Genomic DNA, 72089 nt, shown 5'->3' with positions numbered 1-72089 from the left:
ATGAAGAAACTTGAAAGAAATTATTAAAAGAGAAATCATCCTTATGAATTTAATAAAGATATTTCATTACAGGGGAATAAAACAATTGAGATATTAAGATCTTTTTTATTTTTTATTATGAAATACTTTATACACATGATTGAATATATATATATATTATATACACACACAAAGCAAAATATATATACATATTACAAGGCAAAATAATGAAAGGGCACATGGTACCCAGAAATACAGAATCTCTAGAAAGAAAACAATATACAAAATATTTTTGGAAGATACAAATAAAGATTTGAATAAATAATTATACTATGCTTCATATGGGAAGGCTAAATGTTATTGAAAGAGGATTTTTCTCTGTGAGACATTTTATAGACAATATAATCAGAATAAAAAAGCCAAGAGACTTATTAATGGAGATACACAAAATAATTTCAAACTTTATTTTAAAAAACAGAGGAAATATTTATAATAAAATTATTAAAAGGTCGGTATTTAAAATACATGAAAGTTCAAAATAAATAAACATAGGTTAATGGAGCAGAAGAAAAGACCCAGAAATAAACTTGGCTAGATATAAAAATTTATTGTTTAGCATTTTGGAACCAGGAAACAATGAAAGATTATTTGATAAGTGTTGCTGGACACCTAGAAAATTACAGGGGTATAAGTCCATTGACACAACATGCCAAGTGCTTTCAGGAGCTGTGTGTAGAGTGTTTTTTAAACACAGATGTGTCCCTTCAGGTGTTCACCATCTTGGAGGGGAACATGGGCTGAACGGGCAACCACAGTGCAATATGACAGGTGCTCCAGCCAAAGTAAGCATGGGTGATCTGGGAAACACCCAGGAGATCTCATCCCAGACTTGGGGGCCAGCAGAGGCTTCTTAGAGGAAGAGAAAGCTAGGTTGGGAAGCTAAAGGTGGTGGAATTATCTAGCAGAAGGAGTCGTTTCAAGTGGGCAGGTGAGACTGAACGGAGGAGACACAGGCGACAGTTCTTTCAAGAATCTTACACGACAGAGGAACGGATAAAGAAGATGTGGCATGTATACAATGGACAATTACTCAGCCATAAAAAGGAATGGAACTGGATCATTTGTAGAGATGTGGATGGACTTAGACACTGTCATACGGAGTGAGTCACAAATATCACATATGAACGCATATATGGGGAATGTAGAAAAATGGTACAGAGAAACCTATTTGCAAAGCAGAAATAGAGACACAGATGTAGAGAACAAATGTATGGACACCAAGAGGGGAAAGGCGGGGTGGGATGAACTGGGAGATTGGGATTGACATACATACACTACTACGTATAAAATAGATAACTAAGGAGAACCTACTGTATAGCACAGGGATCTCTACTCAATGCTCTGTGGTGACCTAAATGGGAAGGAAATACAAAAAAGAGAGGATATATGTATACGTATAGCTGAATCACTTTGCTGTACAGCATAAACTAACACAACATTGTAAAGCAACTATACTCCAATTTAAAAGGAAAAAAAGAATCTCACACGAACGGGCAGAGAAATAGGTCAGGAACTGGAGAGAGGTGTGGAGGGAAGGAAAGAAACTCTTTATGAAGGAGAGGCTGGAACAGGCTGACATTGTAATGGGAAGAGAGCATACGTGAGGGAGAATTTGAAGATACAGGAGAGAGAGAGAGAGGGAGAAAACGTGAGTGTGCGAGGATAAATGATGAAGCTAGATCTCTACAGAGGCAGAAAGGAAGGGATCCAGGGCAGAGGTAGGAGAAATATGTAGACAAGTGGTTTTCTGTTTTTGTTTTTTCAGGGGAGGCTGTTTAATGAGCTCTGGGAACATGGCACAGCCTTGTACAAAAGCACCAAACTTTGCTCCGTGGGAAAATACAGGAAAACAGAAAACCCGGACTTGCTGGGAGAGAGGACAGCGTTTCAGTTGGCTGTAGGGAGGGAGGAATGTTCCCAGGGCCTCAGGAGGGCAGTGGGGGCCTCAGCACCGAGAACATGGGAGTCAGGGGGTGCGCCCTGGGATTTGAAGGGCGAACTGCAGGAAGCTGGGGGTGGACCCCAGAAACGGATGGGAGGATGAGAGGGAGGATGGTTCTGGGAAGTGGGTAACTGTGTGTGGGTGTTTTGTTGAGGTGAAATTTCACAGAGCATAAAAGTAACCTTTTTTAAAAAAAACGTTATTTATTTTTGGCTGCGTTGGGTCTTCGTTGCTGCGCGCGGGCTTTCTCTAGTTGTGGTGAGCAGGGGCTACTCTTCATTGTGGTGTGCGGGCTTCTCATTGTGGTGGCGTCTCTTGCTCTGGAGCACAGGCTCTAGGCATGCAGGCTTCAGTAGTTGTGGCGTGCGGGCTCAGTAGTTGTGGCTCGCGGGCTTAGTTGCTCCACGACATGTGGGATCTTCCCCGACCAGGGATCAAACACGTGTCCCCTGCATTGGCAGGCGGATTCTTAACCACTGCGCCATCATGGAAGTCCAAAGTAACTCTTTTAAAGTGAACAGTTCAGTGGCATTTAGTACATCCACCCCCTCTATCTGGTTCCAAAACGTTTTCATCTCCCCCAAAAGAAACCCTGTACCTGCCAAGCAGTTGCTCCTCATTCCCCCTCCCCCCTGTCCCTGGTCACCACCAATCTGCTTCTGTCTCTGTGGATTTGCCTGTTCTGGACATTTAATATAGATGGAATCATACACTATGTGACCTTTCTTGTCTGGCTTCTTTCACTGAACATAGTGTTTTGAGGTTCATCCATGTTGTAGTGCATTTCACTACTTCATTCCTTTCTGTGGCTGTTTTAGGCTGAATTGTGTCTGTCCAAGATTCATACGTTGAAGTCCTAACCACCAGTCCCTCAGAATGTGACTATATTTGGAGATAGGGCCTTTAAAGAGGTAATTAAAGTAAAATGAGTTTATATGGGTGAACCCTAATCCCAGGTCCCCTTAGCCATTTCTTGGGTCCAGCTCTGTGCTCGCTATTGATGAGATTGGACCTCAGGAGGAGAGACCCAGGAGCAGGTCTGGAGATGAGCTTGGGGCAGGGACTTCTGGGGGTCCCAGATACCTAGAAGGGGGGTTGTGGACTTCAAGTGGGCATGTTCCTTTGGTCTGGGGATTCCTTACCCTGTGGGGAAGGACTCAGCCAGAGGAGGGTTGGAGAGACACCTCTTGCCTGATGCAAGTGTAGTACTGCTTTGATCCTGTCCTTAGAATCTCTCTAAAGGAAATCAAAGAAAAAGATTCAGCAGAATAAAAGAGCTTTGGGCACAAAGATCACTGCATTATATTTGACATTGAAAAAAACCTCTAACTTGATGTCCTAAAGTCAGGAAATGTTAAGACCATCAATGACGGTTAAGCTATCCTGAGAGATAGTATGATGCCACCAACATCGGTAACTGGGACAACAATGCAGCCACATGGGATAAGGTGCATGTAGATAGAGAACATTAAACAAAGTCTGGCAGCTGCGTCAACATCTGTATGCACTGGGGGAGACGTGGAAAGCAGTCTGCAGAAGTGAAAGCAGCTACCCAAGGTGGGGGGGGTGTGTCACAGTAGGAGGGATTTTCCTCCCCAAATTGTTTCTTTTCTGTGATTGGGAAGAGGCAGGGACTTTGAGGGGCTGGAGGGTAAGAGCTGGCTGGTTGCATTGGCGTCTTTGCACACTCTGTTTACCATAGCTGGAGATACAAACCTGCTACCTGCCACATGGAAGCCAAAAAAGCACTTGAACCCATCATGCCACTCTGCACAGGTTGGAGATGTCTGTGAGCTCCCCCAGCCCCAAGCCCCTTTCTGTCGCGTGCCGCCTTGAGGTGCCAGCCCACGCCACAAACCATGCATGCAGCTTTTGCTTTGGTAGCTCATGATCATCTCCGTTGCGTTTGCTGAGCATCTATGGTGGGCTGAGTACCGAATGTGCCTTATCTCGCTGAATCCTCGCGACACTCCGGTGAGCTGGAAGCATCAGCACCACGGGCGTGGACACCGAGGAGATGCTCTGACGTCACGCAGCCTGGGAAGCAGAGGAGCCGGACTTTGACTCTTTGTGTTCCATTTGGGCACATTCGCCAGGAAATCACCAGACAAATGCTCCCCTTCTCTGCCACGAGCGACTGCCAGTGTCCCATGGGGCCAAGGGGCTCAATCAAAGCGACATTTCCATGGCTGTGAGAGAGTGATGGCGCTAATAAATAAGTTAACAGTTGCATTTCTGGGGACTGGACTGTCCCTGTGGCTCTAACAAGGAAGATAGGCTGGTACTTGATTTCCATTTTAAGGAGTGAGAAAAAATTTGATGCTGGTCCTCGGTAAGGAAGAACCAATGATAACATGAAACAAGGTGGGGGTGGGGTGGGGGGATGGGAGGCTGGCACCTTACAGCCTGAGGGCCAAATTGGACTTGCTGCTTGTTTTTATATGGCCCATAGGTAAGAATGGTTTTATATTTTTTAAATGGTTTGGGGGAAATGTGAAATCTATGAAATTTAAATCTCCATATATTTAAATAAAGTTTTATTGGAACACAGCCACACTCATTCATATATGTTGTCTATGGCTGCTTTTGTGATACAGAAAGCAAAGCTGAGTAGTTGTAACAGAGAGACAGCATTGCCTGCAAAGGTGAAAATATTTACTGTCTGGTCCTTTACAGAAAGACTTTTGCTGATCCCTGACATGGAAGAGGACCGCAGGGCTAGCTATTTAGTGGTAATTGAACCAAGAGCTGTCACATTTTGAGCATCTTTTGCGTGCCAGTTGTTAATCTTTACTTAGATGACTTCAAGTCCTCTAAAATTCATATTATTGATTCCCTGAGCAGAGTCAGGATATTAGGTTAAAGCCTTAAGTTCAAATTCTTCCTTCCATACCAGGGCAGGGGTGCAGAGCAAGGCCTCTTTAGATACCTGAATCCTAACCAAGGCAGGAAGGATATATTTAGAGGCCCTGAATCCTGAAAAACACTATGGCATGCCCCTCCCCATCCCACCTCACTGTAAAATTCAAAATATACCATGATACCAGACTCTGAAACAAGTGAATGCAAGTTCAACATGGCTAATTTCCTCCATGGCAACACCATGTTTTTCTAAAATATCAAATTATTTACTAAGAATTGTTTCAATGTCCCTGCTTTGCTGTACCCTAATTATATACTTGATTTGCCTGCCAGGTGATTAAGCCCCACCGCTGACTAAGATCTCTCAGCCTTGCTAAGTCTGAGGGCAGGGAACAGACGAGAGTGTGAAAGCAGCCTGGTTTGGCTGGAATGGATGGAGCCCTGTTTCTTTCCCCAGGAGAGAAGGTAGCCCTGGAGAAATCTCTCTCTCATTCAAGAAAGCAGAACATATTGGGTTGGCCAAAAATTTTGTTCGGGTTTTTCCATAAGATCTTACTGAAAAACCCGAATGAACATCTTGGCCAACCCAACATTAATTCAAAAAGCCATGAGATCACCTGAACTCAACGCTTGTCTCTTGCTTCAGGTCTGTGTCTCTCTGAGACACGTCGAGACCAGAGATGTCCCTTCAAGCAAGGAAGCAGTGTTGAACTCCCTCATCTTGCTCTTCCAGTTTCGGGGCCGCCTGGTGCACTGGGGAACGGCTGGACTAGGGGTTCTCCTCCAATTCCACTTCTTTCTAGGCATGGCATTTGGGGCAACTCATGTGACTGCTCTCAGACTGTATTTCCTCATCTATAAATACAAAGCCATAACTTTTGTCTTTCTGAGTCACAGGGTAATTGACAGTGATTTTTCGAGAGTAGTTTCTTGTGGTTGGCCAAGATTCTTTTTTTCTCCCTAATTCTGCCTTCACTTCAAGCATCCATTCTAATCAGAATGGGAGAGATAGGCAGAGACAGCTGGGCCTGTTCCAGGAACCACACCCTTATCACAGTTAGGGAAAAAACAATTCCCAACCAGTTTTCTTCCTTTACCCCTTCGTTGGGGAGGGTGGAGAAAGTGAAAGGGCTAAACTGTCCAGGGCTCCCTCCCTTCATCTCTAGGCTGATGGCAGTCCAAGGCTCACCTTGCACTATATCTGTAAAGAAATTCCAAGGGGATGAAACAGTTAATACTAAACCCACCAAAAACCCCATGAAACCAGTCGAAGAAAGAGTGAGGCCTGTCCACCCTTAGACATAAACTCTCCCTGGAGCTCCATCTTCTCTACACTTTCCCCTCTTGGCTTCCATGGCACCCTAGGCTGCTGGCCTTGCTCTCACCTCTCTGGCCAGTCCTTCTCAGCCTCCTTTGCCAGCTCTCCCTCTGCCCTGACCTCTGTATGTTGGAGTCCTTTGGGTCTTGATTTTTTACTTCTTTTCTTTCAATACTTTATTTCCAAGTGGTCATCTAGGCTCTAGTCTTCAATGCCATCTATTGCTGTGAACTCCCAGCCCCAGGTTTGTAACTTCAGCCCTGACCTCTACCCTACATGACACTTATAGACTCTCCATGGAGTGATGCAGGAACAAAGGAAGTAATAGGAGGAATGAGAAAAGAAAAGGGGAATGTGTGTGTGTGTGTGTGTGTGTGTGTGTGTAGCGTCTGTGTTCAAAAAAGAACTCAAGCCAAGAGGCAAACAACAGGAGGGGGAAAATGTTTGCAGAAAATACGAAAGGCCAAGATTTGATATTGTATATATAAAGAGGTCATTAAAGATAAAAAAGAAAAAATATTAAGGCTCCAAAATTAAACAGGCAAGAAATAGGATCAAAAAATTCTGAGAAAATATAATTATAACTATGTATTCCCACAAACATAGGAAAATGTTCAGTCTTAGTAAGAATCAAACCAATGCAAAATAAAGCAAGGAATTACATCAATGGACAGATCATCCAGACAGAAAATCAATAAAGAAACACTGGTCTTAAATGACACGTTAGCCCAGATGGACTTTCTATATAACTTCCAGTTATAAGATAAACAAGTACTAGGGATGTAATGTGCAACCTGATAAATAGAATGAAAACTGCTGTATGTTATTGTTAAGACAGTAAACCCGAAGAGTTCTCATCACAAGGAAAAATATTTTTTCCTATTTGTTTAATTTTGTATCTGCATGAGATAATGGATGTTCACTAAACTTATTGTGAACATTATCATTTCATGACATACATAAGTCAAATCATTATGCTGTACACCTTCAATTTACATGGTGCTGTGTGTCAATTATATCTCAATAAAACTGGAATAAAAATAATGCAAGGAGAGAAATATTCAATTATACGATGAGTGACATTTAAGAAGTTGTTACTGCTGTTGCTGAGGGGGTGAAGTGAAACAGGTGCTCCTCTGTGCTGATGGACTGGTACAGTCCTGTTGGAAAGTGGTTTGCTGCACTTGGCCCAGTAATTACACTTGTTACATACATTCTAAAGAAATCATCTGTAAGCGGAAAAACAAACTTTTTAGAAATCATCTAAACAGAAGTCGGTTAAGTAATCCTTGATAAATTCATTAGAATGTCCCAGATTTTCCTGTTAACAATCACTCGAGGCACTGGTTACCCATACAGATTATGGTCTTGGTCCCTGGAAAATTCCGATTCAGTGGGACTGGGATGGTGCCCAGGGATCTACATTCCAAGGCGATTCTTATCGTCAGATGAATTTGGAAAACACTGATAGAGGAAATACATGAAATGTCATTGAAGCTGATGTTTATAGTGATAATGTAATTGTATTGAAAAATACGCATGACATTTTAAGCACTAAGAATGTCGAATGAAATAACAAGATATGAAAGTCCGTGAAGTATTTGTCTAATTCAACAAGTATTTAGTGAGCACCTACTTTGTGCTAGGCCGTGGGGAGATAGAAAGCAAAACAGACACCATCTATCCTCAAGGAGCTTAGAGTCTGATGGGGAGATGAACAGTAAAATCAAGTAAAAGATAAACCAAAACTAATTCCATACTCATCCAACTGGGTGGTGGTTATCTCTACATACGTGTCTCTTTCACTAGGGCAGAGAGGCCTTGGAGAACCAACTGCTTATTAGCTCTGTGTCTTCAACGCCCAGCAAGGGCTTATTCCACTGCAGTTTTGAAGGAAGGAGTGTGTTACATGGATTTGGCAGAAAAGTAGGGAAAATAGGAGCAGGAAGAGAGTTAATCAATGTCCACAGCCATTGCTGCATTTTGCATAGCGGGGCAGAAAATATTTTCTTTAAGGTGACCTCTGGGTACCTGTAACCAAAAGCGGGGTCTGGCGGCTTGCTGCTCAAAAACCAATAAGAAGGCAAGGTTGGTGGAAAGGAAAGTTTGCTTTATTTTAGATGCCTGCAACCAGGTGGGGAGCGGGGGAGGGCGGAAGCCTATCCAAAGGCCCACTCTCCCCACTGACAACCAGTGGGCAAGAGTTTTATAGGCGGAGGGAGGGGGCCACATGCAGAAACAGCACAGTCAGCTCTGACAGTCATCTTGAAATTGGTCATCAGTGGTCTGACCAGCATCATCTTGATTGTTTTAGGTACAGTTAGTCTTCAGTTCCAGGGTTGGTTTGTTTCCATTTCTTTGAGGCCAGTTCTCTGCATTGTGGCAGCTTATGTCATGGCTACAGCCTGGTCATCATGTGGTTAACTTCTTCCACCTGGTGCGGGTTTCGGTACCTACAAGACAGCTCACAGGATATGGCTCAGAATATTCTCTGCAGCCCTTAAGGAGGAACTAAAAGTCCTTGACTATGCTTAATGACTAAGCTATTTTTATTTGGTCTCCTTTGACTGTTTTCCTTTGTTTCTACATTTTCTCACTTCTCTGATTAAACTTATTCTTTGGCTAAAGTTTTTCCACAGACAAAAGGCAGGCTGAGGCCATGGGGGGCATAGACCATAGGGTCCTGCTCCGTTTCATACCTGCAGACAGAGGAGGGCAAACCCTCCAAGGTGAATAGCAGCCCTGGGCTGGAGGGACCATGTGGGTCTCCGGAAGCTGATATTCCAGGTCAGAGGTCAGAGCATCTGCCCCAAAGCCAGGATCACTACTGACCTAGGACCAGGCACATGCTTGGGTGGGGATAGAGGGCCATGTGACTTGGCCTCCCATTCAGGAAGAGCCTCTAGTTCCACCTCAGGGTTATCTCCAAATGAGGTTATAAATACAGTCACAGGGATACGCCGATAGGATTGGACAAAAAGTTTGTCTAACACTTTGGTGCTTGTGTATCATGACTGGACTGTATTGCTTCTGATGTACTATAAATAGTTTTTAATAAATCCTACAATTATCCGTCACACACTCCAACACAGGCCTTCCATCTGTGTATGAGCCTCCAAGTTGCATTTGCTGAATCCCATAGGTCCTTAACATTATGTCCATTTTTCTTCCAAACTCTTATTCCCACCAGCAACATATTGGATTGGCCAAAAAGTTAGTTCGGGTTTTCCGTAAGATGTGATGGAAAAACCCAAATGAACTTTTGGGCCAACCCAATATTATAATAATCCTGAGACTCTTGAAAATAGCTGCAGATGCCAATATTCTCATAGAAGAGCCCATACAGGAAACTTTTGTTTACATATGTTCACCATCCAAAGTGCTTTGAGAAATCAGGAAGTAAATGAGCTGTAATTCTGCAAGTTGTTCAGTCCTCGGGACTGCCCCACAGTGGGTAGTCTGTGCCTGGGCAGGATCATTCCTGTGAAAATGAACTTCTAATGCAAACATGTCTTCAGCTGACAGGATCACTGAATTTCATCCTGCAGGAAGACACAGTCAGAAGGGCCGTGCAAACACCTTTCCCTGACAGCGCAAGTTCCCTGCAACCCAGTAGCCCTGGGCTTAATCAAACAGTAAGCCAGATCCTAAATGGTCGATACAAATTTAGAAAGTAGAAACTCTAGTCAGACAAAAATACCAATAACGAGGTAGAAACCAGTACATGGCTTGGGGCCTGCAAACTAAGTTCTAGTCACTTGTGTGTGACCTCAGCCTAGAACTACCCTTAGACCTGGACAGGAGGGGCCCTACCCTGGGCTCCATGCTTTCAGAGGCCTTGTCCTAGCTCTTCTGCAAGCGTGGTCTTCCTCTCAGGGGAGGAGTCTAAAGGGCCAAGGAACATAGCACTCAAGGCCCGCGCCTCCCCATTTTAGGCCATTGTCTGGGGACCCAGGTTGCCGGAATTTTCTGCCCCCCAAACTCCAAGGTTTGATTCTGGGACCTGCTCGGGCTCCTTTGCAGAGTCCGTCCTCCTGAGGGCAGACCACACTGAGTGTGGGGGGAAGGGCAGATCTGCAGAGCTTGGTCCTGTGGGCTGAGATGTGAGCCTGCAAGTGTGAGGTTTCTTGCAGTGAGGATGCAGCTGGAGGGAGTGGGGATGGGAGGGGAGGTTGCCCCCATGCTGGTGGTGGGCTTTCCTACACCCATCTGCTCCAGTGCAGAATTCCAAGCAGCCTGAGAATCCTAAATTTGGGTCTGCCTTGCTAGGTAAAAAATGAAGGTATATATGTCAAGGTAGAGGGATAGAATACATTATTTATTTATTTAGGCTGTTCCAGGTCTTAGTTGTGGCACGCGGGATCTTTAGTTGTGGAATGCAGACTCTTAGTTGTGGCATGCATGCGGGATCTAGTTCCCCAACCAGGGATCGAACCTGGGCCCCCGGCATTGGGAGCGCGGAGTCTTACCCACTGGACCACCAGGGAAGTCCCGACTATATAGTCTTTAATAGTTTGTTAGCTTGATTGGTAACCTTTAAATATTTAGACATGTGGTGTGTAGGCCTCCACCTGTCCTCTTATTCTAGGCCACAAATGTTAGGGGCCAGCCTGCTTCAGGGAAACTTCTTCAGCCCTTGAAGCTCGAAGCTTCTCTGCACCATAAAGCCTTGGGCTCCATCAACTCTACTGGCTTTTCAGCTCTTTCATTCTTTGAGCGTTAGCTGATGAGGCTGAAACCGATAAAGAAGAATGGAAGTAATTTCCTTCCACTGGTGTTTTAGGTGGGATTCTTTTGGATGTAAGGGACAGAAATCCAACTCAAATTGGCTTAAGCAAAGAAGAGATTTTTGGGGTCCACTTGCTTCAGACATGTTCAGATTTAGTTGTTCAAACCCATGTTGCCACAATTTGTTTCTGTTTCTTGGTTCTGCATTTATTCTGTGTTGGCTTCATTTGGGGGCAAGCCAAGATGGCCACCAGCAGCTCCAGGCTTGAATTTGGCACCGGCAGCAAAAAGAGAATGGTTCTTTCCCTGAATGGTCCAGCAAAAATCCTAGATAAGATTCTCAGTGGCCCTGCTTGTGACATATGCTCATCTTCTGAATTTGAATCATTGCGACCCACTGGCCAGGCAGGTAGGGGGAGTGGAAGATGCCGTTTGGGGCAAAGGTTTTTTTCAACAGGCAAAGGCGGATTCTGATGCCAGAAGAAGGAGTAATAGATGTTAGGTAGGCCAAAACAACAGACCCTCCAGCAATGCTTATTACAGGGACTGCGAGGACAAAGGCAGCAGAAATGTACAATAGTTTATGAAAGTCAGAGCCAGGGATGAGGTGATGCCGTGGGGAGGCATGCTAGGGCAGTGGGTGAGGGGTACCCAGCCTCCTCTTGTTACATCTAATTGGACTCCAGCTGAACTAATCAGATTTTTTCTAAAATAAACTTGTGACTCAGAGACTCTGGAAAGTTCTGTTAAGTACTTGGATTGAGGAGCTACATGGAGATAAGCAGAGAAAGGTAGTCTGTGAATGAATGAAGCAGAAATGCAGAGAACGCCAGGGACTGGGCAGCCCCAGAGAGACGAAAAGTGTGAGCTACAGCTTTTGCCCTCCAGCCAGTGGTCCCGGCCCCTGGCGAGGCGGGGCTGTATTTTCTGCCCTTGGCAGAGAATCCTGGGTCCCTCCAACACATTTCCCTGGTGTGGGTGTCAGTGTGGGTATGTTTTAAAGCTGGGTTGAATAGTTTGCTGTTCTGCAAACCACAGATAACACCAAACATAATCAAAACACAAAGGCAGGGAAGGAAGGATGTTTTTCTTTCTAACTCCTCTTAAGAATTCATTCAGGTATTTCTCAAGAGCATTTTGATTTTTGTCTTAATTTTTCACAAACATCGGGAGAAGGGGGTGGGAGAGGTGCACCTTTAACAGCAAGGCATGGTTGTGCTCAAGGTCTAGGACAAGAAGCTCTGATGGGCAGAGCTATTGGAAAAGGCCATTGCTTGCTAGTCTGTAGCCCTTATTCAAAAGGTGGACCGTGCAGAGGTTTGGACACCTAGGCCGCGTTTGTGGCAGCTGCGCCTCTCCGATGCATAAACTACATTCCCCAAGAATTTTATATAAAACCAATGGTGATAAACTAAATCCGATTATCAGTGCTTTGGGGGAACCTACACTCTCCTCTTATAACCTCTTAAAATCCCTTTGTGAAGTGGACCACAGTCCCTTCACGTGCATTTGTATAAGATCATATTTTGAAAATCAGAAAACAAGAGCAGTATTTTGGAAAAGACCCAGTGAACAGGACAAGCAATCTAAAAAAATCCAGTTTCTGCTCCGTGCTGTTTTCACTAACTGCTGTCGGAGCCAAGTCGAGGCCAGATTATAGAACCTGACTTCACCGAGCAAATCTATTACTGGAAGAGAAGGAGCGAGCACTGACTTTTTGAAAGTAAACTGTGTTTTAAAAGCTCCAGGGGACTGTGCTATTTAAAGGAACAATGGGGAGAGTGGAGCTCTGATGAGGGGACTCCAGCTTTGGGCTTTGGCGTACCTAGTTCCCTCTGGGGTCTCTTGCCACTGACTAGGAAGTGAATAAACAAACCCCTTCTGATGGGGAGGTTCTTAACCAGGGCTGTGCGTCAGTATCACCGGGGGAGCTCTAGCCCCATATACAGTCCCCTCACCCATCCCCCCCAAGTGAAGCAGGATGGAAGAGGGGAGTGGGTTGCTGTGTGAGCTGACAAAGCTTCCTGGTAACTCAGCTGCCAGCTTCTGGTTAAACACCACGGCTAATGGGTCTTATTTAAAAGCTTGGGGTTTTACATTCAGCACAAGCCATCGCTTTTATTTATTTATTTTAAAAAATTATTTATTTATTTATTTATTTATTTATTTATTTATTTTTGGCTGTGTTGGGTCTTTGTTTCCGTGAGAGGGCTTTCTCTAGTTGCGGCAAGCGGGGACCACTCTTCATCACGGTGCGCGGGCCTCTCACTGCCGCGGCCTCTCTTGTTGCGGAGCACAGGCTCCAGACGCGCAGGCTCAGTAGTTGTGGCTCACGGGCCCAGTTGCTCCGCGGCATGTGGGATCTTCCCAGACCAGGGCTCGAACCCGTGTCCCCTGCATTGGCAGGCAGACTCTCAACCACTGCGCCACCAGGGAAGCCCCCAAGCCATTGCTTTTAAAATGGGCCACCTTTGGGGAAACCAGCACGTGGCATAGCACCATGGGACCCTCCGCCCCTCCACCCCACCCCAAAGAAAGGAACACCAGGATGAGAAGAGGTGCTTGGGAGATGGCAGGTAGGTGGTTTTTGCTCAGCACTCACAGACGACAGGAGGGAAGGTGGAAGCAGGGAGACTGCAGGGAGTTCAATAACCAGCCTTTCATTAACTCGACACACCACATAACGAAGCTATGACTGAGAGGTTCTTAATTGAAAGTGGGAAAAGAGATTAAAGAAATACTTTTGCAATCATCTGTAATGAACATTATTCATTTTACTGTCAGAAGAAAATATTTCTCGTGAAAAAGCGTCTGGCCATTTTGAGCAATTAAAAGGGAGGGGTGGGCTGACCGCACACCCCTCCCTGTTAATTTTTTTTTTTTCTTAATTTTGGGGCTTCATTTTAATTTTGTTTTCTTTTTAAGATGCTACATAGTCAAACAGAATTGGATTGGTCTTTTATGGCATAAAATTAATTCACAGTCAAACTCTCAATCACTAGCTGATGGATTATCTGAAGTTTCTCTCACACCCCCTCCCCGCCCCCGCCGAGCTGGTTCCCTCTCTCCTGAGCCCTCTGCTGCCTGACTCACTTGCCGTGATCCCCAGCTAGGGCCACACGGGGAAGGTCAGGACCACACTGGGGCTTAGTTTGCTCAGCTCTAGCCTCACCTGGTAGCCTGTGCCTGATGCTGATGAAAGGCAGCGTGGCTGATTCCATTAGCGTGTGATCCTTCGTGGGAATTTTACCTGCACATCACTGGTACCGTTGGGCCCCCTGGTAATTTTTCAGCCTCACCTCCTAGTGACCTACCCCTCTGGCTCTGAGGCCAGCCGCAGTGAAGTAATTTGTTGTCTTTTGGTCGTCCATGCTTTGCTCATGCAATTTCCTCTGCATGGGACGTGGACTACCTCCCCTTCCTTCCTTCTTCCTTCCCTTCAGCCTCCAGACTCCCTCCGGTCAGCTTATATGTCACCTTTCCAGTCTTGGTTCAAGTGCCTCCTCTGAGGACATCTCTGATTCCACTTGAAAGACACAGGGCTTCCATCTCTGGGGATCCCTTGGTGCTCTAGACCACCATGATAGCAATAGGTTGATTGTATTGATATAATAATTGCATGTTTATGTGCCTATCTCCCCACCAATCACACCAGTGAGCACTTGCTGAGTACTTCCATGTACCAGGCACTGTGCTAGCTTTGGACCGATGTTCTCACTCGATCAGCACAGCACCCCTGGAAGGTAGCTTTTACTATCACCCCCATTTCCCAGCTCAAGGAAGTGACGCTCAGAGCTTGGTCATCCGCCCACATCTCACAGCAAGTAAGTACAACCCAGGTTCATCCCGCTCCTAAGTTTGTGCTCTCAGCTGTCATGTAAGCAAATTTGGGACAGAGATTGTCTCTGGTATTTGTATCTTCGATGCCCAGCCTAGGGGAGGTGCTCGATGCCTCACTGTTGAAAGAATGAGTACATTTTACAGGCTTTGCCAGACCCCACTCCATGTAGATCATTCCCTGAGGTGTTAATTACCTGCCGGGGCTCCCTTCCTAGAACACCTGTGACACCAGCCTGCACAATAGACACAGATGCTGAAGCAGTTTGTCACAACGATAACAGAAACATTAAAGGATATAAGGCCACCAAGGTGGGCTGCTTAAAGCACTGCCAGTTGTGTGTGTGTGTGTGTGTGTGTGTGTGTGTGTTTGTGTGTGTGAAGATTTACTCCAAAAGCTGAGGGTTTTAAAATAAATATGACCCTATTCAACCTATCTGAGGTTTTCATCTTTTTTTATTTTGAAGAGAATTTTAAAAGTGCTGACCCTTATCGACAACATTGGAATAGGACAGTAGAGCTGATAAAAGTATTGTATCAATGCTGAAGTTGGTAACTGTAGCATGGGTTTGTAAGAAAATAATACCCCTATTCTTAGAAAAATGTATGATGAAGTATTTAGGGGTAAAGGGCCATGATGTACACCCTAGTTTTGTGTATATCTATATCCATCTATATCTGTACCTATATTTATATTGAGAGGGAAAGACAATGATAAAGCAGATGGGATAAATGTTACCAATACGTGAATCTGGGTAAAGAATATATGAATGTTCTTTGCACTATTCTTGTTTGTGCAACTTTTCTGTAAGTTTGAAATTACATCCAAATGAAAAGTTTAAAAAAAGTGCCGACCTTGGGAAAAATCAACACTCCAGAGAATAAGGTGTGATGAATGCTTTTCTTTGAAATACAGGGAGCAGGGGCTGGTGAGGTTGAATGAGAGTTCCTTCAGACTGACTTGTCATGGCTGGTTTTCCTTCCCGATTTCTATGCCTTGCATCTGTTTCAAGTTCAGCTGGCCCAGTTCTGTGAAAGGCAGTTGGGTTTCCTTGCAGATGTGACGCTGGGAGAACAGTGACGTCTGTGCCTTGGAGGAGCCGCCCGACACGTGCTGGGGCAGACGCGCAGGTGGTGTCGGGTCTGCAGCCACAGATGCGGCTCCCCTCGGAACAGTGGGGCTGCAGTCGGAGAGCCCCCGCCTCCGCATCGCAGGGCCGTGGGACAGTAGCGTCTGTGTGGCTGCAGACTTGCTCACTGTGAGTGGGGACAACTAGGGCTATCTGTGACCCTCACATCTGCTGACTTCATTCACCAAGGCGACCCTGTGTCCCTCCAGTTGTAGACCTTCTCACCCTTCAATACATCAGCTGCCATGAGAATCCCTCCACAAACATTTTCTGAGCATCTACTTCCTTGTTGCCGGGGACCGCATGATGTGATTACGTGTAGCATTTTTTAAAATTCTTGTGCTAACTCCACGAGCATCGTGCAATGAATATCCCCCCCGCCCCCATTTTCCAGAAGTGGAGACTGAGACACAGAGGTTAAGCAGTTTCTGAGGTAACACGGTTAGAAGAAAGTGGTGTAGAGATTTCCCCAACCAACCTACAGCCTCGCAGGAGAGGTAAGAGGATCCACGAAGAACATTAATATCAGGCTGAAGGAAAGGGGTGTCCAAGACAGACCCTAACTCTTGGCTGGGAGATGAAAAGGGAGAGGAATCGCTTTTGATTCTGGGGTCGGTGTGGGAAGCTTCATCGGGGAGGTGGCCTTTGTATAGCGCCTAAGAGGATGATGAAAAATTACATAAGGAAAATAATTTTAAAGAGAAGGGGATTCAAGGCAGAGTTATGGAGGGCTGCGTTGGTGGAAAAACTACGCGGGGGCTGAGAGGATAACAGCTGGCCTTGACTGAACGCTTTCTGCATGCTGGGGCACTGTGGGATCTACTTTAGATCCATCAACTCACTTAAAGCAACAGTTCTCCGAAGTGAGCTAGGACCACCCTCATTTCATAAATGAGAATGGAAGGCATCACGGCATCGCCCAGAGTTACACACATCTAGTGTGGCAGCAAACCTGCAAGCTTAAAAAGTGCTTCATGATAATAGCAAAATGTTCATGATAATGATGAGGAGGAAAGGAGAGGGAGGAGGAGGGGGAGGAGAAGGAGAAGGAGTAGTAGTAGTACAGTAAGTCCCCTACATATGAACCTTCAAGTTGCGAACTTTCAAAGATTCGAACATGTGTTCCATCAACGTCAGGCGTGAGTGAAACTGCAGCTTGCCCTCCGTCTCCTATTGCTGACGATCCTTCAGCTCTACCATCTCCCACCTCCTCTCCCTCCTCCAGTCAGTAACTCTTCTTGCCTGTTCACTCCATGCCAGCCCCTGGATGCCACCTGGTGTACTGTACTAGTGTACTTTTCAAGGTACTGTACTGAAGGGTCAAAACGTTTTCTTTATTATTTGTGTGTGTTTGTTTTTAATGTATTATTTGTGTGAAATTATTATAAACCTATTACAGTATAGTACTATACAGCCAGTTGTGTTAGTTGGGTACCTAGGCTAACTTTGTTGGACTTACAAACAAATTGGACTTGCAAATGCGCTCTTGGAGTGGAGCTTGTTCGTATGTAGGGGACTTACTGTAGTAGTAATAGGAGGAGTCATAGTAGTAGTTGTAACAGTAGCAATAGCAGTATTAGTAGTAGCGGTAGCTGGAACAGTAGCAGTAGCAGCAGTAGTAATACAGTAATAATAACAGTAGCAGTAGTGATAATAGTAGTAGTAGCAATAATAGTAGCAGTGGTAGTAACAGTGGTTGGTGGTGGTGGGTTGGGTGTTAAGTCCTGGAGCACTTCAGAAGCTGCACTAGGAGTTTGGTTTCTATCCCACTTGCCTTGATCAAGCTGGTGATCGCTCCCTGCTTGGGGGCATATGAGAGGTTTTTTAAAAAGTTGCAGGCTCGTAGGATAAAAGATGCTTTGGAGACAAGATAGTCTCCCCTCCCCAGCCATTTCCTTATTCTTTTCTCAGCTCTGATTCTGGTGTTGGATGCTTTCCCAAATCCTGCAAAAATATAAAAAACAAAACAAACCCCTCCGCAAAACCCCTCTAAAACAAACTTATATTTGCTGTGCAGTCTGTAGGTAACTTAGAGGAAAGGCCTGGCGGGCGGATACCACAGGCAGGATGGAGAAGATGGAGAAGACCCAGCGTTCCCAGGGGCGGGGGCAGCTCATTCGCAGTAGCCAAGTCAGTCCTCCGGAGACTGTTTGGCAGGAGAGGACACAGTAGTGAAGGGCAGAAAACCCATCCCAGGTTGTGCCAGTTCCCGTGGGCACCCCCCAACCTGGGGCACCTGCACCAAACCTGAGAAAGGTACAGGAAAACGTGTGTGTGTGTGTGTTGTGTCTTGTGTGTGTACTAAAATACAACTTCTCAAATAAGGTTTTCCCCTGCAAGGAATAAAAATTTTAAAAAGCTTGACTGTTCAGTACAGGGCAGGGGAGGAGGAGAGGGTAAGACCAGCTGCTTTTTGCCTCTTAGGGAATGTTTGCCTAAGTGACCCTTAGGTATGGTAAAGATATAATCATTCCTTACCCAAGGTAAAGTTCACGGGGATTTATTTCCTCCTTACGAGAAACCATGAACACTGTTAGTGAAAAGATGTAAGATCAATGGGCGATCAGAAATCCAAATTGCCAATGTTAAAGGCACAAGCAGATTTTCCTTCTAGGATTCTCCTCCTCGACACAAAGCTATTTAAAAATAATAAGCTTCTAGGTCTTCTCTGCCTAAATCCACATGGGGAATATTAACAGTTTCATTACACCGGCCATGGATGTACGGAACTGGGAAGTTTGTGAAAATATGTAAGGCCTCTGGCTTTAAGAGAAAAACAGATTTACATTCCTTCCCGCCTCAGCAGGAAACCTTAAATCAAAGGCAACCAACAAATCAACACATGCTTATCTGTCAGCACACTTGTCCCAGTTTGTAATTATCCATTTATTTGTGTGTGATCAATGCTAGTCCCCTCATTAGGTTGTAAACTCCCTGAGAGCATTCGTCTTGATTAGCCTTGAACCCCAGGGCCCAGGCAGTGCCTGGCACACAGGGCACTCTCTAAATATTTGTGTAAAGAAGGAAAGAAAGGAGGGAAGGAAAAGAGGGAAGAAGGGAGGGGGAGAAAGAAAAAAAAGGAAGGAAAAGAAGCAGCTAGTGAGAAATGTTACAAGTGGAAAGATTCTTTACAACCATTCTGTCCCCCAGCATACAGGTTTACTTGTCATCTTTTCCTACATAGAAAATGGAGATAATAATAGTACTTATCTCAATTGCTATTTTATAACTCAAATTGTTGTTTTAAATATTTTAAGTTATTTTATGTCAGACAAGAGAGGCCACTGCCCTGGGCCCCATGCTTTTGCTGTCCTCTGGCTGTGCCCCCCACCCCCAGAGTATGAAGTCACAATGGGACTTCCCTGCCCAGAGGCCCCTGTACACTCCCGGTGTGGACCTCTCCTGATGGCCCACCCAGGTCTTGCACTGAAGTGTGTGCACCTCTAGGCCCAAGGTGCATCCAAGGGAGTGACTGTCTGCAGGGAACAAGGTGTGGACGGAGCTGGGAAGTCCACACACTTGTGCTTGAGGCCCCCTTGTGATGTGGGATGGAGTCTGAAACCGATGGGGGTGGGAAGAAGAGGAGTGGGAGTCACAGGGTCGTGGCCAAGGCTACCCTTCCCTGTGTGACCAAGGTCCAGGACAGAACCCCAAGGAGGCTGAGAATTCTAAAGTCTAACCTGGTCTCCCAGGCCATTTTGAAGGTCTGTTTGTCTAGGTAGGAGGTTAGAACACATTTTATTCAACAGCTGATAGCTTGATTTATAACTTTGAAATATTTAGATATATGGCATGAGAGCAAATGTTTAGGACACACATACATACATGAATGTGTGTGTGTGTATAATCCTAAAATTCAGCTGGTATCACAGTATAATGATTAAGAGGGAGAAGTGTTTATACAAGTCCTTTGCCTGTTTTTCAACTGGATTATTGTTTTTTGCCTTGTTTTGTTTCTTTGCTATTGAGTTGTAGTCTTTCCTTATATATTTTGGATATTAATCTCTTATCAGATATATGGTTTGCAAATATTTTCTCCCATTCTGTAGGTTGCCCTTTCATTCTATTGATGGTTTCCTTTGCTGTGCAGACATCTTACTTACGTTCTTGATGACTGTGCTGTTCATGTCATATCCATGATTTCATTGCCAAGACCAGATTAAAAAATGGGCAAATGACTTTAATAGACATTTCTCCAAAGAAGACATACAAGATGTTTAACATCACTAATCATCAGGGGAATGCAAATCAAAACCACAATAAAATATTACCTCATACCTGTTAGGATGGCTAGTTTATTTTATTTTATTTTTTTATATCTTTATTGGAGTATAATTGCTTTACAATATTATGTTAGTTTCTGCTGTACAACAAAGTGAATCAACTATATGTATACATATATCCCCATATCCCCTCCCTCTTGAGCCTCCCTCCCACCCTCCCTATCCCACCCCTCTAGATCGTCACAAAGCATCAAGCTGATCTTCCTGTGCTATGTAGCAGCTTCCCACTAGGATGGCTATTTTAAAACAAAACAAAATGTTGGCAAGTATGTGGAGAAATTGGAACCCTTGTATACTCTTGGGGGAAAGGTAAAGAAATAGAACTACCATATGATTCAGCAATCCCACCTCTGGGTACAAACCCCGAAGAATTGAAATCATACTTTCAAAGAGACATCTGTACTCCCACGTTCATTGCAGAATTATTCACTAATAGCTATGATATGGAAACAACCCAAATGTCCATAGACAGATGAATGAATTTTAAAAATGTGGTATATACATACAATGAAATATTATTCAGCCTTAAAAAAAGGAAATCCTGCTAATGTGGATGAACTTGGAGGACATTATGCTAAGTGAAATAAGCCAGTCACAGAGGGGCAAACACTGCATGATTCCACTTATATGAGGTATTTAAAGTAGTCAAACTCTAGAAGCAGAGAGTAGAACGCTGATTACCATGGATGGGGTGAGGGTTAATGGGGACTTGCTGTTCGATGGGTATAAAGTTTCAGTTATGCAAAATGAATAAGTTCTAGATTTCTGCTGTCCACATAGCCTATAGTTAACAATATCGTAATATGCACTTAAAAATTTGAGAAACTAGATCTCAGGTTGGTGTTCTTACCACACACACACAAAAGGGACACAAGAGAATTTTGGAGGTGATGGATACATCTATTACTTTTACTGTGGTGGTGGTTTCACGTTCATGGGTGTGCGGTGTGTCCAAACGCATCAACTTGTAAATGTTGAATATGTGCAGTTTTTTGGTATGTGGATTATACCTCCACAAAGCTGTTGAAAGAAAAAGAGAGTAAGGGAAAACTCTGGCTTTGGACAGCCCGGGTCTGCCTGTCACGTGCCAGCTAAGGCTCAGTGCTCTTCAGGGCAAAAATGGAAAGCATGATGGTCTCTATTTCACTGGATTATTGAGATTATTAGAGCGGCTGGCGTGATGCTGGTGTATACTAAGTGCTCCAGAAAACGTTATAAAGAACAATTGATCCTGCTTTTGTCACTTTATACAGGAAAACATGTTCTTGTCTCATTTATTTCCAGGTCAGAGATTAAGTCCTCTATGTGATAAGGAGAAGCCAAATTCCCCTTTTTACAAACTCTCCTTGCACCACGGTCCCCTCCTACATGGCACTTGTCACAGATGCAATTTTACAGAGTCGTGGGCCCTGCCCTGTGATTTCATGAATGCTACCTTCCCTTCTAGACTGCACGCAGAGCCGGGGCAGGGCCCACGTCTCTCTCTGGTTCACCATTTTATTCCCATATCCCAGCCCGGTGCCCACAGGATGGGCACTCCAAGTATTTGCTGAAAGGATGGTGTCTCTACCAAAGCTTTACACACTCTTGGGTCTATTTCTGAGTTTCCTGTTTCAATGCATTGATACCACACTGTTCTGTCTGTTAGTTCAGTGGAATAAAATGTGCTAATACCTGGTATTGTGAAGGCTACTCCTTATTCTGTTGGGTCTTCTGTGTTCTTTCAGACGTACTTCTGAAAGACTTCCCCTCAAAAGCAAGTGTTTTAATTGGAATTATATAAAATTCTAATTATAAATGAATTTTTAAAGAATTAGCTTAATTAGAACATCTTCTCATCCATAGTTTCCATCTCTAGTCATCATGCACCCGTGCATTTGTGATTTTATTGCTATATATATATATGTATATATACATAGTACAGCAAATTGATTCAGTTACATATATATATATATATATATATGCTTGTTCAAATTCTTTTCCATTATAGGTTATTACAAGATATTGACTATAATTCCCTGTGCTACACAGTAGGTCCTTGTTATTTATCTATTTTATATACAGTAGTGTGTATCTGTTAATCTCAAATTCCTAATTTATCCCTCCCCCCTCTTTCCCCTTTGGTAACCATAAGTTTGTTTTCTATGCCTGTGAGTCTATTTCTGTTTTGCAAATGAGTTCATTTGTAACATTTTTTTAGATTCCACGTATAAGTGTTATCATATAATATTTGTCTTTCTCTGTCTGACTTACTTCACTTAGTATGATAATCTCTAGGCCCAACCATGTTGCTGCAAATGTCATTACTTCATTCTTTTTAATGGCTGAGTAACATTCCATTGTGTATGTGTACCACATCTTCTTTATCCATTCATCTGTGGAGGGACATTTAGATTGCTTCCATGTCTTGGCTATTGTAAATAGTGAACAGTTGCATTATATATTTTTACAATATCTGAGAACAAACTCTAATATTATTTATCTAATATTTTTGTTCAAATTGACTTCCTTCTAAGTGTACATACCAACTTTAGCTTCTTCCTTGCCTTGATATCAGTGAATTCTAAGGTTTGGTAAACTAAGATCTTATAGTACAATTAAAATAAATATATAATAATTAAAACAAAGTAGACTCATCTGTGTACCTCCCAATGTCACTGCTGGTACCTCACATTTCGGGAAGCCCTGCTGTACATTATTTTGTCCCGCAGTACAGTTTCTTGGTTTCTTTATATAAGCCTTTCCCTAAATAATTTCCACCATTAGGGTCATGCTCAGAAAGCCCTTTTCCAACTTCAAAATTATAGAAACAGTGATTTCCTTTCAGTTCTTTTATGATTTCATTTTTCAAACTTAACTCCTCAACCCACCTGGAATTTATCCCATTGTATGCTGTGAGGTTAAAAAAAAAAAAATCAACCCAATGTAGTGCTTCTAAAAAGCCACCTATCTCAGCATCATTTTTGGAATAATCTTTTCCCCCACTCATTTGCATTTCTACCCTTGTCATTATAGTAAATACTTTTCAATTTGGGTTTGTTTCTAAATGTTTACGTCCATTGGAATTATCTAGCTCTCATCTGATGCCATTATATGCTGTTTTAATTTTTTACAGCTGCATAACATAGTTAAACACAGGAGAATGCAAGTGCTGCTCATTTTTTTTTTTTTTCAGAGTTTTTCTTATCAGCTATGCGAGCATCAACCTGTGCCTCTGCAAGCATCACTCCTCACGCCTAACATCAGCCCAGGCAGGCAGGTGCTATCACCACTTCCTTTGTACAGATGAGGAAACTGAGCACGGGAAGAGGAGACATGCTTTCAAGGCCACAAAACTAGCAGGGCTGGAAGCTCTCAAACCCAGGCAGTCTAGCTCCAGAGACCATGACCTTGACCTTTACAAGGTAAAATCCAACCTGAGAATCAATCTCTTTTCAAGAAGGAATATATTCTCCTCATATCTCTTATTACCAACTTGTTGGTATTTGCTTTATTTGGTTGTTTAATGCTTTTGTATGCTTTATTGTGTTTTGTTTTTTATTTCCTATTTATAATGCTTCCAGCTAGAGACTACATTTCTTTTTTTCCCCTGAGATGTGGAATTTACTTTATGACCTCTATTTTAATTCTTTGGTTAGGTTCACTAGTGATTGTGCTTACTCAAAAGCACTCTTTCACTTGATTTCTTTGGTTGTCAGCGTTAGTGAATCTTCTTTATATGGCAGCATATACATTTTACTACAGTGATAATGGTAGAATTTTAATAAATAAAATTGCAGAAGATTTGTTTTATTAACGTAACATAACGGATTCTATTATTAGCTAAATTGTCAACAGCCCTGTTGACATAATTTTTATTGTTTGAACTGAAATGTATGGGAAAAAATGCTTTTATCATGAGGATAAACTAGATGATAGTTCAGAGTTCTTTGTCAGAATATCACAGCTGTATTTCATTAATTAGCATCTCGACTTTGGGGCTGATGTTTAACGTACACACACAAATTCTCTAGGTTATAGAAGTATTCCTTACTTTTAAAAAAAGTTATGAGAGCAGAGACAATGGGCTCATATAAAGTACTGATACAGACTTAAGAGCTTTTACTACTTTTTTCATTCTGTACTCTATCACTTTTATAAGAGGTCTGACGAGAAAACCCTCATGTAGACTATGTCTACGTCCCACTGGCAAGAAAGACTACCTCACATTTGTTACCTGCCTATGTAAGGACTAATATTCCTATTTTACTGATGAGAAAACTGAAGCTCAGAGACTAGGTGACTAGTTGAATGTCAACAGACCAACTGAAAAAAACTCGAAATTTCACCACTGATTAAATTTACCTGTCTGCCCAGCCAGTGCATGAACCCTCTGTAGGTGTCTCCTGGTCCTCAGGTGTTTGTAAGCATTGCCTGGAAGTGGTCCACCCCACCCATCTGCCACTTAAGCAAGTTCTTATCCTATGCCAGTACACCTTCCAGTAGCTTCTATCCTTGTTCACCCCACATAGTTTCACAGAACCTGCCGCCCACTGAGTAGTTCTTTAAATATCAGAAAACCGTCCATTCCCTGCCTTGTCCCTTCCCACTTTTGATTTTTTTAAATCTCTGTTTACTGAGCACTTATGATTGTGAGACACTTTATCTTTTATTTTATTATTTTAATCTGTTTGTCATTCTCAACTCTGAGGGATAAATATTGTTAGCCTGAAGCTCCTCTTGTCCAAAGAGTCATTATTCCTTCAATTATTTCTCTTACATCAAGATTTTGAGGCTTTTCATTATCCTGGTTTGTCTTTTTCTGGACACACTTCTATTTGAGAAGTTCGGCTGGAGTTTGGATTCTGGAGTGGCTGGATTCCAATCCTAGTTCCAACTCTTCTAGAAATGTGACCTTGAGAAAGTCAATTTCTATAATAGAATCGACAGTACATACCTTATGGGTGTGCTGTGAGAATTGATGACAAAGTATCCAGCTGTTTAGCATTGTGCCTGACTTGTATCATATGCCAATACGGAGCACTCATTTTGTTTATTTATGGTATGGAAGTCCCTCTAAGAAGGTATAGCACCACTGTGATGTCTGGAACCTTCACTGCCGGTGCATCACCTGTCTCTCCCGAGCAGGGTTGTATAGCTCCTTGAGACAGTGCCTTCACTAAAGAGGCACTATTTAGTTCAGGGAAGAGAGGCTGGGGAGGAAAGGTGAGTGGCACTGCCTTTAGATCTTCCCCACCACTCCCCCTTCCTTATTCTTTACTACCCAGACTTGGGGAGCAATCGTAGAATTCCTTTTAGGTTTGATACCAGCAGTTTTAACTGTAAGACCACTGCGAAGATGGCCCATAAAACATTGAAGGGGCTTACTAGGGGCCATACCAGATTTCCTAAAATAAGAGAACAGAGCACCTCACATTGGAAGTCAGGACCCTGGGTTGGGCAATTGACATTGGGTCAGATTATATATTTCTGGCCCTCAGTTTGCTCACTGTCTAATGAAGGTTTTGGACCACACACTAACACCTGAGATCTTAACATTCTTTTGTCAGTTTCATAGATAGGGGTTCAACCTAAGACTCTGGGGAAAAAAGGGGATTCAACTGCAAAAACAAGTTTGAATTCCACTGATTTATTTCATCTCTGCTCAGAAAGAAGAATTACTTCTTTCTGGAGATTGGTGAGCTTCCAGGCTCTTTGAATTCCAGTATATCAGAGATTTTTAAATTACTTTCTCTTATTCTTATTCCTTTCTGATATTGTAGGATGGTTATTACTGATTATTAACTAAATGATGTTTAAATTTTAGAAGTCAAGCTACTTTTAAAAGCCCATTAATAAAATTTATGAAACTTTCCCCTTTCACAATTCCAAAAGCTTTAATAAAAATAAATGAATAAATGTGTGCTAGGATTAGCTTAGGTTTTTTTTTCTTTTGCTTCTGTTTACAGCAGGGATGAGGTGCTTTCTATTTTATTAAGACTTTTAGCACTATTCAATTTTTAAATTAAGCATGCATTACTTTAAAAAATTAATTTAATAAAGATGAACTTGAAACATACAGAAAAATAAAATGAAAATAAAATTGTGACCTGCTACTTAAAGAACATTCATTGTCAAACTTTGATGTATTTCTTTCTAGACTATTCATTTGCTTTTTTTTTTTTTTAACATCTTTATTGGAGTATAATTGCTTTACAATGGTGTGTTAGTTTCTGCTTTATAACAAAGTGAATCAGTTATACATATACATATATCCTCATATCTCTTCCCTCTTGCATCTCCCTCCCTCCCACCCTCCCTATCCCACCCCTCTAGGTGGTAACAAAGCATGGAGCTGATCTCCCTGTGCTATGCGGCTGCTTCCTACTAGCTATCTATTTTACATTTGGTAGTGTATATATGTCCATGACACTCTCTCACTTTGTCCCAGCTTACCCTTCCCCCTCCCCGTATTCTCAAGTCCATTCTCTAGTAGGTCTGTGTCTTTATTCCGGTCTTGCCCCTAGGTTCTTCATGACCATTTTTTTTGTTTGTTTTTTAGATTCCATATATATGTGTTAGCATATGGTGTTTGTTTTCCTCTTTCTGACTTACTTCACTCTGTATGACAGACTCTAGGTCCATCTACCTCACTACAAATAACTCAATTTCGTTTCTTTCTATGGCTGAGTAATATTCCATTGTATATATGTGCCACATTTTCTTTATCCATTCATCTGTTAATGGACACTTAGGTTGCTTCCATGTCCTGGCTATTGTAAATAGAGCTGCAATGAACATTTTGGTACATGACTCTTTTTGAATTATGGTTTTCTCAGGGTATATGCCCAGTAGTGGGATTGCTGGGTTGTATAGTAGTTCTATTTTTAGATTTTTAAGGAACCTCCATACTGTTCTCCATAGTGGCTGTATCAATTTACATTCCCACCAACAGTGCAAGAGGGTTCCCTTTTCTCCACACCCTCTCCAGCATTTATTGTTTGTAGAATTTTTGATGATGGCCATTCCGACCGGTGTGAGATCATATCTCATTGTAGTTTTGATTTGCATTTCTCTAATGATTAATGATGTTGAGCATTCTTTCATGTGTTTGCTGGCAACCTGCATATCTTCTTTGGAGAAATGTCTATTTAGGTCTTCTGCCCATTTTTGGATTGGGTTGTTTGTTTTTTTGATATTGAGCTGCATGAGCTGCTTGTAAATTTTGGAGATTAATCCTTTGTCAGTTGCTTCATTTGCAAATATTTTCTCCCATTCTGAGGGTTGTCTTTTTGTCTTGTTTATGGTTTTCTTTGTTGTGCAAAAGCTTTTAAGTTTCATTAGGTCCCATTTGTTTATTTTTGTTTTTATTTCCATTTCTCTAGGAGGTGGGTCAAAAAGGATCTTGCTGTGATTTATGTCATAGAGTGCTCTGCCTATGTTTTCTTCTAAGAGTTTGATAGTGTCTGGCCTTACCTTTAGGTCTTTAATCCATTTTGAGTTTATTTTTGTGTATGGTGTTAGGAAGTGTTCTAATTTCATTCTTTTACATGTAGCTGTCCAGTTTTCCCAGCACCACTTATTGAAAAGACTGTCTTTTCTCCATTGTATATTCTTGCCTCCTTTGTCATAGGTTAGGTGACCGTAGGTGTGTGGCTTTATCTCTGGGCTTTCTATCCTGTTCCATTGATCTATATTTCTGTTTTTGTTTTTGTTTTGTTTTTCAGCCAGTACCATACTGTCTTGATTACTGTAGCTTTGTAGTATAGTCTGAAGTCAGGGAGCCTGATTCCTCCAGCTCCGTTTTTCTTTCTCAAGATTGCTTTGGGTATTCGGGGTCTTTTGTGTTTCCATACATCATTTGCTTTTTCTAATGCTTATTGAGTGTTTAGTAACACAGACACACAGACACACACACACACACACTCATTATCTCCTTTTCTGTGTTCGTTCAACATAAGGAGAACATTTCCCATATTATTAAAATATTCTTAAAATATGTGTGTTCCATGTATTATATGTCACATACACGTTAATGATATAAAAACCACAGAACATCAGAAAAACAAAATGCTTTCAAGTCCCCTCACACATGTGATCATTACAGAAGCAGGGCTGGAAATATTTCCTCTCTGAGGAACCATGGCTCAGAGATGGGAAGGAACTTAGGGTTGATTAAGATCACAGGCTCAAGTACCACTTACTAGCTTCAAGACCTTAGGTTCAATAGTGGATCTAATATTTGAAGATTACATCATTTTAAGGGTACTCCTTAAGGAAAAGAATAAATGTGCCTCTCCTTGGGCAAGTGACTTAACCTATTTTCATGTGTAAAATGGAGATAATAAAAGTATTGACCTCAGTAGTTAAGAGGATTAAATAAGATACTGCATTATAAAGCATTTGGTAAAACTGCCAGGCACATAATAAGTGCTTAATAAGTATTACTTGTGGTTATTATTATTCAAAATCATGCAGTTGTGGCTGAAGTAATCTGAGCTGTTTCCCAGAGGAGACTGTTATTCATCCACATATTTAAGAAAGTTACACCTCGAGACTTCTCAATCTGGCTCACTCATTCATTTAATAAACATTAATTGAGTTCCTACGAGATATCATATGCTATGCTAGGCACTAGTCTCAATTAATGTCATCCTTTGAAAGTACAACTCAAATATCCACATCTCTGGGAAGGCTTCCTGGGACCCTAGGCAGATTTACTACCCTCTGGGCACTTACCCCTGCTGGGAACTGGATTTGGACAAGACTGCCTTCAAGGGAAAGGCTTCCTCTGTCTTACTCATTTCTGTAGCTTCAGCACTTTCCTCTGTGCCTTTAAAAAAGTATGTAGGTGCTCGATAATGTTGAATGAGTTGATTGAAAGTGTGCTTGTTTTCCCACGAGGATTTTAGTTTCTTTTGCCAGCTATTTAGTTTGCAAGAGGAAGCAAGCTGTGTGCAAAATAGTTTGGAGCCTCTGGAAACAAGAACAAGGTGGTCTTTTGCTAATCTTGGTTTGTTTTTACCTTTTCTTATTTTATGACAACTGAACTTCTCTATTATCTTACCAGATCACATTCTGCAAGCTTCTCTCTTGTGCTAATAAAAAAAATAATATGGCTACATCGGGGACGTCCTTAGGGAACATGTCCTGTATCAGGAAAAGTAGTTAAGCTCTGGGGTCCTAAAGGCGCCTGGGAAAGTCTAACCAGAAACTTTGGGGTTGGGTGTATTATCCATTTAAAAACAGAACTGGACTTTGCAAGTTTTATGATGTCTTGGCTTATTCAAGCCATTAACTGTGAATTAAAATTTCCAGATCGTTCCTTTTATAATAGCGTTCAAGTGTCAGAAAATAACCCTGATCAGTCATTACTGGATACAAGTAGATAAGAAGTGGCAGTGGGGAAAGCACCCACTTACCAATACATCTGCTTAGGACTTTGCAACATACAATGAGTCACCTTTTACTATCATTATCCATTTGCTAAACCACCCTCCACCCCGGAAGCAGATGGAAAGCGGGACACTACCTTCTTTTTGCAGGCAAAAAACACTGGGACAGAGCCGGACTGGGAACCGGATCCGTCAGCCATCCCAGCTCCTGCCACCACAGTCATCCCCCTCCTACCCTCAGGAGGGGCTTTGATTTTGTGGGTGTCTTCAGAAAACCATGCTGACCTTTGTATAGGTTTAACTGAAGCATTCTGGCCCTTGGAGGGTGACCTGGGCTACATGGAAGGTCGTGGGCACCTCGCGATTGGCAGCTTTCCATGAATTCCTGTGGTCAGAGTTTTAGCTTATCCTTCATGCGGGGGGGGGGGGGGTGAGATGGGTGATTTCATTGAACATTTGCACTTACAGGCAGGTAGAGCTCCTGTCTTCCTGATCTAGTAGGGAAGAGAGATATGAAACGTGTCACTTCCACAAAGTGTATTCACCTTCCTGGGAATGACCCAGGGACTCGGAAGCATCCAGTTCTCCAAACCAATTTCTGAATTGACCATCTTGAAAGCTTAACACTGCAGGTAGGAGGGGGAGGATGTATGGCAGGCCTGGTCCCTAGCACAGGCAAACTTGGGGAGGAGGGCCCCCATTTACCTGGGTACAGGCCTCATCAGCTGTGGAAGCTGAAGAACAACTTTACCTTCATCATGTTTGTGATTTGAAAAAAGAAACCTCAGTTGGCGCAATCCAGAGTCTATGAAGTCCCTAGAAACAGAGTTGAGAGGCCAAAGCTAGCCTGTTGTGTCGGCAAGATACAAATGCCAAGGACTCAGGAGGGCTTTTCCTGTCTGTCTCGGTGTTTACAGGCCCTTAGTGAGGGACTCCAGGCTGGGCCTCCTCTGTGGCCCTCCCCAGCCAGGACCCTTTATTCCCAGCCCTCCATCTCGGCAGGAATCCTCAAGGGCACTCCCTCCTCATTCTCAAATTGGTAGGACTTGAGTCCATAAACCAGGTTAAAAAAATACAGGAATTCTCTACTGGAGGTCTAGGTGGTGGCTCTCTCAGAAGAATCAGCACGCCCACCACCCCAATCCCTGCCCCCTCACCAAGCTTTCCCTTTGAAGCAAAACACACACCAGGAAGCTGATGTAAACATCCTGAGGAAATAACCACTGTAAGTGGCTTCTAAGTCTCATTTCCCTAAGGAAATAATCAGCACCTCTTTGCCAAGACAGCTCCAGGTGAGCAAGGAAGGAAAAACACCTTCGTTTTCTCAAAAGGCGTTTGCCTGACTGCCTGCAAAGCGCGCTCCCACCTATTGTCACATTTTATTCCCAGAACCCACGAGGTGGGGAGGGCTGGAATGGTTTCCCATATTTTATGGATGAGAAACCAAGGCCCGGGGCGCTCCCTCCCTCTTCTCTGGGTCACGCAGGGAGCACTTGGGGGAGCCGCTGTCTTCGAGTCCCGAGATCGCCCCGCGGCACCACGAGGATTCCCGAGCAAGCCTGTCTGCGGTTGCGGCCACATGGCCTCATTGTCCTCAGCAGGAGTGCGGCTGCACCAACGTTGGCCGACTCCGCGAACCGCGGCCCCGGCCGCTCTGCGGAACGGCCCCGGCCAGGCGCAGGGGGCCCGGCGAGCCAGGCGGCGCCCGGAACAAGGGAGGGGAGCGCGCGCCGGGACCCGGGGGCATCCGCCCGGGTCGGCAGCGGAGGGGGGACTCGGGCGGAGAGGGATCGAGTGGCGGGCCCGGCGGGCAGCGTGCCCCGTTCCGGCCCGCCCCTCAAAGCCTCCTTTCTTCTCCCTAGCGCTCGGAGGCGGCCCCCAGGAGATCCGGGAGGGGGCGCAGCTCGCCGTCCCTGCCGGCCGGTCCCGTCGCACCCTCCCTCCGACGCCACCCCCACCCCGAGAAACGCACAAAGAGCGGCCGGGAGGCGAGCGCACACCTCCCGTTTGGGCGGGACTGCGGGAGGGGCCGGCGCGCTCCGCCGCGCCCTCCTTAAAGGGCCCGCCCGCTCCTCGCGCGCACTGCGCAGGCCCGACCGTGGGGCGGGGAGGGACCTGAGAGCAGCGGGCGCGCACGCCCGCACCGCCCGCTGGAGGTATGGCCGGCGTCCCAGCGGTGCAGGCGCGGCGCTCGTGCGCGTATCAGCGCCCGCGGGGTCTCAGCTGGCGCGCGTGGCATGTGCAGGACCCCAGCGCGGTGCGTTCCGGAGGTCGCCGGAGGCGGGGCCGGCCAGGTCCGCGCTGCAACCGGTTTCTGGCTTTCTGATCCGCAGTTTCAGGGCCAGTTGGGCGAAGTGTTGCCCAAGGGGACAGAATTGCGGGCGCGCGCGCGCACGAGCGGCGATGCGGCCGGGCGTTTGCCTTTGTGTCTCCTGCGCTCCCGTGCAGGTGGGCAGCCCGCGCCGGGGGCCACTTTGCCAGTGCGCGCCAGGACCTCGAGACATGCCTTTCGGGTCCGAGGGCTCGGACCGCCTTTTGGGCAGACAATAGACGCTTCTTCCAGTGGCATCTTTGGTTCTAGGGGTGGTTTATTTGGGGGACACTAACGGGACTTTCTAAGGACCAGTCTCTTAGAGCCGGGCCCCTGGCATCAGAGTTGGGCGCGTTTCCTTTTCTTAATCTGGAGAGGGAGGAGACCTGGAGACAGTGACCGTCCTCGGTTGATAGGTGCAGGCAAGTGTCCCGAGCCTGCCGGTCCCGCATTAGACAACAAAGAGAGGCGTTAGCGGCGGCGGGGGAGGGGCGCGGCCGGGAGGAGGACGGGGCGGGCTGCGGCGAGCGCGGCGGTGGGGGGGCGCTCGCTCTCCGCTCGCTCAGCCTGCGGCCTCCGCCCGCCCCCGGCCCGGCGCGCGCCAATCGCCTCCCCCAGCGATAGTGTCAGTAGCATTGTAGAGTCAGCTCCCGCCGGTGACGTTGCGCCTCCCTCGTCCCCCTCTGGAGCCGTCTGGCTGCAGAGGCTCAGTCAAGAGGCGGGGAGGAGAGGAGGAAAAAGCGCTGAGTGAGGGCTGGCGGGCGGGCGGGCGGGAGGGAGTGGAGGAGCCGGGGAGGGGCTCCTTAAAGAAACGCTGCTGTCGCTCGCCTGCTCGCTTCTCGCTCGGCATTGTGGCCAGCCAGCCGGGCACTTGGGGGGCACGCGCGGCCGCCGCTCGAGCTCTGCCCCCACCCCACCCGCCAGCAGATCTGGGGTGGGGACCCAGGCGGGGGCTCCCGCAGCCACTGCCCGGCGCGGGCCGCAAGGAGCGACCCACTCTTCCCGGCGCCGAGAAAGGAGCAACGGAGCCCTCTGCAGCCGGCCGGCCTCTCCTCCCCTGACCACTCGCTTCCCGGCTGCCTTTGTGGCCGCAGTTTCTCGCCGCCGAGCAGAGGGCCGGCGGGGCGCGGTGCGCACGGCCGAGCGATGCCCAGCTCGCTGTTTGCAGACCTGGAGCGCAACGGCAGCGGCGGCGGCGGGGGAGGCGGCGGCGGGGGAGGCGGCGGCGGCGGCAGCGGCGGGGGAGAGACCCTGGATGACCAAAGAGCCCTGCAGCTCGCGCTCGACCAGCTCTCCCTGCTGGGGCTGGACAGTGACGAGGGCGCGTCTCTGTACGACAGCGAGCCGAGGAAGAAGAGCGTGAACATGACCGAGTGCGTGCCGGTGCCCAGTTCCGAGCATGTCGCCGAGATCGTGGGGCGGCAAGGTGGGTCCGGCAGGGATGGGCAGCTGGAGGTGAGAGGGTTTCGGGCCACCGCCCCGCGGGGAAGGCGGGAGAGGAATCGAGATCCGCGGCGCCGGGGAGCCTTGGGGAGGGAGGAAGAGCCGCGCGAAGGGCCGGCGCCCCAGACAAAGAAAGTGCAGGCAGGCTGTCTCCCAGAGCCGCGCCGCGGCCACGGCAGGATGCACTTTCTCCTGCGAAAATCACTGCCTTCTCCCCTAGCGCCCCCCACCCAGCCCAACCCGGGAAATAGAATTTAAATATAAGATGCTTGGGGGAGGGGGCCTTTGATCGGTCCTTTGGGAGGGGGGAGGAGGAGGAGTAAGCATCGGATGGGAGGAGGATTCTGGATTTCTGCAAAGCGGAATGGAGCCCAGAGGAGGAACAATGGGTCCCGGGACTGCCCCCCATTCCCACCAGTCCCCCCCGCGCTGGAGGATCTCGGCCTTCGGTCGCCTTCCCCGAATCCCCTTGCCGCGTCTTCAGGGCGGACGGCGGCGCGTCCCGCTGGATCCCAGTGGCATCTCCCCAGCTGACTTTTTCTGGGATTCTCGGGTTTGGCTCGGGACGACTGCAGTCACTGGGGGAGGGCTGGGCAGCCAACGGACTGTTCCTCGAGCGCCTCGCGGGTGGAACCCGCTTCCCAGCCCGTGGAGCGGCCCGGGGTCTGTGAGGGAGCCGCCCCCTTTCCGCCCATCGCGCGTTCTGCCTTCCCGCTGCCCCGTACGCGGGCAGTCCCAGGTCTCCGCGGTTACCCCGGGGTAATGGGCGTGTCTGTCTCTCTCTCCCACTCCCTCCCCTGCACTCTGGCTCCCAGGTTGTAAAATCAAAGCGCTGCGGGCGAAGACCAACACTTATATCAAGACCCCGGTTCGTGGGGAGGAGCCTGTCTTTGTTGTGACGGGCAGGAAGGAGGATGTGGCCATGGCTCGGAGGGAGATCATCTCTGCCGCCGAGCACTTCTCCATGATCCGCGCCTCGCGGAATAAGAACACGGCGCTCAACGGCGCAGTGCCCGGGCCGCCTAACCTGCCGGGGCAGACCACCATCCAGGTGCGGGTGCCCTACCGCGTGGTGGGGCTCGTGGTGGGGCCCAAGGGCGCCACGATCAAGCGCATCCAGCAGCAGACGCACACGTACATCGTGACGCCCAGCCGCGACAAGGAGCCGGTGTTCGAGGTGACCGGCATGCCTGAGAACGTGGACCGAGCTCGCGAGGAGATCGAGGCGCACATCGCCCTGCGCACTGGCGGCATCATTGAGCTCACAGATGAGAACGACTTCCACGCCAATGGCACGGATGTGGGCTTTGATCTGCATCATGGGTCCGGCGGGTCCGGCCCAGGCAGCCTCTGGAGCAAGCCCACCCCCAGCATCACGCCCACTCCGGGCCGCAAGCCCTTCTCTAGCTATCGCAACGACAGCTCCAGCTCGCTTGGCAGCGCCTCCACAGACTCTTACTTCGGCGGGGGGACCAGCGGCAGTGCAGCTGCCACCCCACGCCTGGCGGACTATAGTCCCCCCAGCCCCGCGCTCAGCTTTGCTCACAACGGAAACAACAACAATGGCAATGGATACACCTACACGGCGGGGGAAGCTTCTGTGCCTTCCCCTGACGGCTGTCCTGAGCTACAGCCCACCTTCGACCCGGCTCCCGCCCCACCGCCTGGGGCTCCACTTCTCTGGGCCCAGTTTGAGAGGTCCCCGGGAGGCGGACCTGCAGCTCCCGTGTCCTCTTCCTGCTCTTCCTCTGCATCTTCGTCTGCTTCGTCTTCCTCTGTGGTCTTTCCCGGGGGCGGCGCCAGCGCGCCCTCCAACGCCAACCTGGGGCTGCTGGTGCACCGCCGGCTGCACCCGGGCACCAGCTGCCCCCGTTTGTCCCCGCCCTTGCACATGGCTCCGGGGGCGGGCGAGCACCACCTGGCTCGCCGGGTGCGCAGCGACCCGGGCGGAGGGGGCCTGGCCTACGCCGCCTATGCCAACGGCCTGGGGGCGCAGCTGCCAGGCCTGCAGCCGTCGGACACATCCGGCTCCTCGTCCTCGTCCAGCTCCTCCTCCAGCTCTTCATCCTCCTCCTCTGGGTTGCGGCGTAAGGGCAGCCGTGACTGCTCCGTGTGCTTTGAGAGCGAAGTAATCGCCGCCCTGGTGCCCTGCGGCCACAACCTCTTTTGCATGGAGTGCGCCAACCGCATCTGTGAGAAGAGTGAGCCTGAATGCCCGGTCTGCCACACCGCGGTCACTCAGGCCATCCGCATCTTTTCTTGAAGGCGGCGGCGCGCACCACGCGGGGGATGGAGAACCCGCTTTCCTCCATCCTCACTCCCCAGCGCCTCTTTGCCTCCTTGGTGCCCCACCTTCTCCTCCCCGCCTCCCTGCTCACACTCTGAGATCCGAAGAGGAGCTTGGAAAGCTGTAGTATCCGCTCATTTTTTAAATTTAAATTTTTAAACAAAGGAACTTGCCAGGATATCTGCATCAAGAGTACTGTAGCCTGGGAAACCTCCGAACCACCTTAAATGCATGCTCTATAAATAATAGGAACGGCGACATTCTAGTAATGATAGTTTTTACACTGTACTTAATAGGAAGCTTCCAAAAGAAGAAAACCCCACAAGTTTTCCATTTTCTTAAAGTAGGAAAAAATGAACAATAATTATTATGATGAAGATGATAATAATAGTGCTATGGGATGTGTGGACTGTTTTAGTGTGTTCCCCTTTGTGGCTGGGTTCCTACGATGCTTATTATAGAACACAGTGGATCCTTTTTGAATGTTCGTGGAAGGGCCAGGAGTTCCTGTGAAACCAGGATACTGCAGCTTTATTAAAGTTAAAGAAACTGTAACATATCTCTTATATATTAAAAAACGTTTAAAAGTTTTAAAGAGAAATTGCATTAATACAGATTGAAGTATTTTATTCTTTTTTGACTTGAAAAATTATATTTCATATTGCAAAGATGTTTACAAGTATTTTAATTTAAGTTCAGTGAACTTTTTTGTAGCTGGGTTAAATCTTTTTATTTTAGTATGGCCTTATGGCAAAGAACACTGTATTATTTTAATAATCACACAATTGTGACGGAATTACAAACCATAAAATGTGTAATGTTTTGAACAGTATTCTGTTGGGATGGAGATTTTATAGGTTCAGACAAATCTTCTAGATCTGCTTCACCCAGCATATTTTCTATTCAGTGATATAAAGCATATTTTATTCTATATTATTACAAAAAAACGGAAATGTATAAACATGTCAAAAGGAACTGTTGATGCTTTCTAACATTTGTATAAATAGAATTCAGTGCAAGTTACAAAAATTCTGTTGCACCACTATAGTTTTAGTATTTCTATTTTAATACATTTGTTTACCACTTGTTTATGTATATGTAGGTGATGTTACTTGAGCTTAAATGTACTTTACTGAGCAAAGTTTAAAAAAACAAAGTATATTTTATTTTATGATAAAGGGCCTTTAACCTCATGGTCAAATACTAATATTATATTTGCTGAGACAAGATTTGAAATTGTATCAAGAGTTTTATTTTTCTGACATTTAAAGTTCTACATAATAAAGGTAAAACTTAAGTAATGGTGCTACTTCATTTTTTAAGTATTTCTATATAAATAAAATATTGAAGAAAATCTATCTTGTGTGGTAACTTGATTTTTTTTTTTTTTAAGCTTCTTGGAGTCTACCTTTATAAGGAATCACTCTTAAGTGACAAATTGAAAGATACAACTTCCAGGCGTATTATGTCAGTATTTTATCAATAGAGTGGACTTTCAAAAGAGGCCAAGGTTGTGTTTGGTTGGATGGTTAGGCCGTGGGTAACAGTATTTTTTTTTTTGTTAATTGCAAGTTATCTACCAAATCAGAGCTTCCTTATTAGACATTGTGGGCATGGTGCCTAGGATCTGTGATTCTTTTAGGGTCCCAGGAAAAGGTTTAATTTCTCTTAAAATTAGAAGAAAATAAAGCAAAGGAAATGAAAATGTTCAAAGACAATGTCTTAATTTTCAGGCCCACAAAAACCTATTCAATTTTGCCTAACAACACATTGAGAAAACAAGGTATCAAAGTACTGAAAGTTGTATCAAAAATAAATTTGAATAATATTATTATGGAGGAAGGAGCAAAAGCGCCTAGGGCCTAGGAAAGTCATAATCCCACCCAGCAAGGGCCCTCAAGAGTATAGGGACCCTGAGGGCTGCGCTTGCTGTGGTGAGTTTCCACTGAAGGTCACTTCCTTGGGGGAAGCCCAGAGATGCCAGTTTCTGCTTGTAGAGGACCGGGCTAGATTTGAGCACTGGTCGTAATAGGCTTCTGCTCGTCAGGCAGGCTAACTGGTGTTGACAGGCTGCGGGTGTTAACTGTTTGTTGTTGTTCGGGAGAAGTTTTTGTTTGTTTTGGGCAGGCTGCACCTGCTCCCTGGCTGTGGGGCTTTGTCAAGGGATGGAGCTTGCATGCTTTCACTTGACAGGAACTCTGCCTTCTGGAGAGTATTTAGGAATGACCAGACCATGCCGCTGAATTGCCAGCCGACTTCCAGGCTGAGCTGAGCTGCCCCTGGAGAATGGTGTCTGCCTGGAATGTGGCAGCCTTTTACTTTAACCTTTGCTGATGGGTGACATTTAGCAGGTGAGTCCAAAGAGTAGGCTATAACATACATTGGCTGTTCCTCTTTTCCCCTTTGTATTCATTTTCTTTAAAAAATTATTTATTTATTCTTGGCTGTGTTGGGTCTTCGTTTCTGTGCAAGGGCTTTCTCTAGTTGCGGTGAGCGGGGGCCACTCTTCATCGCGGTGCGCGGGCCTCTCACTATCGCGGCCTCTCTTGTTGCGGAGCACAGGCTCCAGACGCGCAGGCTCAGTGGTTGTGGCTCACGGGTCCAGCTGCTCCGTGGCATGTGGGATCTTCCCAGACCAGGGCTCGAACCCGCGTCCCCTGCATTGGCAGGCAGATTCTCAACCACTGCGCCACCAGGGAAGCCCTGTATTCATTTTTATTTGTCCGGAAATTTAGTCACTGCTTACGTCATAGCTCCTGATTTGTTTGGTGTGAATGATTCTGTGCAAAGGCAAGAGACAGGCCTTTGGGGTGGGAGGAGAGAAAGTAGTGGCCCTGCTTGGGAAATTTCTGGCATCATCTTCAACTCTGGAAAGTTTCCAGGCAGTGTTTACCCCCCATTTTTGCTCCCTCAAGGACTGGAGGTTAGCTGAGGCCTGGCAAGGAGCAATATTACAGTCCAATCCCCCCTTTCTTTCAGCTGTTCCGAAATGCCTAGAACAGAACCAAGAGTCTTTTTGCACTTATTTCTTTAGTTATGCAGCTTTGCTTTGCTGCTTTAGCAGAATGATTCCAGAGAAGGCGAGGAAAAATCAAAGCCTTGACTGGTTGAATTTCACATGGGCTCTTGCTCACTGAGATTTTTTGCGGTCCATATGCTACTTTAGAAAATGAGAAAAAAAAGAATCAGGTTTCGAGGCTACTGACACGCCCTTGGATGGCTTGTATTTCTTTGCGGTGAGAGGTCTCCTTTGTTGACATGAAGTTTTGGAATATATTAATAAAACCAGGATTCTTGAGAGGAGAGAGAGCTTTTCACTATTGGTTTCCTCTGCAGGGCAGGCCCTTGTCACCAGCAGAGGATGTGGACACATGCTAGTGGCATTAGATGACATTAACTTTTGATCCAAGGCAGGCTTTTTGTCCCATCCCCCAGGTCCCACAAATGACAACTGTGGAGGTGGTCACTTGCTGTGGAGGTTCTCCAGCTGCAGAGATGAGAGGTACCACTTTTATGCCCTGCAACTACTAACAGTTTCCCTTTCTACTTTCTGCTACCCATCTGAAATCCGTCTTTCTGCAGCAACAAAATATCAGCTAACAGACATCTCTGCCCCGAATTATTGGTCCATGTTTCCTTTCTTTACGTGGACTACTGGTTCTCAACTGGGGGTGATTTTGCAAACCCCCTCACCCCTGATTTGACAATCTCTGGAGACATTTTGGGTTATGACAACGTGGGGTAGTGCTACTGGCATCTAGTGGGTAACAGCCAGGGGTGCTGTTAAACATCCTGCAAAGCACAACAAAGAATCATCCAGCCCGGGGTGAGAAACCCTGATGTAGACAAAGAAAATGGATCTTCCCTGTTGTCTTTTCACTGTCTTGAAATTGGTGATATTGTTCTGACATTTAAATGCACAGAGGTTGGCCCTTGGTGGTGCTCTGGGATTGCCCACTACCCAGGGTAGCTCTAGCGATATCAGGAATATTGCAGGGGAAGCCAAGGCTGATGTGTGAGCACGGGAGGTCAACATTAAGGAAATCATTTTTCTTCACCAAAGAGTGGTAGATTGCACTCAGTCAATAATAATGTTTGCATGGAATGTTCAAAGCGCTTTCTTTTCGATTGTCTCCTGTGATCCTTTCTACAACTGGAAGGGAGAAACCATTGAGATTTTACTGTGCGTATTTGTAGTAAAACACACTCAAAATGTCGTCCTACCAACATTGGCTCTTGGGAAAATCTCTATTATTGTCAGTGACTATCAGGCACTAAGAGATCCAGAGCTTTTATCTCTTAAGCCTTATCTTTCCAAGAAATATGAACAAATTTGCTCCATCTCAAGGGGGTTTTGAGCCTGCTGGCCAGGGTGATGCTGGTAGTAATTGTCCTTGAAGCTTTATGGGGGGCAAGGCAACTTGGGGAGAGATGGGATTTGTATTGGCTACACTCACTCTTTCTCACCTTAAGGGAATCACTCCCTCCCTGGCTGGGCAGCAGGGGACTTTCTAGAGCTGAATCCTGTCCCCCTTTTGCCTTCCTCTGTCCCCTGACCCAGTCAAAACCTGACTGGCGATAAAGAGCTAACATCTCTCTCCCCCCCACTATTAAGACCAACCTGTTTTCCAGGAAGTGGAAAGTGAGGGAGAATTAAGCATCCCTTACACTGGTCCACTGGACGTCAGTGATGATTGCTATAGTTCAATGAGCCCTCACTCTGAACCAGGAACTGTGCTAAGGGTTTTACATTAATCCAACCCCATGGGGTAGGTATGAATAAGTCCATTTCAAAGATAAGGAAACTGAGTTGGAGGGAAGTTAAATGACTTACCCCAGGTCACATGGTCCGTAAGCACTGGACCTAGGATTCCAACTTGAGCATCAATAAATCCTATCCTCCTATCTTTACCACTTGAGAAAAATGTTTTTTACAAGAGACATTTTCAGAAAAAGCAAGCACTCATTCAGCACAAAATACTCAACCATGGGAATGATGGTCCTTTCTTAATGCTAAGCGTAATTGACCTGAAAGTGGAGCAGGGCCCAGTTGCTATAACGACTTCAGGACTCACAGCAACTCGGCTGAGAACCTAAAGCATGACTAGTACCTTATGAGCACAGGGGTATTTCTGCGACATGTATTCTAAAGGCTTGTCATCTCTTGACTGTTTTGTGACCAACTGAACAATGAACATTAAGCTAATTCTATAGTATAGTCTTTCCAGGTAGACAAAATAAATGAGCATTCGATGAGGGTAAAATGAGTGCAGAATTCTCTCTAAAAAAAAGAAAACTCCATAAAAGCATCACATGAATTAATTTAGATAGTGACTAAAAGATGCCAAAACCCTGACTGAAAAGTGAAATGTAGTCAGTTGTTTGGTTTCCAGAATTCCGGGCTCTTTGTTTGTTTCTTTCTTCCTTTCTCTTTCACATTGACTTCATTTTCTAGGGCATTTCTTAGACGTTGTAGGATCTGGGCATGGTCTAAAAATGACATTATGGAAGCTGCACACCCCATAAGTCTTTGGTGCTGGTTCCAGTGAGAGCACATGTTTTCATGGAAGATATGGGTGAGAAAAATGGCAGGTTTGTGACTTAGTTTGCTCCTCTGTGGAAAGAGGAAGCGTTTACTTCCTTCTGGAATTATCAGACATGCTTAGTCCCTCTTTGGGGCTTACACGACACCTTGTACCTCTTACCACAGTGACATCTGCTGGGGCCTTCACAATTGTTTGTCTCCTTGTCTTTTCTCTCCACTAGGCTGAGGATGCCTTGAGGGCAGGGGTCTCTTCTTTCCATCTCTGTGCCCCCAACGCCCGGCACAGAGCCTTGCCCACAGGTGTGCTCGATACACATTAGGAAAACTAGTAAAAATGGTGTTTTACTTGAAAAAAACTGCATTCCCGTCAATCGGGGACTGGTTTATTAAGTTATGCAACTTCCACCCAATGGAATTCTATGTCATAATAAACAGGAGGATCCCCTTGATGTCGGTAAAGGCACATGCAAAGGATATGCTTTTTGGAAAAGAAGTTTTGTTTTTTTTTTTAAAGATGATTTTAATTATTTATTTATTTTTTATTCTTATTAGTCATCAATTTTATACACATCAGTGTATACATGTCAATCCCAATCGCCCAATTCATCACACCACAGCCCACACCCCCCCGCCATTTTCCCCCCTTGGTGTCCATACGTTTGTTCTCTACATCTGTGTCTCAATTTCTGCCCTGCAAACCTGTTCATCTGTACCATTTTTCTAGGTTCCACATATATGCGTTAATATACGATATTTGTTTTTCATTTTCTGATTTACTTCACTCTGTATGACAGTCTCTAGATCCAGCCACGTCTCTACAAAGGACCCAATTTCGTTCCTTTTTATGGCTGAGTAATATTCCATTGTATATATGTGCCACATCTTCTTTATCCATTCGCCTGTCGATGGGCATTTAGGTTGCTTCCATGACATGGCTATTGTAAATAGAGCTGCAGTGAACATTGTGGTACATGACTCTTTTTGAATTATGGTTTTCTCAGGGTATATGCCCAGTAGTGGGATTGCTGGGTCATACGGTAATTCTATTTTTAGTTTTTTAAGGAACCTCCATACTGTTCTCCATAGTGACTGTATCAATTTACATTCCCACCAACAGTGCAAGAGGGTTTCCTTTTCTCCACACCCTCTCCAGCATTTGTTGTTTGTAGATTTTCTGATGATGCCCATTCTAACTGGTGTGAGGTGATACCTCATTGTAGTTTTGATTTGCATTTCTCTAATAATCAGTGATGTGGAAAAGAAGTTTTATATGCATGGACAATTTTTAGAAGGCTATCATGATAGGCAGTCTTTAAGATGGCCTGCAGGGGCTTCCCTGGTGGCACAGTGGTTAAGAATCCGCCTGCCAATGCAGGGGACACGGGTTCGAGCCCTGGTCCGGGAGGATCCCACATGCGGCAGAGCGACTAGGCCCGTGTGCCACAACTACTGAGCCTGCGCTCTAGACCCTGCGAGCCACAACTGCTGGGCCCACGTGCCACAACTACTGAAGCCCGTGCTCCTGGAGCCCGTGCTCCGCAACAAGAGAGGCCACCGCAATGAGAGGCCCGTGCACTGCAACGAGCAGTGGCCCCCGCTCGCTGCAGCTAGAGAAAGCCCGTGCGCAGCAACAAAGACCCAATGCAACCAAAAATAAATAAATAAATTAAAAAAAAAAAAGATGGCCTGCAAAGATCCCCTGCCCTCCTGGTGTTCACGCTCTTGTGTAACCCCCACCCCTTGAGTGTGGGTTGGCCTTTGTGACTTGCTTCTAGTGAACAGAATATGGTAGAAGTGATGGGATATCACTTCAGAAATTAGGTTATAAAAAGCTTGGGCTTGGGAATTCCCTGTTGGTCCAGTGGTTAGGATTCTGTGCTTCCACTGCAAGGTGCGGGTTCTATCCCTGGTTGGGGAACTAAGATCCTGCAAGCAGCGCGTGTGGCCAAAAAAAAAAGAAAATTAACTAATTAAAAAAAATAAAAAGACTGGCTTCTTGGGTGTGGTCTCAGATCTCTCACACTGGATGAATCCACGTGCCATGACCTGAGGCAACCCTGTGGGGAGGTCCATGTGCTGAGAAACTGAGGGGGACCCTTGGCCACGAGAAACTGAGAGTCTCAGTCCAATAGCCTGTGAGGAATTGACACCCATCAACAACCATGTGAATGAACTTGGAAACAGATCCTCTCCAAGTTGAATCTTCAGATAAGACTGCAGCCCTGGCCAACATCTTGACTGCCTCCTAAGAGACATTGAGTCAGAAATACCTGGCTAAGCCAAACCCTGATTCCAGACCCACAGAAACAGTGAAATAATAAATGTTTTTTGCTTTAAGCCCCTAAGTTTTAGGGCAATTTGTTATGCACAAATAGAAAATTAATACAGTTATGCAATTAACTGTTAAAACAGTGGTCATCCTTGGAGAATAAGGCTGGTATTTGGGGGTGATAACAGAAAACTGGCTCTGCCATTTCCTAGCTGTGTATCTTGGGAAAGTTACTAAACTTCTCTGTCCTCACTTTTATCATCTATGAAATGGGGATAATAACAGTAGCATACCTCAAAGGGTCGCTCTGAGGAGCATTTAGGATAATGCATGGCTTATGGTATGTGCTCTCTATCTCTGTCTATCAGTCCTTATGTTTGCTATTATTATTTTTTCACTTAATATCCTCATGACCTTTGGATTTTTTTACTATGTGATTATATTACTTTCATAGGTCAAAAATAATTTAAAAAATTTAGAATCGGAAGCATGAGGGGTGTTTGTCGATTGTGTCTGGGCCAGATCTTCTACGTCTGAACATTTTGATGGACATCTTATCTTTAATACAATGCTATTATTTTATTTTGTATAGGAGACATTACACTTTTCAAAATGCTTTCATATGAATCATCTCACAGACACCCCATGAAGCAGTGAATAATATGGCTATCATTATTATCCTCATTTTACAGCCCAAGAAACTGAGCTTAAATGTTTTGCCCAACAGGCAGTCTTTGGTGAAGTGGAGACTAGAGATTTCTGGAAACCTAGTTCCTTTTAACCATGCCCTGTGCAGACATACAGAAGACTCCTGCTTTTACAGAAGAGCCCAAAGTGACTCCAATGAGTTATGAGTAAATTTAATAGACTGCTTACTGAAAATATCCAAACTTACCACCCATGGACTCAGAGGCCAGTAAAACACACTTCTCATTAAAAACCATGACGACGACGCCTTAATATTCCTCCGATGACTCAGAAGGCACTTCAACATCAGTGAACTGTACAGCAAGAAAATGATCACTTAAAATCTCTTGATAAAAAGGACTGTGATATTTGGGGTTACTTATCACAGCCACACTTTTATGGTGTACCTCCCAGATCTGTTCATTCATCCACACTTCCTATTCAGGGAGCACCGCTGTTGTTCTGTGAACTCTGCCTTTGCTCTGAGACTTTGGGGGAATCACTATACATCTTCCATCTCCAATTTTCTTGGCATATTAGTCCCTTGAGATGCCTACATGAGAGTAACCTGGAAAATGTATATGAAATAGAACTTCCTGGGTCCACCTTTTGGAATTCTTATTCAGTACATTTGGGATGAGGCCTGGAAATCTGCAGTTTAAAAAGCTCCCTCTATTCCTTCAATAGGGGATGGTTAGTTAAAGATATAAATACTAGACTTTAGACAACTCTGCAGAGTGTTGTTAAAAAGAATTAAGCAGATTGATTTGTGTTGATATTGAACAATATGCATTCTTTTTTTTTAATTTTTATTTATTTATTTATTTATTTATTTATTTATTTATGGCTGTGTTGGGTCTTCGTTTCTGTGCCAGGGCTTTCTCTAGTTGCGGCAAGTGGGGGCCACTCCTCATCGCCGTGCGCAGGCCTCTCACTATCGCGGCCTCTCTTGTTGCGGAGCACAGGCTCCAGACGCGCAGGCTCAGCAATTGTGGCTCACGGGCCTAGTCACTCCGCGGCATGTGAGATCTTCCCAGACCAGGGCTCGAACCCGTGTCGCCTGCATTGGCAGGCAGATTCTCAACCACTGCGCCACCAGGGAAGCCCCAATATGCATTCTTAAGAGGAAAACATTAAGGTACATTAGAGTACATACAGTATGCTACACTTGTATTAAGATTGTATATGGAGACTTACCTACAAGTATAATTGTATATACATGGAATGGACTTCTGGAGAGGGAGACTGGGGGTCGGGGTCAGGGGCTGGAGAGAGACCTACTTGTCATTGTATATCCTTTCGTGGTGTTTGGATCTTTAAAGAAATTTTGTATGTTACCTATTCAAAATATTTTCTGTAGCTGATAATGATGCATCAATGTTGGTTCATTGATTGGAACAAATGTACCACACTGATGGTGGACGAGGCTGTGTGTGTGACAGGGTGGGTGGGGGCATCGGGGGAGAGGTGGGAGCTCTGTACTTTCCTCAATGTTGGTGTGAACCTAGAAATTCTCTAGAATTAAAGTTTGTTCATTAGAACAGTTTTTTTAACGTGCTAGGCATGGTAAACCCATGTATAAATGAATGTAAGGCTAGAATGATTGATTGATTGACAGGCTGATGAAGTAAAAGTTCCCCCTGAGATTCTGATGTGTAGCCAGGTTTGGGAATCTCTGGATGTGGTGGGCGTAAGGCCCCTTCCACTGACGGTTCCAGGTGAACAGAAGAGTAGAGGGTAAGATTGCAAAAGCAGGTCAGATGAGGTCGTAGAGAGCCTGGAAAGCTTGACTGGGGGTTTTGGGGTGTGTCTTGCAGGCATCAGGGGACACTGTTTTCATAGCGAGCCAGATGGGCTGGGAAAAGGCCAGAACAGGCTGGCGTGGGCAGCCTGGTGAGGAGCCATGGCCATGATCCAGGAGGTAGATGGTGAGGCACGAGGTAGCCGAGTATCTGGGATGATGAGAGAAGAGGAGAGAGTTGTGAGGGCCTTGAAAAAGTATTAGGTTGAATCATGTGAAATTGCTGATATTGGACCATTGTGATCTACATTAATCACAATTTCATGTGGTTCAACCTAACAGAATTGACAGTGTGAGGTGGCAGAGGGCATCTCTGGAGAGTGAGGATGGACGGGGAGATTTGGGGATTTAGGTCTCAGTGGCTAGAACACCGTTATTAAAAAGAGAGGAACGAGATGTTTGAGGTGATGACTAAATGGAATGTCATGGAATTTTAGAGCAAACGCTTTTGCTTATATTTCCTGAATATGTCTTGTGTTTCTACATATTTATGCCTCTGCCTGAACCATTCCCTCTGCCTAGGAAATGTGTTGATTTTTTTTTTTTTTTTAGTAAAGATCCAAGTGGAAGCCTGGTAAAATAGAGAAAAGAAAGGTCTACCTGGAGCAAAGTTTATGACCTCACTGGGGTGGAGGAAGATTATCAAAAATTTGAAAGGTAGAAAGAATCATGAACATTTGACGGGGTTGGGAATGGGCCTTGGAACAGAGCAGCACCCGAAAGAATGTGATAATTTAGGAAGAGGAAGTTGCTGGTGGTAGGCAGGATTGATTCCCTGCAAAACTGTCAGTGACCCAAGATGAGATGGTGAGGGCCTGGACCCAGGAGATAGCAGCTGGATTAGGAAGGAGGGGAATGAAATGAGGTGCTTTGTGGCTTAGCGAATCTTAGCACAAGAAGGGAGTTTAAATATAATCTAGTTCAAACAGCACCTCCACCAATGCTGGAACCACTGTTTTCTTGAAGAGTTTGGGAAGTCATCACTCTTTTTTTTATATCTCAGTTTTATTGAGATGTAACTGACCTACAGCACTGTATAAATTTAAGGTATATGGCATAATGATTTGACTTTCATACATCATGAAATGATGACCATAATAAGTTTAGTGAACATCCATCATTTCATAGAGATACAACCTTAAAGAAATAGAAAAAAATATATTTTCCTTGTTATGTGAATTCTTAGGATTTATTCTCTTAAAAACTTTTGTATATAGTGTACAGCAATGTTAATTATCTTTATCATGTTGTACATTACATCCTTAGTACTTATTTATTTTATAACTGGAAGTTGGTACCTTTGACTGCTTTCATCCAATTTCCACTCGCTCTCACCCCCCTCATCTGGGATCATAGGTATGATCTCTTTTTCTATGAGTTTGTTTGTTTGTTTTTGGAGTATAATTGACCTACAATACTATGTTAGTTCCTGGTGTACAACAGAGTGCTTCAATATTTCTATACGTTTCAAAATAAGTCTAGTTGCCATCTATCACTGTCCAAAGAAATTACACAATTAATGACTATATTCCCCATACTCTACATTTCATACTTGTGACTCACTTATTTTGTGACTGAAAGTTTATACCTCTTAATCTACCTCACCCATTTCCCTCCTCCCCCCATCCGCTTCCCCTCTGGCAACTACCTGTTTGTTCTCTGAATCTATGACTCATTCTGTTTTGTTACCTTTGTTTATTTATTTATTTTTCTTTAGATACCACATACAAGTGAAATCATACAGCATTTGTCATTCTCTGTCTGGAAAATCATCACTCTTGTGCCTTTGGGCGGGTCTAACTGTGAGAAAGCTGGTCCTTGCCCAGAGTCAAAAGCTGAAACTCCACCGGGCAGCTTTCATTTTATGGATCAAGTCATGTTATTCTTTTACTTGACAACTCGTCAGTGATTTGAAGGCACTGACCCGTGAGACCTCGAATTTTCTTGCTTCCATGCTACGTAGCTCAGGGGCTTTAACTTTTCTGTAAATGACGCGCTCAGTGCTTTGTGACCACCTAGAGGGGTGGGATAGGGAGGGTGGGAGGGAGGGAGACGCAAGAGAGAAGAGATATGGGAACATATGTATACGTATAACTGATTCACTTTGTTATAAAGCAGAAACTAACACACCATTGTAAAGCAATTATACTCCAATAAAGATGTTAAAAAAAAAAAAAAAGATGCGCTTTGGGCGCATTTACCTTAAGCTCCGGTAGCTCACGACTGGACAATTGTACTCTAGGTGTGGACAGATAGGAGCAGAGCAGGGCCACCTCCTTCCATTCGCGTGGCCTTGGGAAGCATTCACCTTCTTGGTGGCCTAATCACACTGGCCCATGCTGGAGTGAGTCCTGACACAAACCAGGAGGGCGGCATCACACTTGCTGCCAGGTGTGTGGCCAGCTTTGGTGAGTGGCTGGATGTGGAGGTTGGTGAGGACTGGACCCGCTTTCCAAGCAGAGGCTCTGTCATGAAGATTGGCTTTGGGCCAGCTGAAGAAGTTGTCTGTAGGGTCCAGGTCTTCTTCCAAATCCCTAAGGGGACTTGTTGGAGAGCAGTGGAGAGTGGAGTAGAAACCATAAATAGATTGGAAATCCAGAAGAGGCCGCGGAGCACTTCTTAAAAAACCACTTTATTGAGGCATGATTGACATGAAAAGCTGTACACATTTAATGTATGCATTCCCATACATGTTTATGTACAAATTTAGTGTATTTAATTCAATGAGTTTGGGGATCAGTAGACACCTGGGAAATCATCATCACCCTTAAGGCCATAGACATACCCATCACTTCCCAAAGTTTCTTCCTGCCTCCCTCATCTCCAAAAGTTATTTACCTTACATAACTGAAATTTTATACCCTTTGACCTCCCCCTCCCCCTCTCCCTTGCCCCCAGCCCCTGATCACCTTTGTCCTCCTCTGTGCTTCTATGAGTTTGACTATTTCAGACTGCACATATAAGTGAGATCATGCCGTATTTGTCCTTCTGTGATGGCTTTTTTCATTTAGCATAATGTCCTCCAGGCCCACCCATGTTGTCCCAAATGGCAGGATTTCCTTCTTTTTTTTTCAGGCTGAATGGTGTTCCATTTTAAAAATACCACATTTAAAAATATACACCACATTTAAAAATCTGCTCACCTGTTGACGGACACCCGGATCATTTCACATCTTGGTTATTGTGACTAGCACTGCAGTGAACATGGGGGTGCACGTATGGCGGAGTATTTCTTGACTTTTCTCATGGACTCTCCTTCCAATTCATACAGAGGCTACCTCTGATGGGTGTGCAGATTCCCTTCCACTTTCTTATCTTCCTCCCTCTTCCTTCACTGCCACGATCCTCTTGATATTCTCTATATGGTCCTCCTATGAGGGTCCCAACTCCATCCTAGAGACTGGGTGCAAAGTCTTCAAAGTTCTAACCCCCTACCCCCTACCCCCCGTGGCAGGAGGCATATTGAGACCGCATACTGTGGGAGAGAGTGTAAGCCTTTCTGTGTCAACAGAGAGGAGCATCTACAAGACAAATCTTTCTAATATTGGCAGTTTCTCATAGTACAATGTCTAGATGTTATTTGACTAACATGCCCTTCTTTTTTCGTTTAACTTAAAAAAAAACTGTGGTTAAAATATACTTAACACAAACTTACCATTTTAACCACTTTTTTTTTTATGTAGCAGCCCTAGCCTATACCCACTAGATACCAGTAGCATACTCCTAAATATGACAACCCAAAATATGTCCAAACATTGCCCAATATCACCGGGGGAAATATCACCCCTGCTGGAGAACTACTGCTTTAACCTTATCCTTTAGATCATAATCTAAAAGTAGAGAAAATTAACTGCATCATCTGGGAGTTGAAGCTTACTGCCTTGGGCTTATATTTACCTGATACAGTGGTTCTCAAAGTTTACTGTGTGTAAGAATCACCTGGGGGAACATGTAAAATACAGATTCTTGGTTTTTGTCTCCACTGAAAACCTGGTGCAATAGGTCTGGGTTAGAACCTAAGAATCTGACTTTTAAAAGGTACAGTATATCTTTGCAGCTCATTTATTTTATACATAGTAATTTGTACCTCTTAATCCCCTACCCCTATCTTGCCTCTCCCCACCCCTCCCCCACTGGTAACCACTAGTTTGTTCTCTGTATCTGTGAGTCTGTTTCTGCTTTGTTATATGTATTCATTTGCTTTTGTTTTTTCTAGATTCCAAATATAAGTGATAACATACTTGTCTTTCTCTGTCTGACTTATTTCTCTAAGCATAATACCCTCCAGTCCATCTACATTGTTGCAAATGGCAAAATTTTATTCTTTTTTATGGCCGAGTAATATTCCATTGCGTGCACACACACACACACACACACACACACACACACACACACACACACATGCAAGTGTACAATTCAGTGGCATTAAGTACATTCACCTTGTTGTGCAGCCACCACCGTCATATATCTCCAGAACCTTTACATCATCTCAAACTGAAACTCTGTATCCAGGAAACAATAAATAACTCCCCATTACCTCCCTTCCCCCAGGTCCTGGCAACCACTGTTCTACTTTCTGTCTCTAAGAATTTGACTATTCGAAGTCAGAGCCCTCTTTTTATATTCCTGTTTATCTCAGACTTCCTTCCCACCAGGGGAAGGTGGATAGGAAAAAAGCTCATCCAGGGAAAAGAAACTTTTATACCTAGTAATATTCTGACCATGTTAAGAAAGCAAACCTTCCTCACCTCTACCCACAGGCTCACCTGAGAATCAGGTGAGGACCTGGGGAGGGACTCTATCTGTTGAGGATGACTTCAAAGAAGAAAAGAACTGCTCTTCAATAGGAGAATTGGGGCCCAGGGTTTCTATACAACTTGAAACAATTTGTGCTAGGTTTACCTTGATTACGTCTATTAAAAAGTCTATTTCCATATCCTTAGGCAAACGATGCATTTAGAAGCAAAGACATGACAGGCATATAAAGAAGTGACTATCAAGAGAGAGCCTCAGTGTGCCCGCTTATTTCAAAATGGTGTGTGTGTGTGTGTGTGTGTGTGTGTGTGCATGTGTAGCTTAAGAATTTTTTCCAGGCTTCTCATGGGTGTGGTTTTTACATAATTGTTTTAACCAATGAATATACAATTTTCAGAGATTATCTGAAAATCTCCATTTTTGCTTTATACACATATTGATACTAATAGGTGACAGGGACAAAATTTCTGTTTACAGGGATGATTACATTTCAGAGGGTTCATTTATTTAATCATTTTTGAAATTGTTTAGAAATTCTACAACAGTTAAGGTTAAACATTTGTCATCAACTTTGAATTTACTGCAGTGAATAAAAGTGTTTTTAGAAGAATCTTGTGTTTCTGAGCACTTACTACATAAAGGTTGAAGATATTTAAGAAGTATAGAAATGTAGCTTCTAAAACTTGGCCTCTGTCTGAGGCACTTTATTATAAGAACTCACAGTGTAACCTGTAAGCAGGTTTACATACAATACTACATATACAATAGCATAGTAAGCCGTAAGGCATGTAATGGGAATATATTTGACCCCCCAGACTCACTAAATGATTGACTTGAGAAGAAAAAAAATTGCTAACTATATTTAAATGACACACAGAAATAAAGAAATGCACTCTTCTAGTAGTAACCATTAGAATTTGCTAAACAATGTATCTTACGCTGGATCCAGCTTGTGTTAATTAAATATCCAAGACAAACATTTGTTACTAGGAAGCTTTTATGATCCATTTATTATTAGTAACAGTGTTTCAAATCTTGTTTGTATGAGCATGTACATCAATGTGTTATTGTCATAAAAGTTTAATTTCAAGAGCTCAGTCTTCATTCATATATATTTAGAACTAAGTGCCAGCTAGATTCCAGCAATTCCTCTGCAAAGAAGAGATCAAAATGAATGAAAACCTCCAGTCTGTATTTCCCATTTAGGGAGAAAGAACGCCTCAAATTTCACTCAAGCATTTATAAGACGTTTGGGACAGAGGAAATCGTAGCAGGGCTGGCATGTTGAGCATATTGCCTCAATAGCTTGCCCTTTGCTTTGTAAATTTGGGGCTGCCAAGTAGCTCACTATAAGAGTGAGGCACAATCCAGGTCTCCACGTTCTGGGTGGAACCAGGCCATACATCAAATTTGGAAACTAGAATGAAGTCCCTTCCAGGGCAGCCCAATTAATCCTTCCTTAATGGTCAGAATACTGATACTCCTGCATCCAGACTAATGTCCAGAATGAATCAATCAAACTTAGAAGCTTCTCAAAATAGAGAAACAGGCAGGTTTTAGAGCCCAGGACAGTCAGAATACAAAAACAAGTCATAGTGTGAACTTATCTTATTGAATCAAGTCTGTGATAGAACCTTGTGGCCACAGGCAGTCTGTACACAAGTTGATGCTTTTCAGAAAGTGATGGGCCCTCTGTGAGTGGGAGGAACTCGACTCTTGGCTTTTGCTAAGAGCTCTGAGAATCTCTCTGGCGGTTCAGTTGTTCTTAATGGCTCATTAAGTTTAAATACAATTTACTGGTTATCCCCACAACTCACTGAACAGTCATCTTAAGTCAGAGAGATTTTTCCAAATGTTGGATTATGTCAGATGATGGTTGAGGTCATAGGTAGGGTGAGTGTGGGAGAAGAGGCGGAGATGGGGGACTGTGTGGGCATATCGTATAGGCAGGCATCCTGTTTCAAATAACAGAAAACCCTCCTGTATCTGTTTGCTGGGGCTGACAAAATACCACACTGAATGGCTTCAACAGCAGGAATGTATTGTCTTACAGTTCTGGAGGTGAGAAGCAGAAAGCAAGGTGTCAGCGGGGTTGGTTTCCTTCTGAGGGCTCTGAGGAAAGGATCTCCTTTTGGCTACTTTGATTTGTAGATGGCTATCTTTATATGATCTCTTCACCTCATCTTCCCTCTCTGTGTATCTGTCTCTATTTTCAAATCTCCTCGTTTAATAAGGACCCCCGTCGTATTGGATTAGGGCCTACCTTAATGACCTCATTTTTACTTGATTACTTCTGTTAAGGACCCTATCTCCAGAGAAGGTCACATTCTGAGGTCCTGGGGGCTAGGACCACAACATATGTTTTTTTTTCATATGTTGAAATTCAATCCATAACACTTCCTATAGTGGCTTAAGCAGAATTTGAGTGGATTTACATACAGGGAGCCCCAGAGTAAGCCGATCAGCACTTGTCTGGTGGCTCGGAGACACTACCAAGAATCACAGCTCTTTCCATCTTTCCGCTGTGTCATGTGTTACGTGTTTAATGCCTCAGGGTCACAAGACAGCTGCTGCACCCTCAGGCCTCTTGTCTGTGGTTCCAGCATGAAAACGGGGTGAAAGGGTGAAGACGACCATAAAAAGGCATGTTCCTGGTGCACCTTTGCCTTTTCATTAAGGGACTACCTCTCATTGGCCAGAACCATTCCTGTGGTTGGGAAATCAAATATTTTTAGCTGGACCCCATGTTACCTTGAATGAAATCTTCATTTTTCTGGTAAAGATAAAGGATAAAGTTGAGGGAGGGGGCAGTAAATATTAGACAAATAGCAGTAGAACTACTTCAGGAGCTAAGACTGCAAGGGCCAGGAATTTGCCAAAGTCAGAGTTAAGGCTGAGGTCACCAGCCAGGTAGTTTAAGAGGATCTGTCTGAGTTTGGCAGAGACCAATCTGGGGACAGGGTATGGGACCTGAAGCCTAGAGAGAGGATGGAGGGGCTCAAAATAGTCAACTTGCCACTCTGTGGCCTGTTGTTCTCAAGGAATAGGGTCATTTCCAAGGCCTAGTATTGACCTCCATTGATGCTGGTTGGACAAGCAGAGGTGGCAGTGGCTAGATTGGCCATGGTGGTGGGAGTCCATGTTGTTGGGCCCATGCATAGCCTCCATCTCTCCACTTGTGGGCTCATTTTGCAAGTTCTGGGGTAGCTGATGACAAAGGCTGGCTAAAGCCAACTGGCCAAGTCATTTTGTCTAGTTGGTTGTCCATTGTCTCTTCCATAATGGATTCTTCCTGGTGGGGTGACTTCCATCAGCCTCCTACTCTCATTTGTACATGTCTTCTTCTGACTGTAGATGTTAAGCAGTTCCCTTGTTGGCTGGTTGTCTCTTTTGCTCCTCAGGGCACTGTGCTCTATAAGCAAACTCCACAGCTCCCCATGGGTGCTCCTCTGATGTGCAGTCATTGTGCCCTCTTGGCTTCTGGGAGTGAAGCACTGCCTCTATTGTTCTGGGGCCCCATCATACAGATTGCTATTAACCTGCTCAGCTTTGTGAGTATCTTACCTACAGCCAGCTCCATCCTGCAGAAGAGAGATACCAATGCGTTGCTTAGTGTTGTTGGTGCCCCCCTGGCCAGCTCTTTTCTGGTGGCCTTGGTGCACGGCGGGTCCACTGGGCCCACCCATGGAACATAATCCTCTAGTGGGTCTATTGGCCTCATAATATATCCATTCCAGCATGCCCACTGACCTGATCTTTTTTTTTTCCCTTCCTCTATTGTTTGCTAAAGTAACTCAGCCATGTCCTCTTTGCTTAGTAAGTGGGCCATCTATTTCTCCAGGTTCTAAAAGCTACCATAGTATCAAGAAAGCACGCCCCAACACACACACACACACGTTCATACATACACACACACACACTGAGACATTTTCTCAGGTTACCACCTGTGAAATCTACAGCAATTAGGTAGCTACCTTATGCCAGGGAATGTGCCTGCCTTCCACTGGAGATGAGGTCCTCCTTGCTGATCTGGCAATGAATCATCCAGTTCCAAGATGAAATTCCAGGATGAAGGAAGCCGTCAGGGATGATTGAACTGCCTGGGGTCTGGGTCAGGAAACCCTTGTCAGGGATTTACTCTGACACGAGTCCTGTGGCCCAACAAAGAATCCTCAAAGGTCATGTGCCAAGAAGAATCAGAAATTTACCAGTGAGTGAAGGGCTTGTGAAACTTATTTCTTGCCACTCTAAGAGGGAAAGAGAGCTCTTGATGGATGGTGCTTGGGGGTGGGGGGTGGGGGCAGAGATGGAGTGTCTCAGAGAAAATGCCTGGGCTGAACAAGAAGGGAAAGAGGTTCTGAGAGTCAGGATATAGGTGGCCGGGGGGCAAGCTGGCAGCACTGGATCCCTGGATTAAGAAGCGCTCAGGGACTGAATGGGTCTGACCTCAATGTGAGTTCAAAAGGAAACCAAAAGATCATGGGAGTTGGGTGGGGAAAGAGTGTTATGGCACTTCAGACAAAACCCAGAGCCCTGATGATGCTGTATTTTTGAGGCCGGGGCCCTCCCACCCTGCCTTCGGTCCCTCTACCCTTCTCTGTCCTTCCCATCTACCCTACACTCAGGGATCAAGGAACTGGCAAGGAAGAAATTCCAATTTTTCTTATTTAAAAAAGTTTGCTTTGCCTAACTCAAGAATGTGGAATTTCTTATTCAACATTGGGACCCTGCCACGTTTCACTCTTTGCACATCTTTCCTGGCCCCTCATTCCTGCTGTCGTCTGTTATCCCCCTTTCCTTTCTCCATCCTCTCATTTTTCTGTCCCATGCCTTCTCCTGACGCTCCTCTTTGCCCCTTGTCTTTCTCTTGCCCGTTCACTCTTCCAGATGCTTTCCTTACCTCTTTCTTTGCCCTTCCTGACAGATACCCCACTTCCTGCCACAGCCCTGCCCTCCTCACACACCACAATCACACAAACAAACTTTCACAAACTCTTCTTCCCTTTGAGTTCCCTGGGCCCTGCTTTTGACTGAGGAATTGGCTTCTGACTTCAAAGATTTCAGACACAGTAGATGTCAATTATTTGACTTCACTCTAGAGGTTAATCTGAACTCAAGAACTTTGACTTGAGAGGCAAATGTTTAGAGAGAGGCAATTTCATTACTTTCAAGTCTATAGATAACCTACTGGAACATTGTCAAGGGGAAAGAACACCTCTGTATCAGGAAATCTTGTAAAGCCTTAACAGAAATATAAGATTTTTTTCCCCTTCCTTAAATATATTTGCTGATGTAAAATGCCTTACCTTTAAAGAGGTCAATATTTCTCCTACTTAAACTAGAATGTTAATAAAGAAAATCACATATTCCTCTATTGACACAAAACTGCATTTTGAAGGTTTAGTAAAAAGATTTTTCCAAGTTCTGATGGACAGCTTCATCCAACAGTCAACAAACAAGTGCTGGAATTAAAAACAAATTAAACTGATAAGTACTCTACAAACACAAAATGCACAAAATGTGCCACAATATAAACAAACAAGGCAGGCTTTCTTTAGGTTGAATACAAGTTTGTCATTAGGTATTACTATTATTAGTCTGTTTGAAATCACACACTAATTGGATATTCCCCAAGTACTTGGGACCCAGAACTTGAAATGAGGGTACAGAAAGCCTCTGGGGTGGGAGTGGGACAAAATTGATGGGATTTCATAGACTGCCAGGCTGGAGAGAACCTCATGGATCCCTTGAGACCAAAACCCTCAGGGCAAGGTTTCTCAACCTCCCCTCCCCACCACTGACATTTCGAGACAGGTAATCTTTGTTGAGGGAGCTGTCTTATGCATCGTGGGATGTTTACCAGCGTGCTTGACCTCCACCCACTAGAGGCCAGCAGCAACCCTTCACCTTTGTGCGACAATCAAAAATGTCTTCAGACATTGCCAAATATTCCTTGGGAGGTCGAATTGCCTCTGCTTGAGAATTTGCCCTACGTTATAGACAAGGAGGGGGATCCAGAGACCTCATGGGGATTTCCACTATGGAAGAGGAAAAATATTCTCGGCTGGATCCTCCAAACAAAGATCCTCCCCAGGAAAGGGCAGTGGGTAGCTGAGGTGGGTCTTTCTTAAGGCCAAAAAACTGGACCCGGGGGGCATCAGAGAAGCAGTGGAGGACCCTACGGGAGGAGCCAATTGAACGGAAAGCAGGGAACATGTTTTTAACCACTGAGGATCCCCTTCCTCCATACCTAGCTTACAGGAGAGGGCAGCGTTTGTTCTCCAATAAGCAACACTAGCGCAGGACCCCTGGAAGTTCCAATGGGACCCTTGAAGATAAGATAGAATCTGAAATAGCAGAACTTGTTCCTGGGATAGATAGAGGAGAAAGAAAGGCTCCGGGCAGTGACCCCCGCTGGAGTAGCTGGTTACTATTAGTGGCTTCTGTTGCTTGGCCTGATGCCAAGAGATAAGAGAAGGCAAAGAAAGAAACATGTCCAGTCCTGCAAAAGCAGTTGGGTGAGCAGAGACAGCAGCTGCACAAGCTGGAAAAACAGCTGGACAGGATGCAAAAAAACAGGAGGCTTGGAAGGAAGACAAGGAATCCCCTGCTCCTAAGATGAGACTGAGGATAAAGCTCTTCAACTTTGGAAGAGAAATCAACCAAGTGGAACGTTTTGTCCTGTTTTTCGAGGCTCCCCGTCAGGGACCTTTGGATCTGCCACCCATCCCCCCCCACTCTGGATTGCCCAGCAGGACTGGCCCCAGGAGCAGGTGTTCTGGGAGGAAGCTCAGAATAGCTGACCTTAGAGGGACACCCATGCCCAAGAGAAGAGGGTGGAACCAGGGCCTAATCGGGAAAGCAGAGTTTAGCACCCGAGTGTGAGCCTCACTGTTACACGGGAGAGAGATTTCTGTGGGTAATGGGTGGATGGGAGAGGTTCTAGGAATGTCAGCCGTGAGCATAGGGGATTGACCTTTGACCCAGGGAACCAGTTCTCCGCAACATGAAGAAACCAGAGCAGCCGCCGGGCTGTGTGGAAACCTTATGGGCAGGAGATATGGGTTTACATCCCTTCCTCTGAGGACCACCGCCTTCCCCTTTCTTCCTAGCAACTCCCACCGAAGCAGGGAGAAAATGTGTCTCCTGAGATCCTTGCAAAGAGTTGAGGAGAGCCCATGATTCATGAAGAAATGCATATTCAGAGTCCAAGGCTATCTGGCTGGAACAAGACTGTTTTTATTTAAGACCCTCACTCATACCTCCGGGGGGCGTGGAAATCCATTAAAATTCTAATCTCTCACTGTTGCCCAGTGTATTGAGAAGGGGCCTTCCAGACTCTGTTTTAGCAAAGGGATTATGCTAGAAAGGACCAAGAGGCTTCTGGTAGAAAAATCCCCTGGGATGAGGCCTGGGAGGAGGGACGGTGTGAATCATCCTGTCCTCATTGCCCAGCACCGGGCCTGGCAGAGAGAAGGCATCAGCATATGTCTGTAGATTGATCAGATGAATCAGATAATGAATGAGAGGAGGTGAATGCCTCTTTGCTGGGCTGCATCAGTGACTCTCCGCTGCCTTCCAGAGGCTGTAGGCTCCTCTCACAGGGAAACAGGAGGCTGGGTGGGGAGGATGACAGCCACCGTCCTTTGCTTCCAGCGCCAATTCTGATCGTTCTCTGGACACTGAGGCAAAGGTAGCCCCAGGGTGGGGAGGAGCTTAAAGGCCAAGACCAGGACCAGAGGCTCATGGGCGGGCTCAGTCTGTCACCGGAAAAGCCAAGGGACAGCGTGCTGAGCAGTAGCAAAGAAGGAGTCTCTTCTTGTGGACATTGCTTTATGACACCATCAGTCCGTGGGCTCTTCTAGGAGTGGTCTTCCCTGGACTGCCCCACAGGGAACCCCCAAGGAGCTCTATTGAGGACTGAGAACATTTTGTGGGTTTGACTGGCTTTGGACCTTGAATTGGTCATATTTGAGGCTGCTGTTTTCATTCGGGATGACTGGATCAGTTTTGAGATGTCATGTCTAGAACAAAACAAGCAAACTTATGGTTACCAAAGGGGAAAGGTGGGGGGGGGCATAAATTAGGAATTTGGGAGTAACAGATACACAGTACTATATATAAAATAGATAAACAACAAGGACTTAGTGTATAGCACAGGGAACTATACTCAATATTTTGTAATAACCTTTATGGGAAAAGAATATGAAAAAGAATATGTGTGTGTGTGTGTGTGTGTATAAAATTAGTTACATATACACATGTAACTGAGTCACTTTGCTGTACACCTGAAACTAACACACACTGTAAATAAACTATACTTCAATTTAAAAAATGTTTAAAAAAAGAGAGACTATGTGCTCCCAAACAAAACACACACATGCACACACACACACACACACACACACACACACACACACAGCAAGCAAGCTGTGTGTGAAGGACCAGGGGAGAGGGAGGGAGGTGGTCTGTGTCCTGGGGTGGGAAACCTCAGGAGAACTTAGAGGAAAGGATAGGGACACATATCCCTTTCAGTGGGCTCCAGCCTAGGGGGTAGGCAAAGACTGCCCAGGTTATAGCTGCCAGATGTGCTAGGATGATCTGGAGCTTGCAGTATGTGTGATACAGACCTTGGGAATCAAATCTGAAGAGGCTCAGGGAAGCCATCTTGGAGGACACGGGGTTTCTAACGCGGCTGGAAGGAGTGGCAGAGGTAAACTGCAGTATAGTCGTCTGCCTACGGCCAAGTCTGAACTTCTCCTCATGATAGTGCTGGCTGCGTGGGAGAAGAAAGACGGGGAGATGCCTGGATATCTTTGAGGATCAGGCAGGAGAGTCCTGATGCCCGGAAGTACAGGGAGGGAACCTGGCATTTCTGGGGTGGGCAGAGGTTCCCTTGGAAACCAAAACTGCCTGAGGGACATTTAGCCAGCGCATCCTTTTCTCCCCACTGAAAACTGGCCTCCATCAAGACGACTGCTTCCATCTTCTCTCCTGAAATAAGGCCCATGGCACAACATGTATGTTTCCTTCCTCCTTTTGGAAAGAAGGAGGTTAACAAAGAACGCAACAGATATTTCAGAGAATCTTCCACTGACATCCATAGTTCCAAGCAGATTTCATATCCTGCCTAGCCCACTCATTTACATACAGTATATGCTCAATATATGTTTGAAGCAAAAGTGCTTTAAACAACCCATAATTATTTTGGCTATATCTATATCTAGAAACCAGAAGAGAATGCTAAATTAAAATTTGGGAACTGGATGTATGTGGCAGAGCTAGTTGATAACCTTATACATTTTCTCTTCTTTCTGGAACTACAGCTAGATTACATTTCCCAGCCTCCTTGACAACGAATGAGATCATGTGATTGAGTTCTAGCCAATGAAATGTGAGCTAAGGGGATTTGCCCAATACTCAGGCCTCCCACACATTCTTCTTGACCTTCTGCATCAACCTTGGAGATGGTAGCTACAAGGTGGAAGCATTCTGGGTTCCTGAATTATCCCTGAGGGAGCGGTGCTTGCTAATCAGAAATGCCTATTTTGGATTAATATGATGCAGAAATAAACTAATATTCTCTTATACCCTGAGATTTTGTAGTTTATCTGGTCTCTTGCAGCTAGTGTGACTTATCTGGTTTGAAACTTGGTACCTGGAATCTTGGAGTGAGGTGGTGCTGTAACAAAAACCTAAAATATATGTCCTTGGCTTACTTCTTAATCACATAGCAAGAAAATGGCTATCAGATGATGGAAAGATGGAGACCCACATGATGCAGTGACAAACATTAGGGAAAACTGTTACCACTGATGATTTTAAAAACAGGATCTCTTGTCTAATGAAGCTGTGGCTCTAGGGACAATGTGTTGCTTTGACTTTTTACTTTAAAAGCCCCTTAGGTCTTCCTCTTGTTCAGGACAAGGACTTTTTAAACACACACAAACATCACTCTAGGTTAGACCATGAAGAGAATTATTTAATCCTCTTCAGACTAATTTTTCCCACCCCTTACAGAAGGTTAAATACTCTCTCACAGGCTAGTTATGAGGATTCAATGAAATAACAATGAGTAATGTGCCTGGGTGGAGGGCAAGACCCATAATAGTTGCTCAATAAATGCTAGTTTCAGAATCACCTGTCCTATAGAAGACATGTGTGGTGCCTGCTACGTGGATGAAAATGGATATAACACAATCCCATCAAGGAAAGTCTGGAACCGGAAATAGAAAGTTGAGAGTCCATTTCACTCCCCACACAACTCCTCCTCCATCTGTCCCTTTGCTCTCACCCAGGCATGGAGGGGAACGCAATGCTCCAGCATCTCCTTGGCCAGATCCTTTCCCCACACACTTCTCACTCATGTTTTCTGCTGCTTTTCCCCCTTGCTCTTATTTCCCTTTCTCCTTCTTCAAGCTGCCACTTCCACCCCAACTACCTTCTCCTTTCCCCTATGTTGTTCCCACCCTCCTGTGACACTTACTCTGTCATCCCGGATTTGTCCCCTTCTTTACTTCCTGTCTGTGCTTCCCTGCCGCCCTTCCATTTCCCCTCTGTGCTCTGACTGCTCCGTGGAACCGCTGCTGGCTTTTGTGACACTGCACTCCTTTGCCCTGATGGAAGAGGTCAGTCTGAAATAGGGGCAGGTGACTGTGTTTAGAGACAAGCAGTTTTCTGTTTCGCACATCTATAAAGCGTTGGCTGTGCGGTGGATAGAAAAGGAGAAACAGCTTTTTAATGACTAATTCTCGTAAAAGCTTTAACAAAAATATGATTCGCAGCGTTTAACTATAAATCCTGCTGTACAAAGCCGCCACTTACAAAGAGGTCCGTGTTCTTTTAGTTCAGCCACGATTGAACTTAGAAAAATTGTTCAATCATCAGTAAAAGTAAAATCCCATTTTGATCATTCTCAGAAGCAATTCTTTCTAAATTCTGTTACACATGGTAATCAGAAACGGCGGCTACAGCAGCACGAATAGCCAGCATTGGCTGAAGAGGAAGGTGAATGATACAGAGTGCTTGCCCTCAACAGCTCCCAGCCCTTTTTATAAATCTGGTTCCAATTAAATTTAATTACCAAAGCCTCTTAATGTCACACTTCAGTCTGCATAGAGAAAATACTAAGTTTCATCCTGTTTATTTTGTAATTCAGGGAGGACAGATAATAAGTAAAGCAAGCCATCCTCAGTTCCTTATTCTGCTATTAAGTAGCAATTAACTTCCAATTTTCTTTCTCTCTTTCATCTCTCAGCTCATTCCATTTCTGGGTAAAATGGTAGCTGTATCTCACGCACACACACACGAAATTACTTTCTCCATTTTACTCCACCTCCATTCCATTTTGTCTGAAAATCAAAAAAGATATAAAACGAGAAATTCTGTCTCAGGGAAGACGCCACCCACAGGCGAAAGGAAGGTACTAGAGTGAAATGGACTCTCAACTTTCTATTTCCGGTTCCAGATTTTCCTCGATAGGGTTGTGTTACATCCATTTTCATCCATGTAGCAGACGGAAGGAAGGTACTAATCTCTCGCCTGCAGCTTCCCTTCCAGAGAAGCCGTGGAGTGGTGAAGAATGCAAGGAAATACACCCTGGTTTGGAATACAGAAGGATGGGGCCTTGGGACAGAAGGGGAGTGCCACCCCTGGAATCCCTTTATCTGCCGGATTGCCAGCGTCTGAGAGAAGCTGAGTCATGCACGGCTTCACCAATCAGACAGGGAGCTGAGGCGCGGGGTGGAGCCGGAGAAGAGCTAGCCTGAGCATCGCATCTGGAAGTCACCAGGGCTGGTTTCCTTTGGGCTAGACTGTCAGCTCCATGAAAGCAGGGACAGTGTTTCCCTCACCGTGTCCTCTGTGCCTGCTGTGTCATAGGTATGCAGGAGACACTTGTGGACTGAATGTGAGACCATTGCATTTATCCTGGAAATTTATTTCAGCCAGCCTGTTGAAACCTGCACTGCTTTTTTTTTCTAGGCCTGTTGCTTTAGTGTCACAAGGGATAGCCCTTCATTGCTCTGTTGGGTTGGAGCTACTGTTTCCTGTCTCTCATTTTTTTTTTTTTTTCCCAGACCAACCAGTTATATAAACTTCTGAAGGCGCTGCTCCATCAGAAGAACAGGGTGTTCTATTGTCTTATATCATCCAGAATCACTGATGAGAATCTTATGTTGAATTCTTCTTTCTTTTTAAGTGACCTGCTTTTCTCTCTCTAGAATCTAGGAGTTTGAGGATCATTGGCTTCATTCTTGATGTTCTGAAGCTTCACAGTGATGTCTGGATAGGGGTCATTTCTCAGTCATTCCACCCCAGCTCTCTGTGGGGACTTTTAATTTGAAGGTCAATGTTTACTGTTGGCTGGGGGAAATTTTCTTTCATTTTTGTGTAGGATTCTCCCTCTTCTAATATATCTTTCTGGAATTTGTGTTTTAATTATTTGATCATCTAGATTTGATGCATACACCTAGGAGAGTTCCTCACTTTTATCTTCCCACACTTCTACTGAAAATTTAAAAACACATTTGGGCAATTATATCTTTAATATTCTAAAGCTTGCTCTTGTTTATTGGTTGTTGTTCTTTGTCAATCCCATCAGGCTTTTTGAGGAGGCAGTAGTGGCTGAAATATGTGCACTTGCCTCTAAGGAAGGAAAAGAGAAAACAAATGAACTTATTTACACAATAGAAGTAGACTCACAGATATAGAAAATAAACTTATGGACATCAAAAGGGATAGCAGAGTTGGGGGGGTTAAAGAGATAAATTAGGGGTTTGGGATTAACAGGTACACACTACTGTATATAAATAAGCAACAAGGACCTACCGTATAGCACAGGGAACTATAGTCAATATCTTGTAATAACCTATCATGCAAAAGAATCTGAAAAAGAATACATACATATATATGTATATGTATAATTAAATCACTTGGCTGTACACCTGAAACTAACACAACATTGTAAATTAACTATACTTCAATAGAAAAATGGTTAAAAAAAATAAAGAGGTCTGGGATTGACATGTACACACTGCTACATTTAAAATGCGTAACCAACAAGGCCCTACTGTATGGCACAGGGAATTCTGTTCAACATTACATAACAACCTAAATGGGAAAAGAATTGGAAAAGGAATAGATACATGTATATGCATAACTGAATCACTTTGCTGTATACTTGAAACTATCAGAACATTGTAAATCGACTATACTCCAATGTAAAATAAAAAGTTAAAAAGAAAAAGAAAAGAGGTCCTGAATGGAGACCCCAGCGTGGCGGTCGACGCAGAGCGTGGTTTCTACTGCGTGGCCTGCTGTTGCCGGTTCCCCTCCCCCCACAGGAGGCCACCTTGGAGCACGTTGCCTTGGGGTGAAGGGCAGTTTCAGCTGCTGAGTCTTCTTCAAGGAGTTGGAGTCAAGACTCTTTGTCTCAGAACTTGGAGCTCAAATAGAAAACGAATATATTGGAGATGGGGTGGCATCAAATGTCAGCCAAGCTGAGAAAAACGAGATGCCAAAAAAGATATGTGTAAAAGGAAAGTAGGCCAGGCAAGAACAGCATTGCTGAGGTAGAGACATAAGGCAGCCAGTTCGCCTCAGCTGAAGGGAGACATCCAGGGAGAACTGACCCAGACTCCTCCATCTGATAGGAGAAGTAATACCAAGCGGATTTGGGTCTCTTTGTTAACATCTCCATTCAAGGACGTTTAAGATATTTCAAGGTACCAACTTCCTCATCACTCAGATGGCACCAGCAGTGTAGGGCCCAGGAGAAGCTGCACCGGGGAAAGATGGAACAGCTGACCTCAGCGACCAGGACAGGCTCAGAGGGACACGTCATCCCTGGAGAAGGGAGGGGAGCCAGGACCTCCACTGCATATTGAAATCCTCAGGAGGTTGAGGGAAGCCATGCTGTAAATTGGGAGAAGGGGAAGGGCGGAAGTGTTCCAGAATGGGAAATGGTAGGAAAATATCTTGGGTGACATCTGGGGAGAGATTGAAGGAGTTAACAGATGAAGAAGTTGAGATAGTAAGGAATTTTGAATGAGAAAAAGAGGAGATTCTTTGAAGGCCAGCTAAAGAGGGATGCAGAGTTCATAAGTTTCCTATTGCTGCTGTAACAAATTGCAGAAACTTTATGGCTGGAAGCAACCAAAAATTATTATTTTATAGTTATTGAGGTCAGAAGTCTGAAAAGGGGTCTTACGGGGCTAAAATCAGGGTGTCCGCAGGATCGTGTTCCTTTTGAAGGCTCTAGAAAATCTGTTCCTTGCCTTTTCCACTTTGTAGAGATTTTCCATACTCCATGGCTCATGGCTCTATGCCACCAATGGCATCACTGTGACCTATGTTTCTGCTGTCATATCGCCTTTTCTGATTCTGACCCTCCCAGCTCCCTCTTATAAGGACCCTCGTGACTACACTGGACCCACCCAGATAATCCAGGATCATATGTCATCTCAAGATCCTTGGCTTAATCATATCTGCAAAGTCCCTTTTGCCATGTAAGGTAACATATTCACCGCTTCCTGGGATTAGGATGGACATGTTTGGGGTAGAGGGGACATCATCCTATCTACCACAACGGATTAAGGTAGAAGTCTTAAAAAAGAATGGGAGAGTCAAGCATGCTTATATTTACTGAAGGGAAAGTGCCAGGAGAGAGGAAGAGATTTCAGAAATCGGGCAGAGAGGTCAAGACTGATGAAGAATGCTCCCAAGGAGCTGGGGGGGATGATGTCAAAGGCACAAGTGTGGGGAGAAGTGGTGGAAAGGAAGAATGAAATTGGAATAGAGATGGAGGATGGACGCAGAAATAATGTGATTGGTGATGGGATGGAAGAAGGCAATTTTCTTAGTGGAATTGGAGACAAGGATGAGAAAAGGATGAAAACTGAGGCTGGAATGCTAATGAGAAATAGGTAGGGGAGCTCAAGCCGTCCACATGGCTCATCCAGGAGCAACTGTGGCCAATGCTTTCTTTTCTACTTTGTGCTTCTCTCCACTATGCCTCAGTCCCAGCAGGGGCTCCCATAGTCAATATTCTCCAGCTTCAAACTATCCCTGGCTCTAGAAAGTAAAAGAAGAGAGAAGAGACAAGTCAGGGAACTCAGAGGTAGATTTTGGAAGATCTCATTGTGATGAGATCTCTGCCATGCCTGTTGAATATTAATATAATTTTATGTTTCCAGTTACATTTTTACAGGATTTGAACACCCTTTTCATGGGAGTACAGTATGCGTGCCTTGCAGAGAAACATGAGATGGTGATCATCAATTGTTTCCAATTCTATCCATGACCATTCATTATTACTAAAGAGGAACCCAGAGGATGGAGACTCAAAGCTGAACCCAGTCTGATGAGGGTAAAGAAGAGGATGATGGGTCAGAGTGGGGGAGACGATGCCTGCTACTTTCTCATGCAAAGGCTGGATCAGGACATTTCTACTTACTGACTCAGTCTTTCTGGACCAGGGAATCACCGTGAGCAATGCTAGTTCTAGGAGGGGAAGTCCTCCCTGGATAGAGGGAGTCTTTGCTGGGGAGTGGAGGAATGCAGGATCATAAATGACGCATGGTTAAACTTTCTTCCATAGCTCTTTTAGGGCTGCCTGACTGCCTCTGAGATTTGAACCTGGAAGATGAGGTCCCGGCAGTGGTTAAAACAGGAGAGCCATGAAACTGGAAGAGACCAGGGAGGGGGGACTTGGGTCTCAAGGGTAGGACAGGAACATGTGGCTTTTGGGGCTGAGTCTGACTTAGAGGGCAGGGAGAGGAAGCTCAAGCCACAGCTGTAGCATAAAGTCAGAGGTTCTGGGCAGCCCTGGGGGTATCAGGGTCAGTGACCTCTTCCTAAAAGATGAGATGTGAGGTGACTCAGGAAAGTCACACAGCTACACTGATGAAGGGGTAGCTCGGAGTTCTAGGATTTAACATTTGTCAATGCAATGCCATTTTTTTTTCTAGAATGAGAGTTATACACTCTTGGTGAGGCAGGAGAGAAGAGGAAGGAAAAGTGAAAGCCTTGAAGAGGAGTCCATGATGGCTAAAATCATACAAAAGAGCCTGGAATCCCAAGGGTGGACAAGGGTTGTCTTGCAGACTCTTGACAGGGACATTTGGCCAAATTATATAGTGTATATTTTTTCCTGTAAGTCCAGACCATTCATTAATATGCTCTACTTTTTACCTTGAAATAAGGAGTAGGAGACAGGAGTGTGTATTTTCTAGTAGAGGCTATTCCAGAAAGAACTTCGTAGTGGCACATTTGTTACAATTATTCTTGTGATATGACATCCACCATACTGCCTTGCCCATGTGCTTATGGCTTCTCTGGAGATTTATGAAGTACAGCACACTTATTTTTGGTAATTGAGTATTTCAGGAACCATAACTTGCCATTTTAAAGGGGCCAAAAGTTTGACATGCTGAAACATCTGTCTTTCAAGACATCTGGTGGCTTGGACAGCAGGCAAGGGAGAACAGACATTTAGACTTGAACATTAAGGGAATAATTACAGCGTTACAAAACAACGTCTCCGTTTTGTTTTCACTCACCCACCCCTCATAACCTGCCTTCATATTCTTACTGGTAGCGATCTCCCCTCTTTGCTGTCAGCTTTAAACAGAACACATGGTGGCCAGTAGATTCCAAGGCATGGAGATGCTTGTCGTCTCACACTTCCTTCTGGCTATATGCCTTTTAGCAATTACCTAACTTTTTGTACTTCAGCTTTTAAATTAGTAAAGTGAGGATAATAATAGTCTTTTTTACCTTTCTCCTCCGTTGTTTTGAGAAATGAGATACTATTTGCAAAATCACTTTCATGCTATGAGAAGGTCATGGGAAGCAGTGTAGGCTTTGGAGGTTTTAAGTAGGAAAGTGCTATTGTTTCAGATTTTAAGGACATTACTTTCAACTCCGTGGAGGGTGAATTTCAGGAGAACAAGTTGAGATGCAAAGAGATCAGAGAAGAGATTGTTACAATAAAGGTAATGAGTCATCAGCATATAGATTTTTTGAAAATCTTGAAAACGTCCCCAGAGAAATATAAAATTTGAAGGTCAGCAAGGCAAAGAGAGAGCCTCAGAAACACTAACATTAAGGGGTGGTGTATTAGTTTTCTATGACTTCCATACAAATTACAAAAGTGGCTTAAAGCAACACAACATAAGTGCATGTGCTGCAGAGATTGAAATGTAATGAGGTACTATTATGAGCAACTTTGTGCCCAATTTTTAAAAACAGATAAAATGCACAATTTCCTGGAAAAATATAACTCATCAAAATTGACTCACGAAAAATGGAAAACATAAATTGCCCTGCAAACCTTTAAGGAAAGAAACCAATAGTTAAAAACTTTCTCCAAAAGAAATACTTAAGTCTAAAGGCTTGGGTTCGAACAAAGAGTTAAGGAACATATACTTCTGGTCTCACACAAAATATTCCATAAAATAGGAAAAAAAGGAATTCTCTCCCACTCATTTAATAAAGCAAGCATAACATTGATATCAAAATCAGACAAAGACAGTAAGAAAAAGGGAAACTTCTGATCAGTTTCAGACATGGACTAATGAACAAAAAATAAGCAAGCTGAATCCAGCAATGTGTAGAGGTGACAGTACATCATTAACCAAACAGGATTTATCGCAGGAATGTAAGAAGAGTTTAACTTTAGAAAATCTATTCATGCATTCTGCTACATTCATTGATTAAAGCAGAAAGCCATATGATCATTTCAATAGATGCAGGACAAACTGGTAAAAATATTAAACATTCGTTCATGGTAAATTTTTAACGAACTAGGAATAGAAGGGAACTTTCTTAACCTGTTACAGACTATCTATAAAAACAATCTACTGCAAATCTGAATAAGACATAACTCCTGCCCTCAAGGGGTTCAAAATCAGAAGGTGATAAGCACAGAAAGAGTTATAGCTGTGAATCACAATCATTTTTAAGTCCTCTTAACGGAGAAGAAAATAAGAGTCACCTCAATTAAATCAGTCATCACATTTTAATTTCTTTATATATATATATAATTATATTGCTCAAACATTCCTTTTTCTATGACCTAACCATATAATCTTTCTGCTTTATTGCACCATTTTATCTGTAATTAGATCCTACAGGAGAGTTTTTAAATGCTTTGTTAAAAATCAAGCTATGCTATGAGTAGGACACTTACCTAGTCCACATGAAATTTTGACTCGGAGTAAAATAAAAATTCTGGGGACATTTTGATATAATTTTAAAATAATTTTTTTATTACCAAGTATCATGTGTACACATCCATGGCTCTAACCGTCCCTGTACTTCAAGGAGATTGGAGGCTCATGAACGGGGAGAGAAATGGAGTGAAGGTCAAGAACAGGGTGAGAAGAAACTCAGGGGAATAAGGTAAGAATATCTTTTGTGACCTTTATTCAGCAATAAAAATCTTGGCAGTTGAATGTTCTTTTGTTAAAGGGTTAATTGATAAGTATAAATGTCAAAATTTCCACTCTCTCCTGAGTTTCACTTCATTCTTGGGTACAATATTCTCAGAAAATTGGGTGAAGCTTAGGGAGAAAGGCAGGGGTCTCTTGAATACATTGCTTGATAATAAAATGTTGAAAGTTTTTTGAATGTCTTTTTAAAAATTTCATGTTTATATTCAGTCATTTTATTGTATTTTCAAAAATTTCAGTTTCCAGTTGATTTAGGGGGAAAAAGAAAGGTCCTTCACCACAGATAGTTTGAGAAACACTGAAATAGACTCCATTAAAATCAAGACATGCTATTCACAAGAAGGCCCTGCAAAGATGAAAAGACACACTGCACAATGGAAGAAAATGTTTGCAACACATAGAACTGACAAAGACCTAGTATCTAAAATGTATAAAGAACTCATTCAGATCAATTAGAAAAATGGGCAAAAACTTGAAGAGACACTTCATATAAAAAGAAGTCCTAATGTCCAATAAACATATTAAAAGGCCTCCACCTCATTAGTCATCAGGGAAATGAACATTAAAACCACAATGAAAAACCACGCATAGTTAACAGATTGGCAGAAACTTAAAATCTCCACAAGCCTAAGTTGGTGGGGACCCTGCAAGTTACAGGAACTCTCAGATATTTATTGCTCCTCAGAGTGTAAGTTAGTTCAACTACTTTGAAAAATTTTGTTGGCAGGATCTACTAACTTTGAACGTATACACACCCTATAACCCAATAATTCCTAGGGACCCAACAGAAATGTGGTACATATGTGAACAAATGATGTGTACAAGGAAACTCACAGAGTCATTATTTATAATAGCTCCTAAATGAAAACAATCAAGATGTCTGTCAAAAGTAGAAAGTATAAATCAATTGTGGTATAGTCACATAATGGAAAACTCTTCAGTAGTGGCTTTCAAAGCGTGGGCCACGGAGTAGCAGCACCAACATCACCCGGGAATTTGTCAGGAATGCAGATTCTTGGGTCCCACTTCAGACCTAGTGAATCAGAAATTCTGGAGGTGAGGCTCAGTGCTGTTTTAGCAAGCCCTTCAGATGATTCTGATTCACGTTGAGTGTTGAAAAACACTGGTCGACAGTGATAAGTGTGAATAAATTTTAGTTTTGGGCAGCAACATAAAAGAGTTGCACAAATGTAAATCAACTTTAAGTGGAGTCTAGAATGCTTTCTTGGGGAGGAGAGACATATATTGATATTGCATGATCTAGGTTTGAGTTAGTTCAAACAGAGTTCAGGCAGGCATTATTGCTTTTCTCCATGCTTCTGGGGCTCTGAGGTACAGGCCAGGGGTACCAGACAGAGGAGGCTGAAGAAACGTTTCAGATGGTGTCGGGAGCTGCCAATCAGAACTGGGTGGAGAAACCAGAGACCAACAGTCAGAGCCAGAGGACTGGGAAACAAGTGGTCCTCACACCCTTCCCTCTGGTGTCCAATTACCTCTTCAGTAGGACAGTGCATCTGACACCAGCCTCAGTTTACCCTTCCTGCCTTTAGTCCTTGATTGCTTGACAGTGAGAAAAACAGAAAAAGAGAAAATGATGTCACAGTAAGGATTGCTATGTGAAATTTCACAATTTTTTGTTCTTTCCTACTGAACGTCCCAAAATTAGAAGTGGGAGAGATTGAATTTATACATCAGGTGAAGATATTTTGATTAAAATCAAATTACGTTTAAATTAGAAATCCTGCTTCTGAGAACACATTTCAAGGAAACAAACCTAAATATGAAAAAAATATGCAATGAGATGTTTCTCTATTAGCAAAAATATCAGATAACTACAGTTTCAGTGATGGGGAATAATTAAATAATCATGGTATATTGACCTGATGGAATGTTACTTCTCTGTTAAAATAATTATGAAATTTTTATAGCATAGAAATACTCATATTAAGTGACACAAATTTACACATAAAATATAATTTAAACTATATAAAGCAACCAAGAAATCTATATAGAGGAAAAAATGAAAGCAAATATATCAACATGAAAACAGTTTTTACTTGGGTGATGGGCAAAATAGAACTTTTTTCTACTTTTCCATATTTTTCAAATTCTCTAAAATGAAATTGAATTATCTTTAAAAAGAGGCATAGGTAACAAACTTCAAATTCATATAGTTTAAATGATTACTCAGACAACTTTGGTTTAATCAGATCTGAAAAATGAAACTGAATTGTTTGATAAGATTACTTATAGAATACTATATATTTTCTTTTAATTTGGATTTAGATACAGGTGTAATGTTTAGGATGTACATGTCTATTTTACAGCAGATTAATATTCTAAGAACTAATTTTGCAGCTATAGCTAGAATTTGAATTTTGACTTATTGACCCTATTTATTGAGCCACCAGTAATTTTGGTCAGACGAACAAATCCATTTCAACAATAGTCATGGATCTCAGGGCAATAATTTTTATTATAATGATCAGAACTGCCTCCTGGACATTGCTACTTAGGCCTTTACATTTAATATTAAAAGTAATAAATTAAACAAAAAACCTCTCCCTTCTTTGCCATCCTCAGAACCAGACCAAACCAAACCACAGTTAATGACACATGTCACCCTTTTGAAGTTGCGATCCATACGTTTCAGTTCTGGAGTGTGGCCTCCAGAATTCAACATCCATTAGGGAAAAATAATTTTAAGTGAATCCGATTCTTTGCTCTGTCACGTATTAAGGGATCAAAGTCGTACCCCCCCCCCCCTTTTGTATTCACTTTCTGTCCTCAATTCTCTTCTGTTCCATCCCCTGATTTCTCTCTCTTCTAGAGTCCCTGGCAACTTTTCCTCTAGCCCTGTCAAGTCTATTTCTCCTCTTTCTTTCCTTCCAAATCCGATCACATAGACACATGAACACATGCACATGGGTGTACAGGCACACACACCCCTCCTTGGAAGGAATGGAGTGGGAAGAAGCTCAGTAGACAAAGCCAGAACCCTTTAGCTGGCAAGGGGATCAGAGTGC

At 44.2% G+C, this 72089-nt stretch overlaps 1 protein-coding gene across 1 annotated transcript; it reads left to right on the top strand.

The window, feature by feature from the left end:
* Positions 1 to 32619: 32619 nt before the first annotated feature.
* Positions 32620 to 36843, top strand: MEX3B (mex-3 RNA binding family member B). Its single transcript, XM_036840336.1, has 2 exons — positions 32620 to 33250; positions 34083 to 36843. Exons 1-2 carry the CDS (start codon positions 32971 to 32973, stop codon positions 35528 to 35530), a joined length of 1728 nt encoding a protein of 575 aa, XP_036696231.1. The 5' UTR covers positions 32620 to 32970; the 3' UTR covers positions 35531 to 36843.
* Positions 36844 to 72089: the final 35246 nt, after the last annotated feature.

This window comes from Balaenoptera musculus, chromosome 2 (assembly GCF_009873245.2).
Source record: "Balaenoptera musculus isolate JJ_BM4_2016_0621 chromosome 2, mBalMus1.pri.v3, whole genome shotgun sequence".
NCBI classification, from domain to species: domain Eukaryota; kingdom Metazoa; phylum Chordata; class Mammalia; order Artiodactyla; family Balaenopteridae; genus Balaenoptera; species Balaenoptera musculus.
Note: the sequence above shows the minus strand (reverse complement) of the source record. Positions and strands in the feature narration are given on the sequence as shown.

What these genes read in the sequence shown, in the direction of transcription:
- MEX3B (XM_036840336.1), top strand. Translation starts at nt 32,971, where the DNA reads ATGCCCAGCTCGCTGTTTGCAGACCTGGAGCGCAACGGCAGCGGCGGC. An exon ending in CGAGATCGTGGGGCGGCAAG is followed by an intron (nt 33,251 to 34,082) that starts GTGGGTCCGGCA and finishes TCTGGCTCCCAG; the next exon opens with GTTGTAAAATCAAAGCGCTG.